The sequence below is a fragment of the Genypterus blacodes genome, unplaced genomic scaffold (assembly GCF_046128005.1).
Source record: "Genypterus blacodes isolate CSIRO-AG114 ecotype Tasmania unplaced genomic scaffold, CSIRO-AGI_Gbla_v1 ptg000015l_1, whole genome shotgun sequence".
Classification (NCBI taxonomy): Eukaryota; Metazoa; Chordata; class Actinopteri; order Ophidiiformes; family Ophidiidae; genus Genypterus; species Genypterus blacodes.
The window spans coordinates 4,118,183-4,182,500 of record NW_027466829.1 but is presented as its reverse complement, the minus strand read 5'-3'; the positions used below and the strand labels follow the sequence as shown (position 1 = coordinate 4,182,500).

At 48.8% G+C, this 64,318-nt stretch overlaps 2 protein-coding genes across 3 annotated transcripts; one reads left to right on the top strand and one right to left on the bottom strand.

Moving 5' to 3' along the window:
* Positions 1-9,060: 9,060 nt before the first annotated feature.
* On the top strand, positions 9,061-35,690 carry tspan18b (tetraspanin 18b). 2 transcript variants are annotated; one of them, XM_076169340.1, is made up of 9 exons: positions 9,061-9,328; positions 24,901-24,988; positions 32,200-32,295; positions 33,476-33,670; positions 33,989-34,063; positions 34,175-34,273; positions 34,513-34,701; positions 35,311-35,394; positions 35,625-35,690. In XM_076169340.1, the coding sequence occupies exons 2-9, from the start codon at positions 24,986-24,988 to the stop codon at positions 35,670-35,672; spliced, it is 789 nt and encodes a 262-aa protein (XP_076025455.1). In that variant the 5' UTR covers positions 9,061-9,328; positions 24,901-24,985; the 3' UTR covers positions 35,673-35,690. The 2 variants fall into 2 exon arrangements, with proteins under 2 accessions (XP_076025455.1, XP_076025462.1); XM_076169347.1 differs by lacking the exons at positions 9,061-9,328; positions 24,901-24,988.
* A 9,069-nt stretch (positions 35,691-44,759) lies between these two features.
* alx4b (ALX homeobox 4b) lies at positions 44,760-60,265 on the bottom strand. The gene is made up of 4 exons (XM_076139082.1): positions 59,914-60,265; positions 51,829-52,142; positions 47,528-47,656; positions 44,760-47,383 (listed from the first exon to the last, which is right to left on the bottom strand). The coding sequence occupies exons 1-4, from the start codon at positions 60,263-60,265 to the stop codon at positions 47,063-47,065; spliced, it is 1,116 nt and encodes a 371-aa protein (XP_075995197.1). The 3' UTR covers positions 44,760-47,062.
* Between the last annotated feature and the right edge of the window lie 4,053 nt (positions 60,266-64,318).

Sequence of the window (64,318 nt, the reverse complement as noted above, 5' to 3'; positions counted from 1 at the left end):
TGTGTGTGTGTTAATCCAGGCTCTCAGACGGGGACGAGCCTGTTTCAGCTTGACGTGCAGACAGATTTTCTAGGTCACAACTAATTGATGACCTCTGGTATTATGAGTGAGAGTGTGTGTGTGTGTGAGTGTGTATGTGTATTTTCCTGCCCTGGATTTTGCTGTTTCACTATAATAAAACACACACACACACACACACACACACACACACCCTGGGGTCATGCTGTTCTGGGGGCTTATATGCTGCTGTGTCTCCGTCCTCTCCCCTCATCTCTTCTGTCCCTCCGTGGGGTCTCTCTCTCCCACACACACACATGGGGGGGACAGGGGGGCGGGGCTACAGTCTGGACTAATAACATCACCTCCAATGAGTGTCAAGTACAGAACGAGTGGTAGCTGGTGAGGAATGAAGTTAGAATGAAGGGGAAGAAAGAAAAGGAGGTTCGTCTTCTTCTGGGTTTCTGTCTGTCCCTGGTGTCCTCTGGAATGTGAGCGTCTCTGGGGACGGACGTTCTGAAACTCGCTCAACGTTCTGGAGAGATGATGAACTTCCCCCGGTGACGCAAATGCTCACAAGCCTTAATCAGAATCAGACTCAGCTGTTCAGCTCCGTGTAGGAATGAGGACATTTCCTTCTTCGTCTTGCAGCAGCGGGGACATGTGTGTGTGTGTGTGTGTGTGCGTGTGCGTGCTCGAGTTCGGTGTGTGTGAACCTTGAAAGCACAATGTTCCTCCGGGAACGAATCACTCCGCCGTGATCGACACAAACTCAAACACCTGCAGTTTCTGTTCCTCTCTCTCACACACACGCACACACACACAGACACACACACTCACACACACACACGGAGGCCTCGTCTCTGCTTCCTGTCTTTCATTTGTCTGCCGTCCTTGTCTCCTCCGCTGTCGCTGCTCCCACGAGGGGGGAGACATCAGTGTAAAGAGACTTCATGTCCGTGCTCAAACTTCACTGCACCGACAGGCTGTGTGTGTGTGTGTGTGTGTGTGTGTGTGTGTGTGTGTGTGTGTGTGTGTGTGTGTGTGATAGAATAATAGATGGAAGGAGTTGATCTGTTCTGTTTATTTATGCACTTGCATGTTCGTGTCCATGATCTTCTCTGATTCTATCAAAATTCCCTCATCAGCTGGTGTCAGACAGGGAATCTGTCTCCTCAGTGAGACAGTGTGTCCTCAGTGAGACAGTGTGTCCTCAGTATGTCTCTTCAGTGAGACAGTGTGTCCTGTGTGTTTGAGTGTGTGGAATGTGAACGTGATCTCTTGTAATCCTTCACATCTGCTTTCCTCATAAGCGTCCACGTCTTTATTTGGTCAAAGCTTCAGCAGGAACAGTGTCCTCCACAGGCCTGCGAGCGGATCAGAGGTAATAAGACAGACGCGTGTCGTCCCCGTCCACACGTCCCCCGACATGTCCACGTCTCTCCACGTAAACAAGAAGCTGCTTTATTGTTGTTGACTCGCACGCTGAGTGATGCTACTTTAGTCGGAGGAAGAGTCTCGCTCGGCTCGCTCGCTGAACTCTGTTGTCATGGTGACGGAGACATCGTGGCAGTTGGAGCGCATCTCTCTTTTTTTTCGAAAAACAAGCCGGGCACAGAGCATTATGCAGCGCCCGGACGCCTCTTTACTATTAATGGACATAAATATTTATGTGGTTTGGAAGAAATTTTCACGAAGGAGGAGGAGGAGGAGGAGGAGGAAGAGGAGCCTGAGGGGACGAAGACATGAGCTGATGAAGTGGCCTGTATGTCCTACAAGTGTGTCCATGCGCTGTGTGAGTGTGAGTGCGTGTGTGTGTGTGTATGTGTGTGCGCGCCCCTCGGCTCAGTTTGAACGCCAGGGACTTCGTTCTATTTAGCTGCTGCAGAAGAGTTCCTGTAGCTCTGCAACACAAAATGCAGCAAAGAAGAAGAAGAAGAAGAAGAAGAAGGAGCAGAGGAGGCGGAGGAGGAGAGTGAGAAGCATCACGGAGGCGAATACGTTTAAGTAAACACGGTGTGAAGCAAAGACGAGGCGGCGGAACCTCACATGGCCGTGTAAGACAACGCACAAAGAAATCTGTCTTTTATTGCTTTCATGCCCTCATCTCTGGCTTTGTTCTTCACACACACACACACACATGCACACATGCACACACACACACTCCTTTGTCTCCCGTCTCTCCCTGAAGACTCTCTAACATTATCTCTGGTCTGAGTGCAGGATCGTACCCACAGGGCTCCTCACTGTACAGCAGATTAGATCAGGAACAGAAGAAGAAGAAGAAGAACGAGAAGAAGAAGAATCCGCTCCTTTCTTCTCCTGTGAGTGTGTGTTTGATTTGCATACCTCCCTCCTCTCTCTCTCCCTCCTCGGGCCCTTCAGTCTCTGTGACCCTCCTCCTGCGGCTGCCTCACAATCTGCCCGCTCATAATGACTCATTTAAATGGCTTTGATAGTCTGTTAGCGCCCTGAATTAAACAGCCATCAGAGTTCAGAGGGAAGCGGATGTATGGACCAGGCTCCCTCTTCTTCCTCTCCATCTCATCTGCCTCACTCTAAAAGCTGTATTAAGAGCCCGACGCCTTTCAGAGAATGTAAATAAAGAGAATTAGAGCTTTTATCCGCTGCTGCCGTGACTCTGATCTCCTTCTTGTTTAAGCCTAAAGAAACAATAGCAACAACCGCCGCCGCCACCGCCGCGATTCTGTTTACCAGTGAGCAGGGGAGAGAAGAAAACACCTCCATTATTAAACAGTGTGTGTGTGTCCTCAGCTGTAATTAACACACACTTTCCTCCAGGTTAAACACTTCAGCGCAACAAGGAAAGAGAGAAAGGGAGCGCGGCTTTAACGGAAGAGACGCCGCTCAGAAGAGATGAACTGACTGACTGACTGACTGACTGACTGACTGACTGACTGACTGACTGACTGACCCGTGTTTCCGTGTGTGTTATTGTGGCGTCGGGAGCAAAGTGAAGCTTCGTTCTCCTGCGGGGAGCTCACAGCCAATCAGAGAGCTGGAACCTTCTTTTTTTAATCAAACCACACTGAGTGACAGACGGACGCATCAAAAGCCCCTCAGTGGTTTGATGGCAGCTTGAGTTGCTGGTTTGGTGATATGAAAGCAGACAGACGGGTGATTCCCCTGAAGCCCCCTGAAGCCCCCCTGCTGAGAGGGAAACAACAACAAACCTGCACCGCTTCCCCTCTTTCATCTCCTCCCTCCTCTTCTTCCTCACCTCTCCTGTTTAATGTGACGTGTTCGCTCTTTTGTTCTTTGATCTTGACGTCTCGAGCTTTCAACCGCCGCCGATCGACGTGGAGGTTAAAAGCTCATTTCAGACTCCGGCAGCAATTACAGCGCCGTCGTTCAGCCTGAGCGGCTAATCGCTGCTCTACGCCGATCCACTCAATCACCTGGATTTACGCCTCAGCGCCGATCACGTCTTCCTGTAATGAAGCTCAGATCCATTTGTAAATGACGGCGGCACGTCGGCGGGAAACATCTCAGACCAGTAATTGTTCATTTCCTTCACTTTCTCTGACAGATGTGTTGAGATGCTGCGAGAGGAAACCTTCGCCCCGGAGGAACCTCAGGCCCGTGTGTGGGCACTGCTGAAGCGCCCTTGAGCAAGGCAGCTCTCTATCCGCCAACAAAGACCAACCTCTTATAGGAAAATGTTCTTATTCTCCCTCAGCTGGTGCCTTGAGCTTAACAGGTTGAATCTAAACAAGCATGAAAAGGCATGGAAACTGTGGCGCTGAGTCCTTCATCATGACATCACCGCCTCCCCACGGAAACGGCACTGGGAGCAAGCCGGCGTTCAGCGGAGCCTGTTTGGTTCTGGACGCTGCTTCTGTGTTATTCCTCCGTCTGGACGTGTCGGTCGGCGGTGCGGGCGCAGCTGCAGCTCCTTCCTGTGCGTGTAAGGACAGGTTGGCGAGCGGCGGAACGAGGCACGGGGACTTTTACGATCTCATCTGAAATGATGCGTTCCGTTCTTTGAACTTGTTGGAGCGATTCTGTCCTCCTGAAGTGTTTACGCCCGCATCAAGTCACATCTGGATGTAATCAGAGAGAAATGTTCAGATTGTTTCTCTCAAAAACGCTGGACAGGTGTTTTCAAGGGAAAGGCCTGTTCTCCTTATTGGCCACACACACACACACACATAAAGTCCCTGATGGTTTCTCTGGGGCCTGCGTCTCACTACAGGCAGACGTAATGAGAAAAAGGATCACTGTGCTCCATCACCAGCTGAGCCCTGCAGCTCCTGTCAGCATTAAATGCACACATGTAGCCGCCAGCCATGCAGTTGCCAAGGAAGTGCTGGTATCCAAGCAGGAGTCGGCAGGGAAACATGCCCCCCCACCATACCCCAAAGTTGATTCAAGAGATTGGACGCCGCTGGAGTCGATTCCCGAGCCGCCTCCGTGTTCGGCGGTTCCTCCCGAGGAGAAGGAGGAAGATCTGTGGAGCGCCCGAGGTTGCGGCTCCAAAATAAACTCTGGGAACGTCGTTAGCGGGCCCGAGCACCGCATTAACGCCGTGGCAACGCCAGTGAGAAGAGTTACGATCCAGGAAGAACCCGGGCTGAGACTGTATTAACAGGTTTTTCCAGCGCTGACCGCCGTGACAGCGACGGGTCCTCGTCTGGCAGCTCTGCTTCAGACCGCACATCCATCCAGCCTGCACACACACACACACGCACACACACACACACACACACACACACACACACACACACACACACACACACACACACACCACAGGGAGGAGGGGGCAAGGGGGGCGAGACGGCCTCAACCTACAAATCATAATTCACAGCCCAGACTGGAGAGTGTGTGTGTGTGTGAGCGTGTGTGTTTGTGTGTGTAAGCAGGACCAGTAAACCGCAGAGCTCCATATAGGCCGACTTCTGCTCACACACACCCAACCGCCGCCTTCTGACAGACAAAGTTCATCGCCCTCCGACTCGTCACAACACACACACAAGCCGAGGCGGCGCTTTGATATGCAGAGTTTAAAAATACACGGCTCCGCCTCTGAGGTCATCGGAATCTCCCCACGGAACGGAGAAGGAGCGGAATCCTGAGTGACAGACAAATGGATCCTTCCCCTCCTGGTGAATCAGATTGCAGGCGGAGATGGAGGAGGAGGAGGAGGAGGAGGAGGAAGAGGAGGAGGCGATGGAGCGAACGCTGCTCCCATGGCCTACTTTCCTCCATTCACCCGCCGGCTCGTCCTCCTGGGAGCACCGCAGGTTTTTATGCGAGGAGTTTAGCCACGCTTGGCCTGTCGCAGCGAGTCGCCGAGAGGGAGAGAGAGAGAGAGAGAGAGAGAGAGAGAGAGAGAGAGAGAGGGAGAGAGAGAGAGGCGTTGTGGGGGAGAGGGAGGGGCAAAAGTCAGGACACTTACTGTACATTAGGAGACGCTCCAGTTGTTCCTCGTCTCCATCTTTACACTCTCACCCCGTTTGTTCTCGCTCCCCCCCCTGCATTTGTGTTTGGTTAAGCCCAAACTGGCTGCAGATGTTTGGCCGCCGAGCTCCCTGCTGTCCCTCGTGTCCTCGGGCTCCTGTCACTGGCTGGCGCAGGTATACAGCTGTAATTACGGAGGCGGCGGCGGCGGTGAGCTCGGTGCTGGATTGTGATGTGATGGTGTGATTTAAAATGGGACAGAGTTCAGCTTTAACTGCAAACCTGGGAGAATTCAGTGCAAACTTTGTTCCATGTTGTGTGTGTAATGGTGGAGAGTTGTTCTTCATGCATCCAATCGCTTGACTAAACAGTGAGTTGGAGCTTGTTGCTAGGTTACAGCCAGGTAACATGCACACCGTTATGAGGCTGTGGAGATGAAGGTGTTTCCAAATAAAGACGGTTTATTACCTCGCAGCTGCAGAGCCACTGTGTTGTTTCCCTTCCTCGTCCTCGTCTCCTCGTCCTCGCATCTTCGTCTCCTCGTCCTCTCGTCCTCGCCGCGTCTGCTTGGCGGCGTGACAGACGCACACAGACGCACGGCAGATGGAGATGCATGTATTCAGAGGCACGACGCGTCTAGAACACTGACACTGATTTTGGAAGCTGTTTCAGACCAAATATTGAGGCGAGGAGAGAATCTTGTCGCTGCGATCAGACGAGACACCCAGGGAAGAAGAAGAAGAAGAGGGAGTAGAAGAAGAAGAGTCTCGCTGAATATCTGGGTTAAAGAGTGAGGGAGATGCACAGAGTCGCCTGGAGACAAAGTCGGCGAAGTTGAATTCTGGAAACGGAATTATGAGTCAGACAATAAAGTGGAAAATTAAAGACAAGACTCAGAGCCTCAGAGGCAGCGTGTGTGTGTGTGTGTGTGTGTGTGTGTGTGTGTGTGCGTGTGACTGGTGTGTGTGTGTGTGTGTGTCTGGTTTGTGTGTGTGTGTCCTGCAGGGCATCTGGGAGACGCGTCTGCCCGTCGAGCCCATGCAGGCGCCTCGCGTTTGCTCCCGATGTCGGAGTCACGGAGGGGGCAGGCAGCCATGACGCGTGGCCACGACTCCTCTGGGTGCTGCCTGATGCCCTCTGACAGATTGGGGCTGCAGCGTCTCTGTGTGTGTGTGTGTGTGTGTGTGTGTGTGTGTGTGTGTGTGTGTGTGTGTGTGTTTGGCTGTCGTTGTTTGTGTACAGGGTGGCATTTCGAAAGTTTTCACAACAAATTAAAGAGAGATAGGAAGTAAGGAAATGCAACGTTGTGACAAAAGTGTCAAATTAAACATTCTGAAGTTAAGAACTGAACTCAATGTGCTCTGAGATTTAGATACATTTTTATATCAATACTAGAAACAAAGATGCATTCAGGATCAGGCTTAGGTGTGTTCATGCTTTGCTGCTCCAGTTATACTCTGTTTCTCACTCAGGTGTGTGTGTGTGTGTGTCTAATCCCCCAAAATGCACACGCACACACGCGCACACACACACACACACACGCACACACACACACACACAGAACGTCTCTGCAGGCCAAGAAGGGAAAGGGAATCTAATGCCAGGACTCCATGAACATGAACACGGGCGGAGGCTGAAACTGAATCTGCTGCTTACAGAGATTCAACAATTCCAGGGGAAAAAAAGGAAAACACACTTATTAGACAAAACAACTTTGCATTGTATGGCAGCACCAGGCGTGATTACGTTACACTCACGCTGCTGCGGCTGCTGCTGGGGGAAATTCCATAAGATTACAGCTGTGTCGGGAAGCTTTGGCACAATAAAGCTTCACTCTGCGAGAGCCTGTGAGGCGCAGCACTAACTGCTTTAATGAGGGAGCACGTGGTGTGATGCTATGTGTGTGAAATTGGAGTGTGAATTAAATTAAACTGGGAGCGTTTGAATGGTCTGTAAGTTATTGCGAATCCGTCTGCTGCCTGCCGGCGTGTTGATGCTTTACTGCGATGGGAGTCGGAACGAGTCGGCTTAGACGCGAGGTTGAGATCACGCTGGGATGACGGGAGAACGCGGCGTTCCTGTGACCTTTGGTGCCCCCTGTGGTTCCGGCCTCACGTTACTCAGCTGTTAGGGTTTCCAGTTTGACAGTCCTCAGTTTGTTTTGCTAATTTCCTGAAGCAACAAAAGCTGCGTTCAGGTTCCCCTCAAATGTCGTAAATTACAGTTTGAAGGTTACAAATCCTCCCTAAGACCTCTGAGTCACTTTAGAGAACCTCTCTCCCTCTGAAGTGACTCACTGGACCGTCGCTCAAAGGTCACAAACCCCACAGCGGAAACAGATTTCGGTGCCTCATATTGATTAACGTGCAACATCTCATTGCTGATTGATCAATTGCCAAATCTATGTCCTGGCTGAGCTGCGTGCGTCTGCAGGCCTCGCAGGAGACGACGTCCAGCCGAGCTCCGGTGAGCCGTGTGAGGAGGAGGCGGAGCTCCTGAGTCACTGGTTGAATCACCTCGGCCTTCTCTTTTACCCCGCCAGCCCCCGAAAACACTCAAGGAGCCAAAAAGTAAATACCTCACAGCTGTCCCTCCTGACAGCCACAGCCGCTCTGCCGTTACGTTCCTGCTCCTCTGGAACCAGCGTCTCCACTCGCCTGATCTCTATCTTATTGATGCCTCAGATTATCATTATTCTTGACGTCAGAGAAGAAAAAAAAGACTCTTACAATTATTGAGGGCTCCCGAGTGCCAATCAAAGAAAAGGGATCAGCAGCAAACATAAGGAGACTTGGGAGGGGGAGGAGGGGTGAGAGGGGGGAGGAGTGTGTGTGTGTGTGTGTGTGGGGGGGGGGGGATCACGTATGCCACAGGGAATGTCAGTGTCACGACCTTAGGAGGAGCAGGCAAAGAGAGAGATCACTCTGTGCTGCTCTTATCTTTGCTCTCCATCTGTAGTAGATTTCGTGACACGAGGAGCACAGAGGGAAAGAAAACACTCCAGGCAGCCTTCACCCCCCCCAACCCCCCCCCCCCCCCCCCCCCCCCCCACACACACACACACACACACACACACCCAACAAAAGTCAAACAAAACTAAAAGCACCCCCCCTCCTCTCCTCCCCTCCCCCCTTGTTTTCCGGCTGCTGAGGGAAACACACAGCATGAATAATTAACAAGGGGACAAACAACATAAAAAGTTAGTGTAGATGATGATGAAGACTAAGATGGAGATCAGGGAGCTGCAGCGATCGCAGCAGGGTCGTCAGGGCGACTGCAGCAGGCCGGGGTGAAGAAGAGGAGGATTGGGATGAGAAGACGACAGGAATCTTGACTTCTTAACGCAAACTTCCACTGATCAATACAACAGAGAGGATCAGAGTTCAGATGACATCAGACCGTCTGATCACGTGTCAGGATAGAGAAGATTAAAGTCAGAATTAAGTTTTAAGTTTCCATTTTCACATCATGTTGTTGTTTTAAACGACAAACTCCCTGAAAAACTCGTGAATAATCAACTTTTTACAGTAAATTCTCTCATTTCCTCGCAGGTATGGAGAGTAAACCATTAGATCTGTGTGGGCGGGGCGTAGGCGTGCAGCGGGCACCGAGGCTCCGCCCACCCTCGGGCTGTGCGGGCTGCGTGGAGGCGAAACGAGCGCACATCTCCACTCACTCCAAACTGTTTGCATTCCAATCTGCCTCCAACGCTGCGTGTCCAAACCGGCGCGCTGGGATCTAACAACCGGGACGCCGCTGCACATCAGATCAACCGAACCTCCCTCACACACACTAACGAGCAGTTTGACTTTACAAACAGGTTGTTTGCTCACATTTTTTGTGACATTTTCGCGAGGAAACCGAGCAAAAAAGCCGAGAAGCTTCCCGGTCACCGAGCTGCGCTTTGGAGGTAAGAATCCACGCAAACGCAAACTTAAGTGTCTCCAACGTCAATCTGGTGTTTGGAAGTGTTTTGTTGCGGCCAAAGTGTTCCATCTCCCCCGCTTGTCTCCGCTCGAATCCCGCGTCGGGGATCGAACTCGCTCCGTGTCCACGCAGCGGCTCTCCGGGTCTTCGATGTTACGCGTAAAAATGCAGATTTCTCGGCTTAGTTTGTTGCTTGTGAGTTGATTTCCCTCCTGAGAGCTGCAGGGGGAAACATGGACGTGAGACGCAAACAAGCGGAGCCTCAAGAAGTTGTTTCGCGTTCAAACCTCAAAGTTTGGGGCTAAATTAAGGTGGAGCGTGTGTGTGTGTGTGTGTGTGTGTGTGTGATATCACAGGGAGGCTGACAGCAGGAGGGGGGCGACGGGGTCCTGAGAGATGTGTGTCAGTCTCCAGGCTGGCATGTTTCCCACGGGGGGGTCCGGTACTGGCCGTGTGTGTGTGTGTGTGTGTGTGTTAGGGGGGGGTTCACCAGCTGGACGCGTCTGCGGGCTGGAGGTCACTGTCAGGCCGCGTTAATCAGATCTGCATCATCTCCTAACCAAAGTGTGGAGAGACGTGACGTGAAGCGCTGTGTAGTTACAAAGAAAGGAGGATGAGGAGATGAGGCGATCCTCCTCAACTTCACCATGGAGCTGCAAAGTCCTGGAGGAGGAGAGGAGGAGGAGGAGGAGGAGGCTGGGGGTCAGATTAGAGTCAGACTGGGTGAAGATTGAATTAGCACACAGCAGTGACCAGGTGAGTGTCCTGCTGCTGTGGCTCTGCTTCTCCCCGAGGCCAGATCTGTGTGTGTGTGTGTGTGTGTGAGAGAGAGTGTGTGTGTCAGATACAGAGAGAGAGAGAGTCACTGAGCCTCAGCAGCTCCGGGTTGTGATTAATGAGCCCAGTTGTGCTGCTGCATCATGTAAAGACGAAGGTTTGTCTCCCTCCTGTTCCTTTCTCTCTAATCTGTCCATTTGTCCTCTCTGTCTCCATCTCTGTTTGCTCTTTTTCAACCCAAATTGACTGCGAGTTAACACACACACACACACACACACACACACACACATACTGGAGACAGAGGCGTGTTTTGTTCTGCCGTGTTGTTGGGTGAACATTTGCCTTGTCAACAAAAGACAAAGACCCAGCAGTGTTGATGCTTTGGGAGCAGCTGCCAACACAGACGAGCAAACTCCTCGCCCGGAGCCTCCGCACACACACCACACACACCATACACACAGGTGATGGAGGAAGAGCTGAGTCGCTCTGGCTCGTCCGTGGGCTGAGCACCAACGCAAACAACAGGTTTGTAGTTGTGAGGCGTAATTACACAGAATAAAGGTGAACAGACTAACAAGACGTTTGGTTTCCTCAGTGGGCAGCAGGAGGAGGCGGCAATTAGCTGTGACCAAGTGTGTGTGTTTGTGTGTGTGTGTCCAGAAAGGAAGCGAGCGGCTGTTTGTTCCGCCTACAGATGTGTGAGGGAGAACCTGACGTGTGTGTGTGTGTGTGTATCCTCCCCTAATGTGCTGCTCGTCTTCTGCGATCAAATGGACGGCAAACAAATGAACAGAGGAAGAGCCCAGACTGTGTGTGTGTGTGTGTGTGTGTGTGTGTGTGTGGGGAGATCATCGCTCCTCTGCCATCTAGGCCTTGGCTGAGATATCACAGTGTGAATTGCAGTGTGTGGCAGCCCCATGCTAAGAGAGAGAGAGAGAGGGGTGTGTGTGTGTGTGTGTGTGTGTGTGTGTGTGGTGGGGTGACTGCCTTGATACTGCCTCTGGCCTGGCGGAGTCGCGCTCATTAAAAGGCTGAATTTAATCAATCTTCGGTTCCACATGGTGGGGTGCCGCCGTCTCTCCCTCACACTCTCTCTCTCTCTCTCACACACACACACACACTCTCTCACTCTCTCTCTCTCTCTCTGCTCCCTAAACATGGACTTGATGCGGCTGCAAATGAGGCTGCTGCCTTTTTTAGGGGGGTGTGGGTGTGTGTGCTCGGTCACTTGGCCCAGATTTCACACACCCCCTGCATCACATCACCCCCCCCCCCCCCCCCCCCCCCCCCCCCCCCCCCCCCTCTTCCATCATCATTTATACATTTCCCTGCATCCTTCTCTCTATCTATTCCTCCTCCCGTCTCTCTCTCCTGTCGCCCGCTCGGCCTCCGTCTTGTATCCGTAACGATGGATTTAGAGCAGCGAGGCAGAGCGAAGCCAGTGTGGGTCATCATTCTGTACCCGGCCCCCCCGGCCCCCCCCCCCCCCCCAACTCCCCTGACAGTCCGTCGAGAGCCCGGGACTAAATGGAGTATCTATTGGCTCAATGAGAAAATTGCTTTTTTCGATTGCTGAAGGACCCTTCATTGAATGTGTTTGTGTGTGTGTGTGTGTGTGTGATGCAGAGGCCTGGGTCAGTAATGTGGCTCTGTGTCTTTGTTGTCAGGACGCAGCAGAAAATGACATTTAATTTTCATCAAGCAGACATAATTCAATCGTGGACAGATGCATTTGTCATTAGCTGTGAAGAGAGGATGTCTACCTGCGTGTTCCTCTGTATTTTCAAAGTAAAAGTCGTCTCATGTGAACGCTCTTTGGCTCTTTGGCTCTTCGGCTCTGTGAAACACCGGCCGGATCTCTATCGCTGCCCGAGATTTGTGTTTTCGACGGCTGCGTCCAAATGTCTGCGTGATACAGTAACGCTCACACACAGACATGCATTCCTTCAGGCCTTTGCGTGTTTCCATGTGGCCCAGGAAGCGGCTGGGTGACCTCAGCTCAGGGCAGCTGGCAGGGTTCACCCCAAAGCAGGAAGTCTAGTGGCCCCTTCTGCTGACACTTCCATTTTATCGGGAGGAAGCAGGGCCGGCTGTTTGCGCTCAGGCCGAGAATTCCTTTGTGCTTATCTCGCTCTCGCCCCCCGCTCGCCTCAATAATGGCCGCCGCTCGGAGCAGGTAATGAGGTAAGCGGCAGGTATTTGACAAGCTGGGTCTGGCAGATAGCGGCCGGCTCTCCCGTCAGGCTCGCCGCTGTCGAGGATTCCGTTCCGGCTCGGCGTCTCGCCACGTTTACAAAGACATCGCCCTCTAAATCCCCTCAGCTGTCTGTCGCTCCACGCCGCGTTTGTTTTTAAGAGAGCGAATCAACCGTGTCGCTCAGGTGTCCATTAAAGGCGGGCGGTGCGGACGGCAAGGACGAGCGGTAAATCCCTGTGATTTCGCGCCGAGGCTTCTTCATCACCTCGACAAAGCGAGGAAGGGAGGGAGGCAGAGCGGGAGGGCTTAGGCCAGCTAGAGGGCTTACCTGCCTGAACCGCAGCTCTGATCCCACTGAGTGATGACAGAGGAAAAAGTAGACAAAGCAGCTTGATGGAGGCGTTTGTTTTGCCAGATGAACAACAAGTTCTCTGTTTAACTCTGCCCGACGCCACCCGGTTGGCTCACGTCTGGGCGCCGCGTTAGCACGGCGGCGGAGGAAGCTGGGCGCTAATCGTGTGCCAGCGGGGAGGAAGGAGACGTTTCGGGAAGTGCGATATCAGATTGTTTCACACACATTCGACTGTTTTTCATTGAGTGCCAGTGAAGGTTTTTAAGGACGCTCCTGTTTCTTGGCGTGATGACTGGGTCGGCGTTCTGGATGCACACAGACGCTCCCGTGTTTGGAATCATTCATCAGCACAAAAGCCAGATTGTGCGGCGGATTAATAGAGAGAGAGGAAGGAAGCGTGTGATATTGTTGTCTTAGAACACGAGTGTTACTGTGGGAAGGAGATAACGTCGCAGTGTTGTCGCGGCGACGGCGACGGCGACGTCTTATGCCTCGGCGATGAGGAGACGCGTCGCACATACGGTGCACTTCATTATAGAGCAGACAGAGCGATGTTTGTGCTCTCTCTCTCACTCTCTCTCTCTCTTTCCCTGCCTTCGGGGATGGCACGGCGAGTGGAGCTCAGTCCGGACCTGTTTTTACAGCCTTCTACCCCGTGACTCATTGGGCCTAATGGTTCTCCCGTCTCCTGACTCAGACATTTTTTCCTGATGAAATGGGACTCTCTCTCTCTCTCTCTCTCTCTCTCTCTCTCTCTTTCTCTCTCCTAGCTTCTGGTCTTTCTCTTTGTCTGTTGGCCCGGCCACAACTTTCTCCTGACTCTCTCTCTCTCCTTCCTCTGCCCCACCCATTCCTTCTCTCTCACTCCTTCTCCGACCCTTTCTCTCTCCTTATTGAGCGAGCCTCTTCCTCACGTCTTTTTTAGAGCGAGGACACATTTCTTTTACATTAGATTGCTCATTAGCGGCGCTGGACTACTTAACGTGACCTATGTTATTGCATTCACAGCTTTGCCCATCAGGGACCTGCAGCCGCTGCAAATAGCTTGTTTATTTTAATCACTAACGAGGGCTTCCCACTATAATGGGATATGATAATTGTTACTCTCAAATGCAAACATACACACTCACTCTCACCGCAAAACCCATTTGGTAATTCATCACTCGGACATTTTCTGTTCCGATTGGACGGCCTGTTGTTTGCGGACGACCCGATTAATTGGATCAAATGGATTCTGACGGCTGATTCACACACAGATATGAAAGGTCTGAGGTGAACACGGTTAAGTTTGATAGATTTCATAGCCGGGGCTGTTATTCTCCCTACGTCACGTCTTGTTTGCGGTCTTGGCGTTCCCCCCCTTGGTCCCGGCTGAATTATAGAGTCCCCTCCAAGAGATTTACTATTCAGCGCCATGTAGGTCCGCGTCCAAGTCTGCTAATAACACCGTGCTGCTGCTCCAGTCAGCGATAACCACGCAAAGCCCCCAATACACAAATCAAAGCCAGCTCCCTCTCTCTCTCCCTCTCTCTCTCTCTCTCTCTCTGTCTCTCTCTCTCTCTCTCTCTCTTTGTCAACGTCAGGCTGGAAATTGAGTTGTTGTGTGTCTATATTTGAATCCAGACAGTAAACACGGCACAGAGAACACTTAGGTAAGCAAGCTGATGTGGAAATAAAATGTGCTCAGCTTGAGACTAAGAAGAAACAAACCTGCTTCCTTTTCTCCAGCCTACAGATTGTGTGCGTTTCTGTCTAATACGCCCATGTGCATGCGAGGCTCTTTGAGGAAGACCAATCATTGTTTCCACCGCGCCGGCTGCCTGTTTGCTCGGCTGCCTGGCTGCCTGGCTGCCTTTTGAAGCCCACACACCTTGGGCCGCAACAGCGCTGCTCCCTGTGGGATAACGGCGTAGCTGCGGTCCCTCCCACAGGGCGATCGCAGCACGCGTCTCCTCCACATGTGCGCTCCTCGTCAGCCTCCGCAGCATCAGAGACATACCGGGGGGGTGGGGGGGCAGATCAGTGTTTGATTAAAACAAAAATCCTCAGCGGGGATCCAACTTCTAGCCGGCGTGAGTTGGGGGAAGGGCCAGCTAATGATCTCTCTCGCTCTCTCTCTCTTTCTCCGGTTCCGAGATGTTTCGCTTAAATGTCTCGCTTCATCTTGTTAAAAGAAGCGGAACTACAAAACTTAACAGCTTATAAACGAAGAGCTGTGCACGCCGGCGCCATCTTGCCTCATCTGCTGGCTCGCACGGCCGCACATGTGGTTTGCGGTGTTTGTGCGCTGCTGTTATCAGACGCACACAGAGTCTCGTGTTGGCGTCTAACACAGGTGTGCTGCTCTGTCAGTGTTGTTTCACTCATTCCCGGTTTATTGCCGGCAATTACGCCGTTAGTGCTGCGCGGCTGAGGACTGAAGATGGAAGCGTAAAGGGTGCTGAGCCATTACGGGCCTCTAAATTCCTACGCTAACATGTAAACGGTGGCCTCAGTAGTCTGACCAATGCTGCGTTGGGAAGGCGGTAAATACCAGATGGTTAAGTGGTCCACATGAGGAGAAACAAACAAAACAGGGAAGCAGAAACACGGAGGTGCAGAAGATCCTAACAGAAACGCACCAGCTTGTTTGTTTACCTTTTAAAGGCACGGACGCCATTTTCCTCCCAGTCTAAAAGGCTCAACGGTGGGATTTTATGATGCCGCACCAGTATAATGGGCTATGATCCTGAAATCCTTAAGCTTTACTGACACACAAACCCATCACTTCAATGCAGCTGTTAAGCCAACAGAGGTGATTAAAACAATCCAGCGTCCTTCGGTGATCCAGCTGACGGCTCCTCGCCTCGTCTGATGGAGTCATGGCCCTGGCTGATTAAACATACATGTTGTAGATGGGTACTTTCACTATTCAAACAGGGAAACAATTACACATCAAACACCGGGAGCCTTATGATTCTTTAATGTCGCCGTATGAAAATTTTAACCCACCGCTTTGAAGGTAGGTCCCACTCTGCAGCGCACACGGGTCGCTGCGCTAAAACGCCGCCCTTCGTCCTTCCTCACCGCCACAGGGAAGCGGTGTTACTGCGGAGGGAAAAACGTCCTGCATTTAATCAAATCACCGGATCGACTCCCGCTGTGAATTCTCATAGATGTTCTAAAGGAGGGACTGGCAGAAATAAAGGAATCCACTTTGAGTTGCGATTGCAGTTCCCTCACTGTAAAGTAGTTATTAGGGAAAGCGTTTGCAGCGTGACGTCTAATCCCCGGGGGCCTTAATCCTCACCTTGCCGAGTCTGAGGCGGCCAAAAGCTGCCCGCTGTTTAACAGTTTCACATATAGTAAAAGGAAATTCGATATTGTGGGGTAAATGCGTTTCAGTCCTGATGGATCGCCGTGTGTGTGTGTTTCTGTGAGATAGCACAGGAGCCCGCACGCGTCTCCGCCACGACAAATTAAATTGGCTGCAGTGTTCATTGATTTAAGCAGAGAGGCTTGAGCTCTGAGGGATTTTGTAAGCGGTGAGGCTCCAGCGTCTCTCACCTGTCCCACGTCAGCATGACAGGACGGGCGGGGGAAAGTCACCCAACCTCATCTTGACCACTTGCCCGTGTGTGTGTGTCATGTGAATGCCTCAAAGAGGAGAGAGAAGAAAGACAGGCAATTCTCCAAGCGTCTACGCCCTGGAGGAACGGCCTCAGATAATCTCACCCGATAGCGGCTGGCATGAGACGCGTCCCGTGTGACTCGCCTCAGCACCAACGGAGACGCCAAAGCAATTTTGTGGGTGTCTCTGAAATCCTGTGGATGTGCAGAAATGCTTTTGGCTGCGTGTGCTGAGCTCCGTACGGGGAAGTTCATCCATCTGCCTGCCAGCCAGCCACACACACACACACACACTCCCAACCTGGACGCCAAACGTTTGCTTTGATGAAGGACAAAGCGCCGATTTAAACAGCTGTTAAAATAATCCCTCATTTCATTATAAGACTGAAATCTTTTCCTTTTTTTCTTTAAACCAGTTTTAGCTTTAGACTGAACCAGAGAAGATATAATTCGATCTGCACAAAGGAAACAAAGAGGAGCAGAGAGCCGACGTATGTGCAGAGTTACCACAGTCACTTTCACTCCTCTCTCTGCAGGCAGTTTGCACTTGGACGCCATCCTGTTTTTAATGTAATAAGGAGCAGATGTCCGACCTTTCTCCTCCCTCAAAAACATCTCTGGGTACACTTTCCATACATATGCCACATCTAGAGCAGCAGCACCCCCACCCCTCTCCCCTCACCTCCACCCCCTCCCACCTCAGCCTATCTACTCCTGGATAAACTGCTCTTTCAAAACACCTCCATCACACAGCGTCTAGATCTTTCTCCTGCTGCCTTTAAGTGCTGCTGTGCTTTTAAGCTGATTGGAGATTTTGGGAGAATTGCAAACAAAACCTCTCTATGTTTCACCTCTGCAGGTCTTTATACTTAATATCCTCTTATAATCTCCCCTGTTTGATTGTGTTTCCACTTGGTGCCTGGCAGCAGCACAGTCCCACCCACTGAGCTTTAATTAGAGCTTCATTTTCTTGGCCCACGTGTTGGTGACCTCTGAATGGATGTTGCCTCTTTGTAGGAACACGCTTAAACTACATACTTGCGATTCACTCCCACACCCTCATGAACTGCAACCAGAGCCTCTCTTTTTCCTGTTTACACCACATATTAGGATGTGATCCTCGTATCCAGATGTGCCATTCTCTGCTTTTCACACTAGTATTGCGATCAAAGCGAGCTTATGATCAGAAACGGAGGCAGATGATGGCATCGAAAATCGATTTCTTCAGGCTAGTAAACATCATGGCGGCGAGGCGGACGCTCTCAATACTACGATTGCCGGTGGGTCATATATATATTTAGAAAACCGTAGAATCATCTGCATACACTCGCAGTTTCTGGGTGCCGTCTCCGCACAAAACAAACATTCTAAGCTTCACAAACGTATGATTTGTTGCAGAACTCCTGTGCCGGATTGCATCAGCTGGTACAGGTGTCAGCGGCTCAGACAGGCAGTCGCTCAGATTGGACCACATTACGCTACTTACTCGCATCCTCGTCAATAAACAAAAACAGCAGGAGTGTGTGTGTGGAGCGTGAACATCCCAGCTGTGGTCTCGCCCGTGTGGTCCTGCTGTACTGGATTTGCTGTTTATTTATAATTGTGATGCTGCGGTGGGCTGACATGGGGATGCTCAACCACTCCTATCTCCCCCTCTCTCTCTCTCTCCCCTCCCCCCCCCCCCCCCCCCCCCCCCCCCCCCCCAAATCCATCAAAATCAGCCCGTGCACGCTTGAGCGCCTTACTCACAGTTTCATCACTTTACCAATTAATGCTGAAGACGGCGTGGGGCTGCGTCTGCCGGAGCTGAGACGTGTCACACCGAGGCCCCCAGAGTTGAGGAAGTTTGAAATCGCGTATTGTTATTCACAACTTGATTCAGGTTCACCGAAAATGTTTCCACTCCTCTCTCAGTTTGAACCTTTCCAATTTGAAGTTTCAAAACGTTACTTTGAGACAGCGCTGACCCGAACTCCTCGCCGTCTGCGCTCCCCCGCCCCCCCCCCCCCGACCGCATTCCTCCCTCCGCAGTTGCCTCATACCCTTTATGTTTTGCGGTGTAAACTTATTGACTTGTGTTTCTTCAGGGACCTCATGTTGGATCGGATCCAAGCAGCTCAGTTTCCATCCTCCCCCCCCCCACACACACATCTTTTCCTCTGTCTCTCATAAATCAATGTGATGTAATTGCACAAACTCCCTTTCCCACAGCTTGGATGTGGAGGCAGAGCTGTTCTCCGAGTGAAAGTGTTTCAGTGTGGCCGGTTAACCTTAACCTCCCACATTCCCACAGCGTCCATGTCCCCTGCTTGTGAAACTTTTTATTTTGCGGCCTTTAAATATCTCAGTTTGCTGGCTTTCCTTCGCTGCTTGACGTTTGATGTTTTATGCATTGTTTTTCCAGGCAGCGCTGGCCGGAGAAGTGGACGTTCTCACAGCTGGTACGGCCTGTTTACATTTGGCAAACGCGCTCTAAACTCAGCAGATTAAATCTTATTTCTCTGAGTGCTCTTTCTGTCGAGTCGAACCGCAGTTTCTCCCGACGTCTTTCCCTCGGCCTGTCGGAGGAACGCTGCTCAGTGCTAGCAGGCGTTCTCACGTGGAGGACGTCCAACCCAACCCAACCCCCCCCCTCTTTTTTCCACATTTAAGTCCTTCCTTGACTCCCTCCTGGGACTCACTTTACAGGCAGGATATCTCCTCAAGGACATCTTTCAACTCTTTGTCCTGGGAGCAGCGAGCTTAATGTGGAGAGGAGCTCAGCTGAGGAGTTTGTGAGTGAACTTCTCTCCTCGCACGGTTCAGTGTTCCACTTTATCCTGGTTTTCATCTTCCGCTGCCCCAGTAATCCTCATGCCACGAATCCGGCTCTCCTCTGCCAGAGAACCCGTTAGGTTTCTTTAGGCTTTAACGCTGCCATTTTGTTTGCCAGCGTGAGACAAAAAAAGCACAAGTCATTTTCCACGGCCGCCCTCTGATTTTGCGAGTTTGTCACAGCCCGTTGCCTCGTATCACCACAGCCGCCGCATACGGGCCTCCATAAATGAAGCATTCAGAGGGATCGGGGAGGGTTCCTTGGCACATGTGCCGCTTTATGAGGAGGTCCCAGTGCGGAGCCCCTCTGGGCTGAGGAAATGATCCAGATGCAAGGCTTCTGGCTCCCATAACCCAGTGGGACACCTGCCCTGCTGCTCCTGTACAGCCCCCCTGCAAAAAGCCCCGAGGATTATGATCATTCTGCACGGAGGAGCGTGCCAAGGAGATTTAACATTCTCCAAGAAGCTTGTTACAGAGCGTTATGGAGGATGTTTGTGTTGGCTGCGTGCAACACCAACACTGCACTGCTAGTAAACCTACTTGGCTGCACTGGAGCTCACCAGATCCCTCCACATGCTATCCCTCACCAAGTTACCAGAGATATTAAACGGTCGCAGCCCATGAAACTGCATCAACCTACAGCGAAAGTTTTAAGTTCTATCTGCTGGCAGGTACAAATAAAACTCAATTTATGTGGTCTACTGTACGAGGCCCGAGGCTGTGGAAGCTCAGTGTCAGAGTCGCTGCAGCTGTTATGCAGTTATGTGTGGAGGTGTCGGAGGCAGCTCAGTCCTCATATAGGTTAGATAATCTGCTGTTTCCGTTTGTATTAAGATGACTTAATGAGGCGGAATTTGTTGCTGAGTTTGGTGATGGAGTTGATTAATGCTCACATGTTCTGGTATGATGTGAGGTCATATGTTAGACTGTATATTATGGGATATCAGTTCTTGGTCGTTCTGTTGTGATTGGGTAACAGCTCCTCAAATTTCCAAAACTGCCGTGTTCCAAGTCAAAAGTGAACTTTGTCGAGTTCAAACATCAACTTCTGATCTGAGGAAGAAGAAGAAACTCTGTAACTTTGTCTGTTGCTTCTTTAATCGTACAATCTGCTCCTAATCCAAAGCGTCAACAAAGTTAATCCTGCCTTTAAAAGCTGTTGTTGTTGTTGACAGGTTTGCTCAAACACAGACTAACGTTAGGCAGCATATCAGGCCTTCAGTCTGCTGAGCGTCAGTCTCCACTCGCTCTGTTTACGTTACAATCAGCGCCGGCCGCTGTTTTATCGTCTAGGAGAACTTGTTTATATTGCTGTTATATACGATGCAGATTTATTTTGCGTTACGCTTGTCTGGATTGTGTAATAGCGTGTGAATAAAATATGTAGCTTTACTTTGTGTGTGTGTGTGTGTGTGTGTGTAGTGAAACCATGGAGGATGAGAAGCAGACTTGGTTGTGCACTGGACCCGTGCAGCAGCTGGGCAGCTCTCCAAACATCCCCCCGCCCATTTATGCTTCATTCCCTCATTTGATATTTTAGAGTTTATATTTTCTAATAATCACAAGTTCATGTTAAGGTTTTTGTTTTTCATTTGTTCCGCTCAGGACTCAGATTAGCAACAGATCATCGCTGCTCTGCCGCATTGTTGTGGTGCGTTGGAGTGCAGCAGGCCTGGTTGCTGGATCAGTGCAAACACTAAATTCCTCCTCGCCAGTTTTAATCATGACAATAAGTTGCATCTGGTCCCGTCCAGGCAAGAATCTGGATCCACTTCATCTGTGTCTTCTTCTGCTTTGCCGTGTTTACCGCATTGTTTGTCAGCCTGCTAAACAGCTTCATGATGCTTAAGCGGTCAGAAGGGTCGAGGTGAGGGCACATCAGGGTCACACACACACACACACACACACAAACACTGTAACAGGCGACAGCACCGTCCGCTCCGCTGAGAACGGCGTGACGGTCGCCGCCGTAACTCTGCTGGATGTTGACGAAGCAGCATGCGCCACATAACCCTTTGGTATTTCAGCCGGAATTCAAATGAGGCCTGGAAATGGAGACCAGATGTGTTTCTACACACGCTGGAGCCGCTCTGACCTGTAGGGAAACGGTGGCCACAGATTTCTACGTTGATATACTAACGACATTTACTCTTAACATTTGTCTGTAGTGCAATTACAGGCGAACAAGTGGGTAACGCTTGAACACCGCCCAGCCCCTCCATCCCCCCGTCCTCCCCCCCGTGTGTGTAGGCAGTAATGAACTCTCTTCTCCTCTCTTGGAGCCGCTGCCTAGCTGCTATCCTTGCTGTGTTTTTGTAACCCTCACTAAAAAAAGCCTCGCTCTTAATTGCGTCCCACGGGCCCCCAACCCACACCACCACCACCACCCCCACCCCCAACCCTGATCTCTCTCTGGCAGCACACTCCGCTTCCTGTCCCTCGCAGTGATCCTCCCCCCCCCCCCCCCCCACCACCCTCCTCTCCAACAACCTTAGCCCCCATCATCTCACTCCGACAGGTCTTTTAGTCTTTAATCGCTCCACTTCAAAAGCAGAACGCGATTCAGCCCCCCGGCCCTTAGGAGACGGGGGTCTAAGCCTTCAGGGCCTGGGAAAAAGGGTGAAAGTGTGAGGCAGATAGAGGACAGACAGACGGATAGACAGACAGACAGACAGGCAGGCAGACAGGCAGGCAGAGGTTAAAGCAAACAAGTAGTCACATCGTCGCGAGGAAGAAGCCAGAGTTGTTTAATTACTCGAGCAGGTTATGAAGGTTTGAGGGATCCACAGAGGCCGGCGGAGATTCATCTCGCCGCATCTTTGATGAGGGCGCGATAGAGGGCCGCCGCCTGGGGAACCTGTAGAAACCAGAAGAGGCCTGGTTAATGTTTGAGGTGGACGCGGTGTCGGCTTTCATCAGCTTCAAAATGGCCCCCTGGACACACACAAACACAAATGACATTCCGCCGTCCCGTTTAGCTCAGAGCGGCGGCGGCGGCGGGCACAACGGGCGAGCGAATAATGAGAGAGAGGGAGAGAATGTACATCTCTCAACTGGAATAACGGCGTGTTTTAAATGACTTTATACACTCAGAGCTCCTTATGCTCCCTGTGTGAAGAACAAAGGCTATACAGTGTGTGTGAGAGAGAGAGAGAGAGAGAGAGAGAGAGAGTGATTAGTTGGCGATGGCCTCTGATCAGAGTGGGGATTGTTTCTCCATCCCGGTGGTTTATCTTTATCACTGCTGGTTGACTCACACAGTCAGATCAATAAATCTGGATGTGGCTCAGGCTATAACTCGGCCTCGCCCTCATTAAAAGCAGACTTTGGGGGAGATGTACGACCTGCCGCCGCCGCCGCCGCTCGCCCTCTCGTTCCTGCAGCATTAGGCCCTGATGTATATGGTTATTGTTTGACGTTGGCTGCTGAGAGGTGAAGTCCAGACATGAGCACTTTCCCTTTTATCAAGTGTGCTGATGAAGGACTTGTGGCTGAGCAGAAGGTCCCTGAGGTCATTATCTCCTTAAATGTGGACGTGCCTGTGAAGCTCAGAGGAAGAACACGGAGGTGGAACGCAGCTGTGACCTCGCCGGCGTCCCACAGAGGGAAGAGCTGTCACTTCCTCCTCCGCTGCTTTACCTTGTCCACTTCCTGTCCCTAGAGGAAGTATCCCTGATCAGAACCCCCTGCTGTTCTCTGACCTCTGACATCTGTCGTCGCTGAGGTTATGGAGCATGTTTTGGCAGGATGGGCACATAATTCCTCCTCGGTTATGTTGTCACGGTTACACCTCTCGCTCAATACTCCATTGTGGATTGAACTATGAGGGGAGGTGTGTGTGTGTGTGTGTGTGTGTGTGTGTGTGTGTGTGTGGGAGAACATACTATATGCAGGCGGGGGGGAGAGGAGGGAGGCGGGGTCATAAGTTATAATCTTAAACACATGATAGCTGCCATGGTGATGGGCGCTGATGCAATAACAATGTCAGAGCCTGAAATATCAGGGGAGACTAATCGATTAATGGTTGCCGTGACGTTTGAATTCAAAAAAGACCGAAAATGTCAGCGACTTGTTTGGGGGCAGATTGACGTGGAGGTGAATCCATTGAGCGTCTGTAGATGGACGCCTTTGTCCGGCGTGGGGTCCTTCCTCCGCTCCTTTGTGGGACCCTGGCTGGCCTGGCCTTTCCTGTCTCCCTGGAGGGTTTTCGGCCCCATTGTTGTGCTTTTCTCAGCCGTCTGCCGCGCTTGATCTCTTCTTTCAGGCCCCCCTACCACCACCACCACCACCTCACCCATAACTGATTCAATGAGCCTCCGCCGTCCTATTGGTGCTCCACTTTCCTGTGGAACAGGTTTCCATGGAAACCACAAAATAATGCAGACCTCTCTCTCTCGCTCTCTCGCTCTCGCTCTCTCCCTCTCTCTCTCTCTCTCTCTCTCGCTCTCTCTCTCTCTCTCTCTGCGTGCTGCGGCTCTTAAACCAGCTAATAGCTCTCCAAACAAGGGTTCAGGAGAGACGCCACGGCAACAGGCTCCAGGATCAAATTTGTCCTCCAGTACGAGATTATAGCCATGATGGTGATGATGATGATGATGATGATGGTGTTGGTGGTGGTGTTATCTGCTCCGGTTGTAATGGCCTCCTGAAGGAAGAATGAAACAACAGGGAGCTGGATTGTGCTTGTTAGTGGAGCCATATGGCAAATATTGTGTAAATTACTCTTTCAACATACACCGCTTCCCACAGCTCCTCACACACCTCATACACTGTGCTGCCGCCGCCGCCGCCGCCGCCGTCGTGGTATTGATATTCCCTGAGTTTGTCCTTTCAGCCGCTCTGAGATAAGGGAGCGTATCTTTCCAGAGCATCATTCCAGAGCATCTCCTCGCGGCACAGAATTGGCCATTTCCTCACTCACGCTTTGATTATCTTTAGGTCGATGTAATCAGAGCCATGTGTGCTATATGGGATGTGTGTGTGTGTGTGTGTGTGTTGCTCTCTGCTGGGTCGGGCGTCCCGGTGGATCTGCTGCCTGCGTGGCAATGTGGTGTTTCTCCAAACAGCAGCCGCCATCAGAATGCACACAGCCCCTGCGTTCCCCTCGTCTAATGTGGCGAGAGCCGCGCGCCGCTCATGCCTCCGTCTGCTGCTCACCACAGCTGACGCCATACTTGTCAGAGTGCCAGAGCTTTGAAACCTCCTCCAAAGTGATGTCAGTCAGAAAACTGTGCCACCGCCGCCGCCGCTGTCGACTATCCCTGCACGTCGACGCTGAGGAATATCCGGCGTCGTAATTGGCTCTCGTTGCTTTGTCGTTATTTCGGGGCCTGGGAGAGACTCGGGGCGACGCGGCGTTTCAAGCGTTTGTGCTCATTTTGGAGACGGCGCGTTGACAGTTTGACTCAGAGACAGCCGTGTAAAGCTGAGGTGCTCAGCCAGGTGGCCTGATGAGCGAGACGGGACACGGATCTTAATTCCTCGCTTTTTTACTCGGCTTCTGCAGTTCTGCACGTTCTAGAGTCTGTCCCCGTTCATTTCACCTCCAAGACCAAGTGAAACATCCGCACACGCTTGCAGTCTTGGATTAGCTCACTGCGGGGAGCGAGGGCTTTATGAATAATAAATGCAAACCCCAGTCATTGTAGCGTAAGTGTCCTAGAATCGTTATTTTCTCCATCTTTCCATCTCTGCTTCTGAAATGAATTACACAAACATGAGGCTGAACGTGCCGCTCGTCCTCTTCCTCTCTCCTCCTCTCTGTTTACTCGTCTCATGAGTTTGTCCTCTCTGTCCCCCACAGCCCATGACAACGGGAGAGGAGCGACAACCAGACAGAGGTCATCATCAGCTTCACCTGGACGAAGACCAACCGCCAGCAGGTCCACATGGTATGGAGAACATTTGTCGCACCGTGTGTGTGTGTGTGTGTGTGTGTGTGTGTGTGTGTGTGTGTGTGTGTGTGTGTGTGTGTGTGTGTGTGTGTGTGTGTGTGTGTGTGTGTGTGTGTGTGTGTGTGTGTGTCCGTTAAAGACGCCTGCTGACGGACGTCTTTTCACAATGTGCTGACGGGCGGAGGTGCACAGGCCATTGTTGTTGCTGCTGCACGGTGCCGTTGTGTCAAACGTTTTCACCGCTCAGACGCACACAACCTTCCCCCCCCGTACACACACACACACCTCTCCCCCCTCCACCCCGCCCAGCACATCAGCAGAGCCGCTCCTGCTCTTTGTTAACCTCTGCATTTGCATCGGTATTGCAACATTACTATTCCAGGCACGCGTGGAGCTGTGGCCTGGTTTGGTTGCAGAGGTCAAAGGTCAGCAGGGAGCCAGACGCATCAGTTGTAATGGGTCTTAGCACGTATGAATAAATATGCGTGTGTGTGCGTGTGTGTGACATGTTTCTCTGTTAGCGCTTGTTTATTTTCAACGAGGCATGTTTTAAATATTAATAATGTTAATAACCTCACATTCTTCCAACACGGCGTAATAAACAAGTACAAGATGTTTCAGTCTGAGTGAAGAGGAGGGCAGGAGGAAGAATGCTGCATTCTACTGCAACATTGTGTGTGTGTTTGTGTTTGTGTTGTGTTTGTGTGTGGATGTGTGTTCTCTGCGGGGGGGCGTTTCAGGATCTGTGCTTCGCTCTTTCATCTGAGGCTTCAGCAAAAACACAAACATTCCCGCGCGTCGTCCTCAAGGCTTCGGTTTGATCTCAGCAACGCATCCCCAAACTCAAATGAGGCTACGCTGCTGCCGCTGTTACTGTTGGTTTATCTCTTTTGCTGAACTCGATCTGAATGTGTGGGTGTGTGTGCGTGTGTGTGTGTGTGTGTGTGTGTGTGTGTGTGTGTGTGTGTGTGTGTGTGTGTGGAAACCAGCTTTGCACAGTCCGTCATCAGTCAGTGAGCTTTAGGTATTGGCGGCTGTGTTCAGACTAACATATGGCCTTTGCAACAGGCTGCCAGTGATCTCTCATTAGACAAATGGCCGAGGTGTGTGTGTGTGTGTGTGTGTGTGTGTGTGTGTGTGTATGTGTGTGTGTGTGTGTGTGTGTGTGTGTGTGTGTGTGTGTGTGTGTGTGTGTGTGTGTGTGTCGTCATAAAGCGCTCGGCCCTGCTCCCCTTTGTGTTCTCTTAACAGGAACTAGTACTAAGTGGAGATGCCAAAGTCGCCTCTGCAGACAAAGGCCACTCAGAGCCCACATCGGGGGTTGCCTTGGAGACCAGTGTCCTTATTGAAGGACTGGAAAGATCCCAGCGTTTGCTTAAAAGCGAAACCCAAAGGATTTCTCTAAATCCTGTGTTTGTTTGTGAGTCCAAACCCCCGATCGTCGGTGGGATGGCGCCCGCATGTTTGCGTCTCTGCCGCTTGCCAGGAGTCAGACGGACAGCGGCGACGACGTGTGATGCACATTTTGAGTCGGCGTGTGTTTTGTGTGGCATGTGTGGTCTTGGTGTCACCGTCTTCCCTTAAAGCCGGACCTGTCTCTCCGGTTGTTCCCTTCTGTCTGGCCCATCTGTGAGGCTCACAGAGCTTCAACAAAGACAACAACACGGCACTGAATCTGCCTTTTCCACAGCATTTCCTCGCCTTTACGTTGCATAAAGCGGTTAGTCCTGGCTAAGATGGAGACTCTGTGGTATCCTGGGAAACCCGGGAGAGCGACATTAAGAAGATTATTGTCAATAACCTTTAACAAAGCAAATGTAATGTCTCCCATTGCTGTCACTGTAATTATGGAGCAATTAGTTTTGAATTGAGTTGTAACTCATTTTTGTGGAAAGCCCCAGCAGCAGTGTTTATGTGTGTGTGTGCGTGTGTGTCACCCTATAGAGCGAGTGCCCTGTGGGAAAAGCCCCGAGCCGAGTCCTAACACGCGGCGGCTGAGACGTGTTTATGTGTTCATTGTTTGCTGCTGCCACATTCCCTCGCTGCCTAACAGGCCGGGATCCAGCGGGCTAAGAGCCGGGAACGCCGGGAGGAGGGGAATCGATCGCATCATTGACCATCTGCTTGAGCCTGATATTGATCCAGAGTTTCTATCTTCACTCAACTAGATCGAGGCGCTGACACAATTAAGTGAGAATCTAGGCGTAGAGGAAGCAGCGAGTCGCTCGCTCGCCGCCTTATCAGGGCCGTCTGTCTCCACATATCAGAGAAGGAGCTGGGGAATGGCTCTAGAAGTATGAGCAACTGTTATTACCACGGTAACAGCTGGATTCGCGCCCAGTCGGAATGTTAAGAACGTGGCAGGCAGCGATGTCGACAACACACGCTCGGTTGGTATCCAGCTGTGTGTTTGTTCACACTGCCAGTCTCCAGTTAATCAGCCTGTTGTTGTGGAGTGTGTGTGTGTGTCAGCTGCTCGGTCAGACGACTCCGCTGTCGCCCCTCTGGGAGTCACATCGTCTCATTTCTATAGCGAGCGGGTCGGCGGAGCGACGCTCGGAGCGCAGATTAGACCCGCTCTAGATTCACAGCACGTTCAGGAAGGACGGCCTAAAAATGATAAATGGCTGTTAGGAGAGGGCGTCCACTTCTTATAATGGTGGACTCGTGTTGCCATCCTGTGCTAAAAAAAGCTCGTAAAGTTCAACAATTCTGTGTATTTGCAGCGGAAACTCATTAAACTAAGTTTGCCTGCGGGTGGAATATTTGTCCGTCCTCACCTGGGCTTCCAAACACAGAGGTCCACCAGCAGAGCCGTTTCCAGGCTCTCCATGCGAGCCTGCACACCCACACACACTCCCCTGCCTCACAGCCACTTCTCCACTCTTCCACTCTTTCTCTCCATTGTTGCTCCCTGTTGTCTGTAAGCTTCATGCCCTCTAAAGCAGCATGGAGCGCGCTAGCTGCTTAGCATTCAGCGCACTTCAAAGCTCCTCAGTGTGACAGCGCAGCCCAAGGCTCATTCTCTCCTAATTGGAGGTTCATTAAGGGACATGGCGTTCCTCGGGGAGAGAGCCGCTCTCTGCCAGAGGATCCTGTCTTTATTCGTATTTTTGGGTGTTTACTCGCCGCGACTGATTCAGGAAGTCATGCAGAATATGAAAATGGCTTTTTAATTGAGATGAAGGGTGATGCGGCATGTGTGGTCCCTTTAGTGTCGCTGTCAGAGGTTATTAACGCCGCGCCCAGAGAGCGAAGGGTGGCGTGCAGGAGACGCACACGCCCACCTGACTCCAGCTGCACCAGGGGAGCCCGAGGACAATCTGCATCGTCCCCAGGGGTCAATTACAGGTGATCATTTAGAGGGTCAATGACATTTAAGAGGTCAAGCTGCAGACCCTCATCATCTCAGCAGTGAGTAAGTGTCTCCTAACCACGGTTTGGTATGCAGCCTCACGTTCACGGCGAGGAGGCCGGACTTGTTATCTGGCCGTGGGCTGGGTGACACAGTGTCCTTGTGCCGATCCATTAGTCCTGCGCGGGGCTATTGGAGCAGGAGAATATGGACTCACTTCATTAATCGTGCTGGGAGTGTCAGCTTCAAGGAGAGCCACCCAAGGGTGTTCTATTTATATAAAGAGCGCTCGCAATGTGGGTCTACGTCTTCCTTATCTTTTAATTACAGCCAGCTGACACGGCCATCACGACTGATGGTGCCGACGCTTGAACAGAGCCCAGTGTGGTTTTCTTCAGTGAGGCGTTTAAGATTTGTAGCCGCGTCGTCTCAGAGTTCCTCATCCGTACACAGAGGAGAACGTGGCAGACAGATGGATCGAGCCTCATTTCTCATTAGCTGTGACTTCTGTCCCCCACTGTAAAGTTGATTTAGGATAAGTTCTCATCAATCTGCCATCATACCCGGCCCTCCTGCTCTCCGCCTGGCACGCCGGCACTGTTTGCATATCGTAAGCGCGGCTTTGAGTGAGATCTCTGTGCCGTGTGGCTGCATACCTGAGGGTTTTCCTTTCCTCTGCGTGAGTTTCTTGTTTGTTTATAATGGATTTGTTGCTGCTCGGTTATTCAAACATTGTCAAACCGCTGCTTATCTGGACGCAGAGCAGAGCGGCACACCTGAGGAGGAGATCTACCTTTAATCTGGGAGTCGTTTGTCCACGTCAGGGCTCGGCTGCGGCTCCTGAGGGTGTGAACCTCCTTCTCTTGTCTCCCTAATGTACTCTGCAGCATATTCACAAAGACTTAGCGGTCTGGTGTGTGCGCGGCCGGCCTGTGATCGATGAAGCCCCGGGTTCCCGTGGGAGTCTTGGGAAATACCAGTTTGTTTACTCTGCACTTTCTCCGGGGTCTCGGTGGCAGTTTGATTTATGCCACGCTGCTTTGCACCGCAGCCTTGTTACTCGTGATCCCGTGCAGCCCGCCTCAGTCTGAAGCATCCAATGCATTTTAATGCATGAAATAAAAGCGGCTTCACGTATGATGTCTAGTTTGACCTCAGATGGAGGAGAGAGGAACAAAGGAGCGAAGCTGGAAGACAAATCAGACATTTTGTTTGGAGCAGAAGCTGTGAGCTCAGCACCGAGAGTTTTTCCAGCTGATTTATTCCTCCTCCGGCTCATTCCACCCCTTTTTTCCTTTCCTTTCCACGCATCGTATGGACGCGGGGGTGAATGTGGAGAGCAGCAGGAATGGAAAGCCCTTTGTAATGTATGCAAATCTCAATTAAAACCTCCTGTGCCCCGGTTAGGCCTTTCAGTGAGGGAACGGCGGGGTAATTAAAAACCATCTTGGGCAACAAGGCTGTTGGTTTCCCCTCAGAGCCGCGCGAGAAGAAGCGATCAATACCTAAGCATATCATTATGATTTAGAGGAGGTGTTTAACTGTAGCTCTAAATCAATTTCACTGGGTCTGGGGAGCAGAGGAGTGAGAAAGAGAGAGAGAGAGACAGAAAAACATCATAAGCCCTCAAGCTGGCGAGGCGAGGAAATGTTCCAATTCTTTGTTAATTCACTCCCACAGCAGACAAAAGGCTGAACCCTCACATCGTTACTATTGTTCCACTTTATTGTCACGTCAACTTATACAAGCCTACAGTGAAACAGAAAACCGTCTCTGTGGTTTACGGTGCAGTGCAAACACAATAACAGGAGAGAAGACGAAGAAACACCACAGGCGACACCGAGCTGCTGCGACTGCACACGTTTCAGCATTAAAAGTGTATTTTGGGAGATAATTAGAGGAGAGGATGTGTAATTTGATGAGCAATAAATGCAGGAAAAATAAGTACTGCAAGAGCTGCAAGTAAGGAGTTTCTTCTCATCTTTCATCTCTTGTTTCTGGCTTAATCAATTAGCTGTTCAGTCTGCCAGAAACTGTGACAAATAAACATCAGAAGCGTATCACATTCCAAAGAGACAGTTTGATGAACGGCGCCGCAAAGCTGAGCCGGCACATTTCCACAATTAATCTAATTGCAAACCAAAGTCCAAATGGAAATCAATAGTCAAAGTCAGCACACTAACATTACACACACACACACACACACAACCAAAATAATTGTATACTCTTATTTAAAGGTGTAGATGTCTTTGTATTCCAAACAGCAGCGTTGTAGTTAAGCCGCTTGAGTTCTGGTTCAGTTGCTTTCACACCTCTGGACCTTAAGTGTCCAGCTGACGAGGGCGCGAGTCAAAGTGATGGTTTGGTTCACCTGAGAATCTGTGAGAGTGAAGTGTGTGTGCGTGTGTGGAGGTGATGAGGTTCACGGCTGACTAACACACAGATGTGAGTGACAGCGGCGCTCCCTAACGTCTCCCCTCACCTGGAGACGGACAGGAATCAAAGAATAAACCCGAGCTTCACCGGGAGCAGCGAGCACCCAGAGGAGTCATCTGACAGCACGTCAGCCGCACCGAGATTATATGGATTATATATGACGGACGTGCTGCAAATCTCAGCCGAAAGACACAGAAGGGAAGGAGCGTGTGTGTGTGTGAGTGTTTGTCTGTGCCGAGACGCTTTCTCGCCTAAATATATTTACAAATCCCTCAGAGAGACGGCGTTTTAATCAGCCTGGATGCAGGCGATCACTCTGGGAGAGGAAATTAATAATCACAACTACAAAGCAACAAAAAAAAAGTGGCGGTTCATTTCTGCCAAATAATTAATTTTCTTTTTTCACAAAGGCTGCAATTATAGCCGCCCTGCATATTGTTCCCACTCTGCTGTTACACACACACATATGTAGAAATGATTCCCTGTAGAATTCCCGACGCTGCCAGAGAAGGAGATGCTGTTCACGGGTTAAACACACGCCCCAGTAAAGGCTCTTTACTGGGTCACACGTTTAAAGGGGTGCGGGGGTCAATGATGCCGGGACGCCCGTGTTGTTCTCTGATGAAAGAGAGAGGGAGAGAGTCGCTCATTAAGCCGGAGTGCTTCCAGGACGGGCCCTCATCAGGGGAAGTGCGCTGGTGTCAGGTGGAGGGATGGCCGCCGGGAGTGCTGGGAGGGCTCTGGGCGTTCATTACATTAAGGAGAAGAAGAAGAAGAAGATGAGGAGGCTCCCCCAGTGAAGCCCCCAGTCAGCACTCCAGTCCTTTTTAAAGTAATCTCATTCATACACGACCCCTAAGTAACGCTGAACACACCGCGTCCCCCCATCTGTGCATCAGGAGGGAGGAGACCATGTGAAGGCCTTAAATTGTCACGGGCAGGCCATGTGATGAGTTGTGTGTGTGTTTGTGTGTGGGGGGGGGGGGGGTTGACATTGTGCTCCCCAAACTCATACTTACTCACTTAGGGACTGCTGGGAAAGTGCTGCTGATGCACCGCGCCTGAGGGGACAACACAAGGAATTTCTGCTGAAACGGTGCCAAATGAACTGCCAGGCCTACACTTGTGTGTGTGTCTCTGTCTCTGCGTCTGAGTGTGTGTTTGTGTGTGTGTGTGTGTGTGTGTGTGTGTGTGTGTGTGTGTGTGTGTGTGTGTGTGTGTGTGTGTGTGTGTGTGTGTTGACTGGCAGAACTCATTAAAATGTGAGCAGGTTTTTATTGTGTATTATTGTCTTGGCAGTTTCGTCTTCTGAATGCAGTAGTAGGAGAAGACGACGACGCTGGCAGAATTCATTACGCGGCACGTTTAAATGTTGTGTGTTTTATCTTCTCTCTCTCTCTCTCTCTCTCTCTCTCAGGGGCAGGGAGAAGCTTCAGCTAGGGGGACGACCATGGAGGGGGACTGTCTCAGCTGCATCAAGTACCTCATGTTTGTCTTCAACTTCCTCATCTTTGTAAGTATTTTCTCCTAAAGACGCTTCAGTTTGTCTCAGTCTGAAGTAAGCGTCAGTGTGATGATCTGAGTGTGTGTGTGTGTGTGTGTGTGTGGGGGGGGGGTCTGGACGCCCCCTGCCTGAATGAATAAATAGCGCCACATTTGCATTTCATTAGATGGAGGCAATCTTGATTCTATCAAATTCTCCTTTGATTAGATTTTAGTGTGCTGACACACATCTGAGGCTGTGCCGTCTGTGACTGGCACCTGAGCTTATCAGTCCTGATCAGACAATCAAAGGTAATCCCGTTAGGCCCAGCCTGCAACAGGAGGAGGGGGAAGTGGAGGGGAGAGGGGGAGAAGGTTCCCCTCCTTTCCTGCTCTATTAAGCACAACCAAACCTCTTAGAGACTCCACTCGGATGTGGATGCTCAAGGATGGAGTAATAATGTGATCAACAGAGCAAAGGATGAAGCATTGCTCTGTAACAACCTTTGTTTTGCTCTGCCGTCCCTCTGTGCTGTTACATGGCCATTTTACACCCACGTAGCAAAGTGGCGTTTTCAGCCCCACCGAGCTTTCAAAATGGCCACCATCTTCTCCTCTCCTCTCCTCTCCTCTCCTCACACAGCAACCTCTGCCTCTAAGCTGATGTGACATTGATTTGAAGAAGCCCAGGTCTCTCTCTCTCTCTCTCTGCCCTGTTAGAGGAAGGAGGGGATGGTTGGAGGTGTGTAGCCTCAGATCTCTCCCCTCCACTTTCCTCCGTAGCCTCTTTTTCTTAATCACATGAGTCACCCCTGAGTGGGTGAAGATAGGGCTCTGGTGGAGGGGAGGATGGGAGAGGGGAGGCTGTGGAGTTCACTGACAGCTTGTGGAGTGTAGAGCTGGGGAGCTCCTATCTCCACCCAACCCCCACTAAGCCACCATCAAGACTGGCTTGAGATCCGTTCTTTTATCTCTGCTTCAATTCTTCCCACAACCGCTCAGAGATTTGCATTTTGACTCTCCTGGTCCACTCTCCCAGGTGTGTGTGTGTGTATGTGTGTGTGTGTGTGTGTTTCCATTGTGTTGTACTGCAAAAACATGACTTGTTCCAGCTACAAGAGCCGTCTTCCAGGTTCCTGTTTCATTATTCAAACAGGCAAAAAGACCGTCTCTCCTTTGTCTCACTGCTGTCTCCTCTTCCTGTCATCCAGCTGGGGGGGTCCTTCCTCCTCGGGGTGGGGGTATGGGTGCTGGTGGACCCCACAGGGTTCAGGGAAATAGTGGCGGCCAACCCGTTGCTATTCACCGGCGTGTACATCATCCTGGGCATGGGGGGCATGCTCTTTCTCCTGGGCTTCCTGGGCTGCTGTGGAGCCATAAGAGAGAACAAATGTCTGCTGCTCTTCGTAAGTCCAAGACGCCGCCGTCGTCAGTTTGCAAAACACTGAGGAATTACTGTTCCCCCTGTTACAGATGTTTGTCTGTGCGCCTTTGTGTGTGATTGTTCTGTCAGTTTCCGAGAAATAAAGGAGGCATGTTGAGCCAAAGCACCAGAATGTTTCTCCTATTTGCCTTTGTGATTTGAGCCTCATGCATAGTTAATGCTGAGTGAAGTGGGCACAGCCAGATTGGGATTTTTACTGCCTGACATGCACTTCTTCTTCTACTTCTACTTCTTCCTACTCTGACTCACCTCGTCTTCTTCTCTCTTGCTCTCTTTGCAGTTCTTCATGCTCATCCTCCTCATCTTCCTCGCCGAGCTGGCTGCAGCCATCCTGGCCTTCATATTCCGGGAGCATGTAAGTGACCTCGGCTCTGGGAACGGCAAACGAGCGGCCGTGAGCTTCTCACAAACAGGAAACGGATTCTGTGTGACACTAACCTCTGCACTCCCCTGCCTGTTACTATAGCTGACCAGAGAGTACTTCACCAAGGAGCTGAAGAGGCATTACCAGGGCTACAACAACACCGACGTCTTCACCTCCACATGGAACGCCATCATGAACACAGTAAGGTCACAGAGCTTAGACTCCCTTTACCACCACATCACCTGCACCAACAGCCTGGTGTCATGGGGCTGTATCCTATTCTCTTTCAGCTCCTTACACACACACACACACACACACACACACACACACACACACACACACACACACACACACACATACAGTAGACAGCTGCACAATTCAACTCTTGACAATTCTTCTTCTTCTTCTTCTTCCTTTCCTTCACCCATCCTCCCCCTCAGTTCGACTGCTGTGGGGTGAACAGTCCTGAGGATTTTAAGGAAAGCCTGTTCGGGTTGCTCAACCCAAAGGATGCGGTGCCAGCAGCCTGCTGTCGGCGTGACAGTCTGCATGCCAGTCAGCCCGGAGACGTGGCCTATGTCAGCCAGGAGCAGTGCTTATCAGGCAATATGATGCTCCGAAATAACAAGGTAACCACTGACATACACCGTGACAACCTCCCACTTCCTGCCTCGCCGGCTCCCTCCCCATCCAAACCACCTCCAGGCATAATTAGAGCAGAAGACAGTTGAGGGTTGACGTCCATGGACAAGCTGACTCCTCCATGGCTGATTAGTGCTTTTCCCTGTGCAGGATGTCATGGGAGTCCGGTTTCCTCCATGGCAAAGTGTGGAGATACTTGTGGGGTGAAATATGTATGAATGCGTGTGTGTGTGTGTCTGCCCCTAACAGTTACATACACATGCTGAGTGTGTGTAATAATGAATGCATTGTGAGTGAAATGTAATTACAGTGAAAGCTGATAGGAAAAGGAATTTTCTGTGTTTTCCACCTGTTGGTTTTTTTTTTTTTGCCCAAGAGAACAATGCCAGATCTCCAGAAGGCGGCTCTCTTTCAAACACACAAAGGAGCCTCATTAAAAGGCAATGAGGCAGAGGAGGCCCTGCTTCCCAGTCATTCAGCCTTTGTTCAAAGCTTCACTCGGTTAAAGCTGTGATGTTGTTTTAATTGTTTCTGTTTTCCGCAAGTTTATAGCCTATTGATTCCCCGCTGACTGTGACGTCTCTGTCTGTCCGCAGGGCTGTTACTCAGCTGTAGTCGACTACTTTGAGCTCTACATCTATGTGGCCGGAGCTCTGGCCATCGTGGTGCTGACTATTGAGGTATGGGGTTTAATGATTTGTGCAGCTTTTTCCATTCCACTTATGGTCATATAGTGTGTGCGTGTGTGTTTGTAGAGAAGCTACATCTGTAAATGTTCCTGCTTCTGTTTTTGTATGACAAGCTCTCCATCTAGTGGTGAGATGTGGCATTAAGGGAAACGTTCATTTGTGAGTGTGAGTGGGAGGAATCATCTGCCAGATAACGTGATGCTTCATTGTTCTCTCCACAGCTCTTCGCCATGGTCTTCGCTATGTGTCTGTTCAGGGGGATTCAGTAGAGCTGCTCCATCTGTGAACTTTTTTTCTTAAAAAAGGGAATTCAGAAGAAGAAAAGGAAAAAAAATGGACACTTGTAAATTTGTCGATCTTTTTTTCTTTCTATTGGCTAATTGGTTTGGGGAACAAACTCTTTAAACTCTCGTACTTCACAGCTGGACTTTTGAGGTACCGGGTGGCAAAATACACCACACACATTTGAGTGAAAATGAGAGATCAGGAAAGAAAAACTGATTTAAAATGATTTGTGTGTAATGTGGAAACAAGTAATTTGTGGACCAGGTCTGCACAGACTGGGCATCAAGAGGACCGGGCATGAGGACCAGGAGAGGCCTGAGCAGAAGGCACTGCACTGACTTTTGGATGAAGAATATTTATACTGAGTAAAGTTGGCTTAACTGTATACAAATCAGTGTTTTATGTACACTTGGCTGTTACCCCGTCCCTCCATATACCACCATCACACTCCCTCCCTTCACATGCCTTTTTTAGAGCCACTCTTCTTCAATGCTGTATTATATAAGCTTTGTGTGTGTGTGAGTGAGAGAAAGCGAGAGTGTGTGTGTGTGTGTATATACTGTAAGCTCTTTCTGAATGTGTATGACCTTGTTTGTGTGCATGTGAGCTTGTGGCTCTTCGTGATTTCTCCCAAGCTTGAAAAATCGACTTCTGACATTTTTTTTCAATTTGTATGGTGACGTTTATTGCAGTAGTGATTCTCTGTGGTTTTAGGTGGTGAAATGTATGTGTATACATTTGTATTAGATTCTTGAAAAGATGACATAAAAAATGGCATTCTGAATTGACGTCTATGTGTTCTTCTTAAAATCTGACTATAATTTCTGTTCATCTGCATTCTACTTTAAAAAAAAACAAACAGGTTATTATCCTACGCGGTCATATAAAAGCACTAGTATCGCCAGCTAGCGGTCTGTAAGACAAAACATGTATAAGCTCCATCTTTAGGCCGCACAACGTTGAACAGACGATGAGCATTACAAAAGTTTTGTGAGATTTGTGGACAGGCGCTCATAGGGCAGCTGTAAAGAGCTGACACGGGTCCTTCGATTGACCAATCACATGAGCCGTCGCAGAGCAAACAGGAAAAACAAATGCAAAACGCGCGAGACTCAATGAGACATGACCGGGTCCAAACAGACGAATGGACAGACAGATGAAGTCTGTGGCTGTCACAGAAAGTAGAGACGTTAAACGCCATTACGAAACACCGGCAGCGGTAAGTACACAAACACTGAGCCCAGTATGAATGTATAGCTTTACAGTCCTCTATACTCTGTCCCTCACTGCTCTACAGTGTGGGAGGACAACATGAAAAGACAACATTTACTGATGGAGAGATAGTGGACGAGAGTATGTTTGCTGCTGTAGAGACTCCAATAGATGGCAAAAACCATGAAGTGAGGGGAAATGAGGCCGAGCCTCCTATCAGCTACAGCAGCTGGTAGATGTGAAGTATTAGTCAGAGTCTGTTCTTTAAATGGCTTCACATAGACTTCAAACGGTCCAGAAATTAGGTGAATAACCTTCAATATCAAAGTGTTTTTCAGAACTTGCTATTTTCTAAACTCTGGCTACAGCCCTGGTTGAAAAGTCGAGATCATACAGCATGTGTATATAAAAATGGTCCACCTTGTTGTTAGAAAAATATCCTGACAGCTTATGGTTGGATTCCTTCAATAGTTCCATTAAAAAATACAAAATCCTTAAATGCCTTAACTATGTCAATCAAAGGATCGATAATATATCAACGAGACTATAACGGTGTGTGTGTGTCTGCAGTAACATGTACATCACTTGTGCTGGTGTCTTGGCCGCCTGTCTTGGGCAAAGAGCGCCCTCATCTGGCCTTCATCACGGTCAGGTCAGCAGCTTTGTGTCCATGGAGCCCCGCCCATCTCTCATCTGGTTTGGCAGGCACACCAAGGTGGGCAAATCAAGCGGTGCACCAATTAAAGTACATCTTGAAGAAAATGTCTGAGTGCTTAACCGTTTCTCCTTAGAACTGTTCATCCGTTCTTTATACCTGCTTAATTCATAAATAAGGCTTTTTTCCTTGGTGTGTGTCAATTCTGCACGTCCGTCACTAACTTTGCATGAGTGCGCGGGTTTCTCTCAGCGTTGTTTGCTCGTTGGTGAGGCGATGCTTTGCTTTGCTCGAACTTACAGATAGTATAGTGCGTTGGCGTGGACATTGTTAGTTCTGCCTGCAGCTCTGAACACAAACACTGCTTGTCCCGGAGTTCACCACATGAGGGCAGTAGCGCTCCAGAACCTCATCGACTGCACTTACACGGTTTCTACAGAATCATCAACAAGAGGAGACTTCATATAAAACGCGGGGTTTGGTTTCACTCAAACAAGCAGATTTATTCACTGTCACTTTGTATGCGGCTGCTGAGACTTCAGCCTGATTTCTCCAGATGACCATTGGCCCGACTGAACACAGTGCCGGTTGTGCCTCTTTGCGTTTCGTGATATTTGCATTCATGATATATTGACGTGGCTACCTGCCTTGCACACATTCACACCATATGCACTCTGTATGTTGGCTGTATGTTAAATGTTGCCCTTTCACTGACTCTATAAACACTCGGGCTCCTTTGCTGCGACTCTCAAGAGGGCCGCGTTTCCAAGAGTTGACTGAAGCAAATTTGACATGACTATAAGGTCTGAACCCTAAATTAAAACAGTGTGACTTTGGTATTTTAGGCAGGTTTTGTGTTTGACCTACTGATCAGAAAGTAAGCACCAGTAGCAGTCAATGTGTCAGAGTGCCCCCCACCCCTTACACACACACACATACACACACTTACACATTTTGAAGTGTCTGCATTGGTTCAGGTCAGGATCTCGCTGAGTTTTTAACAGCTGCTAATTGTTACCGTTGGTCAGCGCAAGTAGCTGTCAATGGTCTCAGGTCACATCACACACACACACACACACACACACCCGTCACATAGCATGGGCGCAGGCATGCTGAAGAGGAATGTATACATATGAATGATTGCAGAATAGGTAGTGTGGTTTTTCAAGGCAAATGAAGTTTACTGTGAAATCGACTTTATAAAGGCTTTTATTGGTGTAGACGGAGATGGAATCTTGCATGTTTATCCAGATTTGTGTTGTCTGGTAACCACATCCTGCTGCCATGCTTTGTATTTATAACAATAGGAGCTGTTGTTTTATAATCTTGCGTAACGACCGAGCTTCATGCATACAGTGATGAAGCAATGAGTCATCAGTTTCGGAGCGGTGAAAACCTGCAGAACAATCCGTGATAGACGCCAAACTCCAGCTTGAATTTTCAGCCTTCCTGATGCTACTGTAGATTCCCTTAGAAGCCATTAAAATAATGTTAAATTTCTGTATTTGGATCATTGAAATTGATTGATTGTTGCCGTGTTTGCCTCCTGTGTTCTGGCCCAGGCTCTGATCTACCACCGCCTCTCCTCTCTCCTCATAAAAATTCCTCGCAGGAAAAAGGAAGAAGAGAGCTAGAGCTGGGGGGGTGGGGGCGGTGTTCAGTTTGTTTTAGCCCCCTGTTTGGAGAGGGAACTTTCATTGCTTGATGATTTATGAGTGGTTAGCCTCCCGGGGGGATTAAAAGGTCCTTCCCACCCCTCCACCCCCTGCATGTAATAACCCACCGTCTAACATGAAACGTACGTTGCTCCTCGTGTTGTATTTATCCAGTGTGAAAGGTGTTAGGTCCGGTGGAGAGCTGAGGGGAACCAGTGGAAGCCGTATACCAGCGTAGACGAATCCCATCTGCTGCACCCAGACCGCAATCCCCATTGTGAGAACGTGAGAATATATAAAACAAACCAAAAACACGCAGTTTGATAAACAGGACGGGCAGTAAACTGAGCTGTGAAAGGAACAAGTCCGGGCGGATCGTCCCACAGAGCCGCTCTGACCTCGGTGTACACGGGCAGCCTCTGTGACGGAGCGCGCTGCCCCGTAAACTCAGCGTGAGGCAGGAAGTGAGGAATGGCACGAAGTCTGTGGGGACGGCGAGTTTCTCAGGCCGAGCGTCACCGCTGTCATGGGAGCCCGCTGTGTGGCTCACATGTGTTTCTAGTCCACATGGCTCCAATGTGGCCGCCGGCAAGAAATGGACCAGCCGAGCCTTTTCAGACCAAGAGCAGGAGCAGGGACGTCTCTAGTTTGTTCGTCAATGTATGAAATTGTTAAAAGGGTAACTGCTGAACTGTTATGCATGTAATGTGCAGATGGACTGAAGAAACGGGTAGGCTCGCATTTCCACCATGATGTTTGTGTGGCACCGCACTCCTGATGTCCTCACTGGTCCCAACTCCGCTCTTATCTCAGTTCATTGAACCAACTTCTTGGCATCCTTGCAAATTTATCTTGGTGGAAACGCTCGACACTTCGTCTGCAAACTAGGACGTAAGCACTTCCATGTTTAGCACCTACAGCAGCGGCGGTTGCCAGACGAAGTCACCACGTCACGCCTTTTGCTCATCTATACACCTATATGCATATAAACCAGGAGAGCAGAGCGATATTCTGGTAGTAATGGAAGAAGAGGAATAAACAGCCCCCTCTGCTGGTCATAACATACACAACTCGACCTGCAGGCGAGATTTCCCTTATTAGTTTTCAAGGAATCATGTGGGTTCTTCTTCTTCTGTATTCCTGAATGCGCTTCATCTCTCTCTCATCATTTCTCCAGCCTCTTTATTCTTTGAGATCTCTCGACGCTTCCCCTCAGCTGGAGACGAGAGCCGTTTGTTTTAGCCCCCTCGTCACACACCACGTCTTCTCACCCCGGCGGTGTCATCCAACCCCTGCCTGTCAATCAGGTCCCAGAGTGACCTCGGTCCACACGAGTCCTCAGGAGGTCAACCGCTGTGTATGTCTGACCCCTGGCCTCTGCAGCAGGAGGGCTTTCTTCTGCAAATGTATGGAACACGGCTGGACTGGAGGAGCGCACCATCAATCAGAGAGGACGCTTCACCACGTTCATAATTGGAAGCATATTGTGGAGGAGAGACAAAAGGGGGAGAGAAGGTGAGAGATGGCCTGATAATGAAACTGAAGGGAAGGAATCTTGTGTGACTCTGTAATTGTAAGAGTGTAAACAAGAAGTGAGTCACTGCTACATCATGTTTTATTGCTCATGTTGTCGCCGTCTCTCTACAACAATGCATCCAAACTCTTGAGCCGGCGAGCGCCCATTTAACACGCTAACGTGGCGGTTAGGTCCACAGTTAGACTTCACCTCTTCAAGCTCGGCCCGGACCTTCTCCCGCGCGTCAGTACCACTTTAAATCCTCTCCCTCTTTGTTTACGCTAGCATGTCAAAAAAGCCGCACGGGACGTTTCCTCACGCTAATAAACCAGAGTTTTATTAGTGGGAGTCGGTGAATGATGTGAGCAGTAGTGAGGCTGTCTCCATGGTTACAGACCACAGAGATGCCTGTCAGGCAACTGGCAGACCACTGGCAGTTTGGTGGCCACTGTCAGCTAATGGGAAAATGTGGAGAAACACCACAGACTAATGAAGCCGACTAATACGGCCTCAGTCTCTGGAGGATTCTTCTTCTTCTGACTTATTTTTGGTGTTTGCTTGTGAGATGTTTCGCTCCTGCACAGTGACTGCATGTACGCATCAGTGTTTGACTTCCTCTTCTTGTTTTATTACCTTTTGTTTCAATAGTTTTTACTAGTTTTGACAATTCCTATTTTGTGCTTTTGTGTAGTTTTATTTTTAGCTTTTTGAGCAAATGGACGTCGCCTCCAAACGGTCGTAAAACACACACACACACAGCACAAACGTAGCTATGATCCGTGTCAAAACCTCAATAAACATCCACAGGGGCTGGTGATTGGTCCATGTATGAGCAGAGGCCCTGCTGCAGAGGTCCGTCCTGACGTTCCTTCACTGGAGTTGTGATCCACATCACCAACGCCAAAGAAGTGAACCAGATTTCATTGGCAGTTGTAGATTGGGGAAGTCTGGCGTCGAGCCCGAGAGCCCATTAGAAAGAGCTCACTTCACTCTGGTCCAACTGCAGAGCAACATCCTCCCACATTTGCTCTTATTAACACACACACACACACAAAATGACCTGTCAGATCCTCCAGAACAGAGACGTGCTGATAAACAAACCTACATTTCTGTCATTCAACGTCCCAAAAAACACTTAAGATAACATGTTTTAGCGCCGACTTTCTCTCCCTCTTTCTCTCTCTAAAATCAGACGTTGCTCCTTTTGGCTCTGCGACGCTGTGGAGCTGTCGGCCTCTTCTGTGTGTCAGAGCTCAGATAGATGTGACCTGTTTACCAGCACGCTCAGCTTGTAATGAAGGAGCTTTTTACAGGACGGTGTGATGTATGTCGTGCTCCTTCCTGCTCTTCTCCACAGAGCTCCGCTGAGGGGCCACGGCTCTGACTTATGGCCGCAGCAGGAGTCCGCCTCGCCATTTATGACCCATAGGACAACACTAATATATCAACCTGGTGCTGCCTGGCTTTGATTTATGACGAGGTGTCACTTATTTGAAGGAGGCAGACTGTGTGAGTGTACCTGTCTGGTGGGAGAGGTTATTTTTACTGGTGTGTGTGTGTGTGTGTGTGTGTGTGTGTGTGTGTGTGTGTGTGTGTGTGTGTGTGTGTGTGTGTGTGTGTGTGTGTGTGTGTGTGTGTGTGTGTGTGTGTGTGTGTGTGTGTGTGTGTGTGTGTGTGTGTGTGTGTGTGTCGCTGATGCCAGTCTTCTTCGGAGCCAGGAGTCCTTTCATTCGGCCAAAAGTTAGAGGAGAAATGAATCTTTGCTTTATTCTGAAGGGATCATTAAGCGTCAGGTCTAAATTATGACCTATCAGAGTTTTGTCGCTGAAAGCTGATATAACATCGGATTTACAGCCTCGGTCTCGCTAACGATGGCGCTTAATGAGCAGCCGAAGCATCCACTTGTTTATAGAGCAGGCTAGATGGCAGGCCAGGTAATGGAGGAATAAAAGGGCGAATGAGGAATTGGATCTGTCCGCTCTCTGCTGTATCAGCGAGGCCCTAATGCAGCGGGGCCAACTTTGAAGTGCCCTAATGGTCGTCACGGTCCCTTAAACCGGGCCGGCGTCTATTCGGGGGCGTCAGTGGAGCCTGGCCGGAGCAGCGTGACCCATTAGGTTTAATGAGACCTGTTCAGAGCACAGTGGGCTGCTCTTCTTCTACTTCTTCTCCTTCTCCTTCCTCCTATCTGCTTGTGTTTGTTTATCTAATCGACCCACGTTTTAAGACGGAAAGGGAGTGCAGAATAAGGAGATCGTCTCTTTAACGAGCGTTCCTGATTTGTATCTGCCCTGCAACTGCCAAATTCCTTTCTGGTTTGTTGGAATCCTGTTTCATTTGTTTAGTACCCATGCTGCATGGCGGCTGAGCGTTCAGCATAAACACTGTGACACAGGTACATAAAGCAGCGTTTATGCCCTTTAAGAACTTATGTATTAATAACACTCAGATCTGCAGCTGGCGTTACTGAGGTTATGTCCGCTGTGTTCTTTATGGAAATGTGTGGCTTTAGTGACCTCACTGATGTCAGCTGGACACCTTGAACTTGCAAAATGTAAACATGTTCAAAATTGTTTATGAAAATGTATTTTTTGGACACAATCAAAAGGGTTTCATGAGCCGTACAGCTTGTAGAATTTTGCTTTTGATACAATGCAAAACTAAAAACCTATAGGAGCTTCTAGAGCCGCTCTGTAGATCCATTAAGTCCATTCTATATATTCCAGGTCTACTATGGGCTTGGTAAGTAAAATGCTAAATATCTCCAAAATGTTGCAACTTACAAAACAAATAACAGAGGGCAAAGATTTCCCAAAAATCGGACATTTTTGTTAAATTGCCAGTGTATTCCTTTAACTGTAGAGCCAAGAAGAATAAGAAGTATTTTGGTGCTCCTGGCTTATGCTGTCTAAAGTTAGACCTTGAACACATGTAGGGAGATTCTGGGACAAGGACCCGACTAATAAATTCAGAAAAAAGTAGTCAACTAACTAACCAACATAAAAATGTTAGTTTAGTGCCTCGTAAAAATGTTGGTGCAGAAGAAGAAGGAGGAGGGGGAGGGAGGGAGGGAGGCTCATGACTGCAGCCCTGAAACGTTCACGAGTAGAAAACCAGAAACTATGATCGATCTCATTTCTGTGCCTCATCGTTAGCGTCTGTCCTCTGCCGTCCCCAACATCTCCGTCTCCCCCTGGAAGGCCTCGGAGGAGACAACGGAGCTTCTCTTTGAGTTTTCCTTCCATCCTTGAGCCATTAAAGCGCCGCTCCAGTCAAAGTCTTGCACAAGAGTGGAAACGACGGCGTCGGTTGCTGGGAGCGAGCAGAAACGGGCGAGATCCTGCATTCCTCTCCGGGCAAAGACCACAGCGATGGCAGAAACAAAAAACAAAAAAAAAGGAATTGGCACAGGTTGTGTTTCTTTCCTGGCAGCGTCCTCCTTTTGTCTTCCATGAGAGTTGTCTTAAGTGGTGTCGGTGCCCCCGGTGGAGAATATTCAACATGGAGCTCAGAATAGAAGGTGGAGTTGATTGTGGGCATTAATTCCGTCCTGTATCGGAAAGAGCTTCAGATGAACGAGTGAAGACGAGGAGGAAGAGGCTGCTTTTGAGCTGGTACGGCAAAAACAAAGAGCGTCTGTGCGTTGCTGGTTGCCTGACAGTTTTATCTCCCCGTCTCTGACCGTGACTCGGGTCTTAAACCAGCAACCACCTGGAGGTATTTAAGGCCCATTCAAACTATTAGGCTCCACTTTGGGCCTAATGGCTTATAGACGGAGCATCCCATCTGGAAGCTGCTGATGCGGGGAAAAAGAACAGGATCACGTATCTTTCACCCTCCCACCACACACACACACACACTTTTTCACCTCGTACACATATCTCTCTCATATTTGTTTATTGTTCCTAGGTTAGGGTTTTCTGGTAAAGTCTTAAAGAAGAAACTCTCTCAGCTCTTGTAGATTCATTTATTTCATAATCACATCAAAACCATCATCAAGAGAAACAGCAAAGTTACTTCTATATGTACGGACGGGCTTTAGGAGCGAGCGTTTCGACCGCCGGCACGCTAAACCACGACCCTCTGGCTTCAGCAAAGGCAAAGTCAACCCAACCTCCTCCAACACTGTAAGTGCAATAACTTATTGCAATGGAACATCATATAAAGTCACAATCAGAAGTAGAAATACAGGATTAATATACAAAAAAAAGCTGCTTAAAGCCATAAGGTAAATTAGAAGGCAAATTTTTAAACTTGGTAAAAATCCAGAGCAACACAACAGAACATAATTTTACATTTCTTGGCAATATTATCATAATACTTCTTTGGTTTTTGATCTCTGGAGGTCCATTACTTGACAAATAACTACGCAAAACAAATGTACAGGCACAATTCTGTTCACATTCACACAATATGACATATTACAAATAACCGTGGATCTCAATCAGCTTTATTTCAGTAGTATCAACATAGACGGAGCTGCGGAAGAGTGGAGGGAGGGAGAGAGGAGAGAGACCACACACACACACACACACACATATGCACACACACACCTCTACAAAAATTCAGAAATTCAGTCATGCATAATACTGTTTTCAACGTATCCTAGAACAGGATGGCTAGGCTCCACTGATTTCTTTGTCTTGTTCATTTGGAGCCATTTTGTTTGAGCTGTGTAGAGTTACATTACAGGCATCACAGTAAACACACACAGGTGATAATATTCAGCATGTTTCTGCCTATGCTAGTCTCACTGCTGCTGGTTCTATTGTGACTTTGGACGTAGTTGTGATTCCCCCATAGAAAGGCACCTTTTCTGATTCCCTCCACATTGTGAAAAGGAGCCGAGGCACTAAAGTAGAAAACAGCAGAACACTCCCGCAGATTGTAATTATCGTAGCTCAACCGGCTACCAGGAGGAGAAAGCCGAGTGTCCTGCCTTCATCCACGCACAGACGGAAAAGTAAAAGGATATGTAGCCCGGCGGGCGTCATGGAGGGATCAGTCAGAAGACTAATGAAGCCTGTCTCAAGCCCCCAGCCTGCAGCCCGGCTCTGGTGACAAGCTCATTCCGGAGGGGGGTAACGTATAGAGACACCCAACGCAATCACTGGACATATACGCGCCGCATTCCTACAGTCCGGCTCTAATGTCATCACATTACCTAAACATTACAGAATGCACTTCTGGACAATTAGGGCCACCGATCTGGCCTGCAGTCTCTGGCATGTGGTGGATTCTGCGGGCGAGCTACAGGATTCAAGCGTCATCTCTGCTGAGCCCGCGACTAACGACAGATTGATTATTACAGCGTGTGGGATTGTGTGCAGCGTGTCCTCGCCGTGTACTCTGTGGTGTGCTTTGGTGTTCACATTTGCAAAGGCCAGGACAGCTTTACTTTGATGCTAATTAAGTGTGTCTATTCTTGTTGGTTGCTGATTGAGGCTGGCGTGGCGGGTCGGTGTTGAAGGCTGCCGCTGTGTGTTGCCTCGCCTCGTCTGCCGCTGGAGACGGTGTTTCCTGTAACCTGAGGCCTGGCCTCGAAGGGAGACCTGGGGAGGTAACCCTGGGGGAGGAAATGACTCGTTCGTTTGAAACTGCTGCCAATCCAATGCCTGCCTGCGTCCCTGAATAAATTGGCACAGGCCTCTGCCCTCTCTCAATTACACTCTGTTCACTGCTCTGTCTTTCTTTGTACGCCTCGACACAGAAACATGACTAAGACCCACCTACAATACAGAGCAAGCAGCTCATATTTACTTCATTTGACCGGAGGCAATGAAAAGTGAAAGGAATCTCAGGAACTTGAGCGGCCCTCAATTTTAAAAATAGCTCTTTACCATGATTGTCATACAAATAATCAAACCAGAAAGGTTCGGCTGGTTTCTGAGATAAGTTTGAGTGCTGCAGATGGGCTTTAGAGACAAATAGGCTAAAGCAGGTAAATACTGTGAGTAAAGGTTAATTATGTAAACTGAAGTATGATATTTGTGGATTTGGCACTGAACCGTGTTCATGGCTTTTCTTATTTTAATGAAAGTATCACCATTAATCTTAGACCTGAGAGACCAAAGAATCAAGAATGAGCACAATTTCTAAGTTCCATCCTCATCTGAATCACATCTCTGCATTTCTCTCTCTCAGCACCTGCTGATTGTCATAGTCACAGCTGTTATCTTGCCTTTTTTAAATCTCCACAGTCTCTCTCTGTACATTTGACCTGTGTTACCATAGTGCTCTCAGGCAAACTCCCTCCTCCCCCACAGCGCTCGGTGATGGCTGCTCCAGAGAAAAGGGCCAGTATGGGGGGGCAGGGTTGGGACCAGAGCTGAGACATCATGTTGCCCAAGAGATTGCTGCACTGTGTTCCTTGGCCTTCATACGCAGTGCAGCTATGCTGGAGGACTTGCGGTCTGGATCAACATTGAGATCATAGCCATTGATTCCACCGCCCATCCCGGGGCCCCCAAACAGGCTGCCCATATGCGTCTGTCCCATGTGGCTGCTTCCTGGACTGGGCACGCCCAGGAAGTCGGAGACTCCTCCAGGGGCGTGGGGGTGGGGGGGCATGCAGGAAGGGAGAGACTCACAAGGCACGACACAGCCCGGCACTGGAGATGCTCCGCTGCTGCTGCCGATCCACGAAGGGTTCTGGATCTGGAGAGCAGACGTGATAATCAAAACAGAATCTAGTTGAGTTTAAGGAGGTATTATCACACTTTGCTGCTGAATGGACGCAAGTTATTAGTCGTTTACAACATGGATGATTCTAATCTGAACTTGATCTGGTATCATGACTACCTGTGCATAGTTCTCAGGCCGGGAAAGGAGGGGCAGCTCATACGCAGTAGAGAAATGTGTCCGGACCTGTTGCATCTGGCCAAAACGCTCCCTCTTCCTCCATTTGGCTCGACGATTCTGGAACCACACCTGCAACGGAAAAACAAATCCATCAGGAAAATACCTCAAAATACAAAGCCAGCAAAGTTTCAAATCAAATCCTCCATCTCATTTCACACAGAGTCTCTATGACCGGGGACTTTCGGACCACCAGTGCCGCATGGCAAACGGGGCCGGCCCATTCTGCTGCTGGGGGAGGCAAAGTAAGAAACCGAGCCCCAGAAAGTGAAGATGGGCGAAGCAAATAAATTCTCCGGCACATGAAAGTGCAGCCGTGGGTTTTAAAACTTGACGTGTCTTTAAAGTGCCGTGCAAGCAGAGCTATTGATGTGAAAATGGTGGGTCTCCCCTGGTGCCGCACGTTTCGGCTCCTCCCTTTGATACTGGGGCGTCTGCCTCCCTTCAGCCTGCGAGCGTCGACAGATCCACATCTGGGCCCGTAGCCATTCATAAATCACTTAGGAGAAAGGTGCGCTCTCCCCATATGTCAACACAGTGGGATGCAGAGGGGAATCCTTCTGGATACACCATAAGGCAGACGTTAAAGCGTTGGACCGCAGATACTTTTTTTTTTTGTCTTTCTTTGTACGTTTTCAGGCTGTAGATGTTAGAATATGAGGTGTGTGTTTCCAGGTATAGTCTTGTCTGGAGCGTGACGGCGGTGCGGCTTTGCAGAGCGAGAGGTGCCTGCTGCTGACAGACCGAGTGCAGGCTACTTAGCCCACTTCTCCTTAAGCATGGAGGAATCTGAGGGAAAGAGCGGCTGAAGGGGAATGAAAGAGCATTATGAGGAGAGAAGTTCAGTTTGAAGGAGGGATCTGAGGAGAAATCCAGATAAATATTCTACAGACGTGAGGCCCGGACTCTTCTGTGCTGTGTGTGTATGTAGTAATACTGAGCCATAGTTACATTACTTTAAATGTAGCCACCTTTTAAGCAGCCTTGTGTCAGAGCCTTTTCTCTCCTCTTATTTCTTCACACAACTGGGACACCAAGCACATTGCAGTGCCCACAAAACATACTTGCACTTGGGACGATTTAACAGTAACCTGATACCAAACAGTATTTAGTGATGCTGTTTGGCTGTAAGAATGGTAGATAACACAGTGTTCTCTCTTCTAAACACTGTACCTCTCTGCAATCTCTTGTAAACATTCAAATGTATTTTCTACAGAATTTTCTCACATCTCTGTTGCTAGAAAATAGCCGAGCGGAGTGACGCTGGCAGTCTCCACATGTTTATCTGTGTGTATTTGTTGGTCGTCTGAATCTTATCCTCTCGAGAGGGAAGGGGAAACTTCTTCAAAGGGGAGGAGAGGGAGAGCGATCCGGCTTCAATGCAGGGGTTTGAACTCGGGATTGTGGGATGATTCCCAGCCCAATCAGCTTGTGGTTTTCACAGTCCCTGACATGCAATTTCCCCCAGTCAACCTCTTAAACCCCCCCGCCTTCCCCCCGCTCTTTTGTCTCTAAGTCACACGCAAACAAAATGTAGAAGCGACACACAAAAAAAGAGCAGCGTTGCAAAATATCGAGAATCTCACAAAAGCAGAGTAAGCAGGACCGCGGATTGTTATCGAGAGCGATAAAGTCAAGCTAAGCTCCCCGAAAAGCGCTCGCAAAAAACAGATGAGTAGGAACAGCCCCATATATGGCCGCCTCAGGCACATATAGACATCGGCCTGTGTTTTATTGAGACGCTGACGTAAAGAAATGTCGTCTGACTCCGACATTCCACAGGTCAGCTGGCGAGATTAGAGGACAGCTCACCCTTAGAGAGTGGTAAACTGATACCTCGGTTGCGGCTGAACCCCAATGTCAAGGTGAGGGGTCGCTCGCCCTTTGAATTATCTCATATGTTTGGAGGGGGCTCGGGGTCCCTGTTATGCTCCCCGGGAGGATTCGGCTTCTATTATTGTTGAAGGTTTGTCAAGTCTTTCCTCTGGTTCCCTCGCCGATATCCGAGCTCATAACATCGTACGTTTCCGAGTTTAATCCCCAATAAGCGAGAGCGACCCGGTGTGATTGATAAGTGTTGAGCCGTGTTTTCAATATTCCGCCGGCCCTACAGACCTGTGGCGTTAACTGTGATGGATCAAGCTCACCCTCTTCACCTTAGCCTCTCTGTCATACGCCCACCTCCTGCTTCTAGCTCGGCCATTTTTCTCCCGGCTCCGGGCTCTCTCTCTCCCCCAGTCGGCCCTCCTACTTCCCTCCTCCCTCTTTAGTCGGCGAGGGGAAGTGGGGATATTGGAAAGTGAGATGGGAGAATGTTCAAACTGGAGCTTGTTTTCATTTCATGTTTAATTTCCTGACGCCTAAGCCCTTGGCTTTCCGCTGCTAACCCCTCTGACCTTTCAGAGGCGTGCAGACGAGACCGGGGGACCGAGTGAGCACCAGGCACCGACATGAACAGGACACATTTATAAGACGCACACATATACATGGATGTTATACACACAGTTTTAAAACAAATGCTCTCCCACACTTTGCTGTAACAAGCAACAACAAGCAGTCAGTGTCTGTGTACGCCAGTGGCCCTGTTTTTGGTTTGGGGGTATGTGGTGTTTCTGTGTCGTGTTTCACAGAGGGTTCGCTCGATGCAACGCAGCCTTTGAACAGCAAATAGTTTGGTAGAGAGATCATTCGGGGGCATTATGAAGTCAAATGTGTCCTTTGGAGCTCCGTGTCTCCAATTACCCAGCTCGTAAACCCTTATTAACAGAAGGCCGGTGGTGTCGTAGCGCCAGGAGAATTTAAATGAACATGCAGATTTTTTTAATTATTTCTCACAATGAACAACAATGAGTCACCCTGCATGAGACCGAAAAGGACAAAGTTACCAACTGCAAACACTTACTATTCTTGTTTATTCTGTTGAGCAGACATCTGCGAGGAAGGTGGCTCAAAGCTCCGAGAGCTCAAAGTGCTTGGCTGTGATACAGTAATTGCTAAAGACGTTGACAGCGAAAGGCAGCTTACAGAGCCATTAAAGAGCTTTATTTATGCTCCAGAGCCAGCAGGCAGAGAGAGAGAGGAAGAGGGAGAGAGGGAGGGCAGAGTGCAAAACTCCAAAAGCAGCTTTGAAGTCCAGCCGTCTCACCTCATCTCTGTCATCCAGGACCACGGCGATTGATAGACTGCCTCAGCAGTCACTCACACGCGGCCTCCTCCTCCATAAAAAGGAGGCGGCACAGTGAAGTTCAAGTCTGAGGTTGAGAACTAATTCGACTAAGTAAACTAGTGGCGGGAAAAGTCATACATGCAATTACAGAGAGCTGTAGTTTACTGGATGTGGACGTTCATCATTAAATTGAGGATGAAATTGAAGGACCTTGACACGGGCATTTTGGTTAAAAAAAACAAAAAACATCTGTAGTCTGGATTTCAATGGTTGTTGTTCCTGACATGAAAAGGATTCTGGGAGTCTTTGCCAGGCTCAGAGTGCCCCATGGTATTCAACAATTGGATATCCCTGGACTTTGTCTTGATGGACCTTCAGATGAAATTGTGGGCTTTAGTCTTGATTGCGTGCATATTTAAGGTCTGATTTTAGAAGTATGGGTCAAACCTCACGGTGACTCAACAGAGTCTGCTGTGTGCCTGTCAGATGAGGAAGTTAATTATATTCATCTGGGGAATAGATGGGTCTGTGTGAATGCAACATGAATGTAGTTATTTCACTGTACCACCACAGCAACAGGCCAGGTTCTCTGTCCCTGACTATGTCTTAGACTACGCGTGGAAATTGAAACTGGCATCTCAAAGTGTTTTTTATATCCTTGCCAAATAGCTTTGATGACTTTTTTTTTCCATGTGTTTTCCCCTCCCTGCAAAGTTGTGTGGTGAGGCAGTTTGAACATGGTAGTGCTGGGGAGAAACCCTTGGCCTCTGACCCTTTAGCAGAGTCTGCAGCGTGTAAGAGCTAAGAGCAGAGTATTCCCTTAGTCCCACCCAACCCACTCTGATCTAAAGCTGGCAGGCAGAAAGAGAGATGGGGAACAATAGGCCTTGCTGTCTGCTGTTCCGAACAATCTTTGTCAACAAGCCAGTCTAACTCCCTCAGCCTCTCGGTCAGATCCCAGAGCGATTGTTAACATGCAAACATGGACGACGCAGCTCACAACCAGAATCAATGTACAGAAAGGACTGAAGAGTGCTTTTGTTGTACATGTTACTCTGTAGTATTCGGCTCTCCTCACCTGCACGCGAGCTTCCGTCAGGTCCGTCCTCAGTGCCAGCTGCTCCCGGGCATAAACGTCTGGGTAGTGCGTTTTCTGGAAGACCTTCTCCAACTCCTCCAGTTGGTAGCTGGTGAAGGTGGTGCGGTTGCGTCTCTTCTTGCCTTTGTTGCTCTCTGCCTCGCTCTTGTCCAGCGGGCTGGAGAGGTCCGAGCCGGGCCGCTCACTCGGCCCCTTTACGCCGGGCTCCTTCAGGTTCAGGTAGCTGCCTTCCATCCCCGGAGGGTCGACGTTTTGAGGCAACTCGGACTCTGTCAGGCTGCTGTTGTCCTTCACTGCATGTGTGTTACAGAGAGAGACAGACATGTTAGAGAGATGCTGGAGCCTTTAAAGATTTTATAGTGTTATGATTAAATATATTTGAGCCATTTTGTCACCCAGGCCAAATTCAACTAATTAAGCTTAATGTCTAAATTTAAGAGATTTTTCTGGCAATTTTCCTTCGATTTGGGGGGAAATTGCGTCCAATGGACTCTGACCTTTTTATGATTAGGCGTTCACTTACCAAACACAACAACAAAGCTACTAAACATGAAGTTATGAGTTTAGCGGATCACAAATATCCCCACATTTGCCTCTTAAAGTGTTTTCCTATGAGATTCTCCCCTGAAACGCCTGTATTTTTCACATGTAGCTATACCGTTGGAGCTTGTGCCGGAGATGTAAATGCAAAAATAGAACCTGAAGAAAATCCATTTTACAAAGCCTTTCATGAGGGAAATCTTCAGCTACACAGACCTGCTTAGTGAACACCCAAAGGTGACCCAGTTCAGAGGCAATTTTCCCCCAAAACCATTAAATTAAACGTATAAACTTCCTGGCGTTTCACTTTAAGTCTTGCTTTACATAATCCATAATATGCTCTTATTGTAGTAATGTGCTTTTCAAACGATCTATTACAATCAACTCTCTGGCCATTTTCAGACTGAATAAAAAGAACCATATGTCTGTAATAATACTCATATAATTATAGTTACTGCTCTGTATGTGTAATTTTCAGTGGAGTAGTACTTTTGAAACTTGCAATCCCGTAAATCCCATGACCATGGTGCCTCATTTTCTCGCGTGTCTGCTCATCATCATGTTGCAGCGTCCACACGAAATGACACCAACGCAAAGCTTACATCACCTCTGTAATGTTTTATTTTAAAGTTCAAAAGCCTTGTCTGTATGCGGCAAGTGTAAGAGTTTCAGATGAGAAACGTCTCCCCTCTGTTTGAAAGGCTTGTCACTACGCATTGGCGTGACCCGCGACACAACCCTCCCAGCTCCGCTCCCCGTAGCCGGCGCTGCCCTCTGCCTCACATTTCTCAATCACGCCACCTGAAATCCGAGCCACACAAAACCTGCTCCATCTTGAGCCGTGTATGGTGGGCCTTGTGTACTGGGGCCGACCACACCGCCGCACAACCTTGCCTCTCAGATGTAAACAACATTGTGTTTGTCACCTTCAATTTAGAGAGCCTCCATTTTGTGACAGACCTTGCTCTGTTCCTGTCAGCGCACGCTAGTTTTTTTGTTTCTTTTTGGGAGATGAATAAAGCTGTCCCTTCTTCTTCAATAAACAAACAGCTGTGTGAATAAATAAGCTGAAGGGCTCTGGGTGCAGGCCAGGGAGAACAGTGCGCTCTGTCAGCTGCTCTGTTTGCCTTTCCTGAGCATAGGCATGGGGTGCACCCTATCCTGGATCTAACTGTATTGGTCAGAAACCAACGCATAATGGCTTCTGCAACATAAACAGTCGTGCAAGAACAACATTAGTTTAATCCAAATGCGTTGTGTTTCTGGGTCGGGGAGACTCGCATGACGACGCTAATATGTTCTGCTCCCATGCATGCGTTTCCCGTTGTCACTTTGTGTTTGCGTTATGAGTAACAGCCTGGTCAGTAATGGCCTCCTGTCAGCCTCACAAACCCAGAGCATCCGAGGAGAGAGCGCTGACACCATGTGGCACCGCTGACGCTCGCGGCCACATTTCTTTGGGCTTAGTAAGACGACTGAATAGTTTCAGAGTGATGCAGCTTAGGCGGCGGCTGTCTGCAAAATGTTTGTTTTCGTGAATTAGTTACTTTTGGCTTGTGTGTCGCACAATGAGATGTCAATAGTCATCCCTCTGGACTCCAGCAGCCCCCTGCCCCCCCGCCCTGCTGTGTGGCTCAGACCTGCTCCGACCCAGGCTCTAATGGAACAACACGGCTCACCCAGCTGGAGTTCATGACCTCATATCGCCACGGCCCACCTGTCAGACCTCCTTACGGTCTGGTCGCTGGCAGGGCAGATGTTGTGACATCAGCGGACCCCTGCTCTGGCCTCCCTCTGAAGCGTGGTGCAATCTTTTTGTTCTGCCCCACAAAGCAGGAGGGCGGCTGCTACGTTACAGAGTAAGACGGGCCAACTCCGGCTTCATTGCTTTGCGCCCGTGAGAGAAAATGCGGTAACCCCCACCCGAGCAAAGCGTATATCCTGAGTATTTGAGGCTTTACGACAAGAGGCTGGGAGGAGGGCGGGGCGGTGGGTAAACGGTTAAAGCCACGGTTGTCAGCCCCATAATGACCTATAATGCTAACATGCACGCTGGAATCTGCATCAATAGCGAGAGCCGTTCTACCTTAATCAACATCTTTCCTCTGTCTCCTTCTCCCGAATGCATCTCTCTTGGCTCTGACACGCTAATGTTAACCACCCAAAATCCTTTGCCACAAATATCTTCCAGTATTCCCGCATGCTGAGCTGTCTTTTCTGCACGCTGTTTTTGAGAACACAGCCATCACACACTGCTTTCTTTTGGGAGCCAAGATTCCACTGCACTGGCTCCAGTTAGGTTTCTTTTTTTCTTCTTTGGCAATGAGAGGAATGTGTTTTTGACTCTTGTTCTCCTTCAGTATTAATCAACGTATACGAACGTGCAAAAAAGCATCGGCGAGGTGAGGTGAGCGGCGACGTTCCAGGCGGCAGACCTCTTCAGTTAGCCGGGGTCAGATGTTTACTGGGGTCAGCGATTTAATCACTGCCGAAAACAGAGCGGAAACATCAAAGTGTAATTTAACTGGCTGTAAAGCAACAGGGCACCCTCTCCGTTTTTATGGAATGGGATGGGGAGGGTCAAGTGAAGGCAAATAAAAGAAACACTATAAATTAGTAACCTGGGGAAGGGTTAATGACCAAACACTAAATAGGGAAGGGAATGCTTTTAAACAGAGTGGTCTGATGTGTTCTCCCATAGCTGACAGCGGTCTGCCACAGTGGCTTTCCGCTTATCACATCTTATATGACCAAATAAAGCAACATGTCGCTGGCTTCTTCCCCTACGACAACCGGCGTCTATTAATTTTACGTCGCCTTACGTTTCCAGCAGCACATTCAGTCCTGAGACGCGGGGTCGACTTGTTGTTTCCCCCCACCCCGGTAAAAAAGAAAGGGAGGCTCCCAGATGTTCCTGAGGAGAGATGTATGCCAGCGGCTCGCACAGGAATGCAGATTCCCTGGGAAACGGAGAACCTTTCTGCTCAGCCTCAGCTCCTGGTGCACTGACACCATCATGACCTCACCACACTGTCACGGCTGCGTGCTACTTCACCTGAGAGGCCTTCACTGTCACATGTGTGCAAAAGTACTTTAATTAGTTTTGATGGAATTCAGTAAATAAAGGAAGTTTGCAAGTTTCATACGCGACGTAATGTTGTCGTAAATCACAGCGAGGAAACACTCATCTCCATCTTCAAAGCGATGACCTCGCACTACTAAAGCTCTCTCATCAATGCAAGACGCATGTTTGGGCTTTATTACAAATCTGAAGGGAAAAGTTGAGCTTTTGCATCCAACTAATGCGCAACTGGGTTTAAATTTAGCCTCCGAGTGGGTTGAAAGTCGTATATCATCCCCACACATGTTTACTATAATCACACTGGATTCGCCATTTTTCAAGAAGCAATTTACAATGGAAGTCAGAATAAAATGTTAAAATGTAAATAAGTACAAGTTAATGGTGACTTGGATTCGCTCCCATCCACAGCTTTTATAACTAATGTGAAGAATTGGCCACTTTAACTGCATCCCCGTGCTTATTTACTGGTGTTTATGATGGAGCCTGAACGCCACATCACCTGACAGCAACTTGAAAGTCATTAAAACCACAATAACTTACATATTAGACATTTTTAGCCACGTGTGTGCACTTACTTATATGTACAAACAGAAGTCATCTTTGTGAGTGTGGAGTTTAGTCTCAAAAGTATGAAACACAACACTGCACACACACACACTGCACACACGCATTCTTCTCTCCATGTTTTATTCATGTGTACTTCACGTAACGGTATATAGCGGCAGATGAATGTCAGCACTGTGTCGGCGGCAGAAGGGGCCTGTAAGTTATGAGTCAGGCAGTTTATATAAGCGGCTCACATTCTCACAGAACAAGAATTCAGCCTCGCAACGTTCACATGATGTATTTGAACGTCTCCTCCCTCTCAGAGACGCGCAGGTGTCATGGAGGCTCGAGCTTCTATCGCTCACATGGACTCAATGTGTTAGTCTTTAGCGCGCGCATGCATGTCCGGTGACATCACTTTAACGCGCACAAAGAGCGCCGTATTATGACAGGAGACTTTTCAAACGTTGCCAAGTGTTTCCGGGATGTTGTTTTGCTTCGCATATGGACGGAGATGTTTTACATATCACAGGATGCTGCGCGTCGACCCGTCTGAAGGCTCGGGCGGGATGTTTGAGAGCAATAACGGCTTACAAATGTTGAAGAAGCGTTATTTTGTAAACATTAAAGAGGATTTCTGTAGGAAGACGAGGAAAGGATGACGCACTGCCCCGGTTTGCTGCCGGTGTCAGCAGAGGACACGGAGCCCGGAATGAAACACAGTCACGCACAGTCTTTGGTTTCTTCTTCTACGGTCAGATTTGGAAGATTAATGAGAGAAACGCACCGCCCCCCAACGATTATATTAATCCTAATCATGTAAACAATCAAAACAAAATGAATATACACAATTACAGGTTGCATGTGAACGCTCACTCCCACATGTGCGCGACTTTTTTCCCAGAAAGCCTCTTAATTCCTCCGGAGCCCCTCAGATCGTTGCTCAATCTGCGCGTCCGGGCCTGAGTCGGTGCTTATTTGCTCAGAGTATTGTTGAGGCGGAGGTTATGTACACCAGCACCGCTCTGTCACCTCAGGGACTCTGCGTGTAGCGCCGCGGAGCTCTGATGTTTGGGGAGTATATGAATAATAACCAAAGGAGCGAGTGACGCACATCTGCCTCACATTAATGCGCAGCTCCCCTGCGGCGCAGAGCGGAGCCGCATTCCGCAGCTCTGCATCAGCTCCGGGGGTTTGAGTCCATTCAGAGCTGCGCTGCATGGCAGGTAAGATGCTTCACACACTGATTACACACACACACACACACACACACACACACACACACACACTGCTGCAACGAGCCCCAACCTGAACCCAGATGAGCACAGTTTGATAGGCAGATGCAGATTCTCCTATCTTTTCATCAAAATGATAAAATAACAAAAACGTTTCAATAGGCCATAAGGTCAAATGTGTTCAAATCCCAATGAAACTGTTGTATTTCACTAATGTCATCCACCACAGGTCAACCAGAGCAGCTGCACTAAAACCAATTAAGAGGGAATCACGTGTCAGTGTGGCGTTCTGCTCTGTGTTTAAATGAGTGTAAATGAATATGAGCAGCTTCAGCCAAAAAGTCACTTTCTCCCAAAAACCGGTGGTATCTGGACCACTGGTGGACCATGGTGGGGAATAAATTCAATTAAAATCTATGGAAATTATATTATTGTGGTGGAATAAACAAAGATAAAATAGTTTTTGTTTTCAGTTTTATTCTTTATTGCTACAATGTTTTGGTATTTTGTTGAAAACAGCCTCTATACAGATGCCTTAAACTTTCATGTTCTCATGAAATATTAATTTCTCAATTTCCAGTGCAGCTCAGATGTCTATGAGGGTTTCCTGTACAGAGACACTGTTGCTTAGATGTTTGAGAAGTTCATAGCTTATCCACAACTTCCCTGTCCATTCTAGTCTAAGCATGAGGGCCCACTGAGGTCCTGGGAGTGACACTGGGATACAAACGCTGGGTTGCCATGTAAACAACATCCCATTTGTACTTCCAGTTGCCACACTAAAAACTCCCTTTGGAGAGCACAAGATGATTTTTTTTGTTATTTCTGTTGTGATGATGGAGATAAAGAAGTGGGGTTGCGCAACAGGCCCTTTTCCCTATGAGGACCACACATAGCAGCAGGCCTGTTGACGCCTGAGGCTTTGGCTGCGGCCCAGCGTATCCTCCCCAGAGCCATGATGCCTTCATCTGGCTGCAACATTGTGAATAATAACCTCTCCGAGCTCTCTGAGGGGAGGCGTGTTGCGTTTAATGACGGCGTTTAAATGGCGCTGTCATTGTACTTGCCAAGTCAATTCACTTCAATGCAGCAGAGCAGCAACCTATCACAGGCGTTTCTCTCACTTTACAGGGAGGAAAAGACATAAATAAAAACAAACTCTGCTCGTTTACAGGGAAACAGATTAGTTTGCACTTTATGAATATACTTTGGCATAAATTTGGCACCGGCTGCAGCACCAAAGAGGCCCCATGTAACGGAGAGGCGATTGTGTTTAATCCTTTTTTGATGTTTTATTTACACGCAACTGTATCGAATTTTGAATTCGTTTTCGTTCACTTTCATTAAATTCCGGGTTTTCTTGCTTTAGAGGATGCTTATAACTATTTCACGTCAGATTTGGGGCATAATCACAACATATGTTTCCTTATGTGACATCAAACATCTGGATGTATGACGCCAACATTTAGGATGTCAAACTATCTGCCTGAACTTTAGACGGGCATTTAGTTTGATACATGATAGAAATTAAATTAACTTAAATCCCTTATAGATTTTTTATCCTTCAGGCCATTTTGGTGAACTTTGTTACTAAGGTGTCATCTTTACATTTTTTTGATTTTTTTTTTTATCTCTTGCTGTACAATTGTAGTCCAACGAAATGATTACATAATATGTAAATATTTCGTTTTGAATTAGTAAAATTGATCAGAGCGTGTTTGCTTTTTTTTAAGTGTAGTTTTATTATTTGACATTGCCTTGGGTGTATAGATTACGGCCCATATGGTGTGAGCTCATGTGCGCGGAGCTGCTTCATATTATCGCGTGTATTTCTTGTAACCTTAGATTTCCTATAATTCATAATGTAGCTGTGGAAGCCTCGGTTGCGCAATCTATCAGCTGCTGTGCTAAAATAACGTCAATAAAAATAAGGGCCTCGTTAAAATAAGTGCTTTTTAAACTATTGGGTTTGTGAAAAATGTTTTTTCTTTTTCTTTTGAAACCAAATGGCGCTCGGGCTTTGCTGATGTGTGTGTGCGTGTGTGTGCGAACTATGAGATGTAAATGCAAATAATCCATATGGAGCGTTTAGAATTAGCTGTCAGAGATGTTTAGAAGCAGTAAGACAATAAAGGAAAATAACATAAGGAAACCTGTGTGCAGTGACGAGATTATTCATTAATTTGTCTGTAAAGTTATGAGCTATAAAACCCTAACAACAGCAATTAAAACAGTCCTGCAAACACCTTAATCCCATGATAACCCCACCACCCCCCCTCCCCCACTCACTGTAAACTAAGTCATTTGTTAAATTAAAAGCGTCGGTTTCATCCTAATTTGCTTTGAGGGAAATTTACCCTCAAATTCCGTCTTTAAATGGATCAAACTGTTTCCCCTTAAAACTCACATTTGCTCTTAAATCTTAAACATTTACTCCAAACATCCGTGATCTATCCACACTGTCCGCCCCTGAATGTGTGTGAGTGTACGATATTCCTGTTTACACTCCAGATTAGTGGACTTTAGGTGAGTGTATGTGTGTGTCCATACATCCCGGTAAACCCCCCTCCTCCCCCTCCCCTCCCCACATAACCCATTTCCGTTAACCGGTGTCGCCCCGCCGCGGCTCTCCCTCCCCTGCCTGCCCGGGTCTGCACTCACCGTAGCAGGGGATGAGACTCCCGTTGTGGCCGCTGTCCGGGTGCAGTTTGCCGGCCTCGGGAGGCGTCTTACAGCCGGGCCGCTGCATGTAGAGCTGGTACTTGCTGAAGGTGCCGCCGCCGCCGCCCTCCTCCTCCGCGCCGTCCAGGGACGCGCACTCCTGCTGAGCGAACGGGCTCCGGGGCTTCTCCCCGTACACCGGCCCCCCTTTGCCCGGGATGAACGTGCCCGGGCTCGGGAACGTCCTGAACGGGTTCGCCTGCTGGTGCTCCCGGGTCTGCGCGGCGGCGGAGCTATAATATGAATCCATGGATGTCATATCGCAGTAGGAGACGCACGTATCTGCGTTCATACCGACTAAAAAAAAGTGATATAAAAATCCACTCTGTTCTTCTTTCCCTCCCCTTCTGTCTCTACGCGGAGCCGCTCCACACACTCGCCGACTAACTCATGCACACACACGCACGCACACACTCACACTGCTACACACACTCACACTGCCACATCTGGGACTGGTTAAAAAATGAATCAGATGTTTTCCAGAGACTGAGAGAGAGAGAGAGAGAAGGAGAGAGAGAGAGAGAGAGAGAGAGAGAGAGAGAGAGAAGTGAAGCCCCCTGAAGGTTTAAGTAAGTCAGAGAAAATGCCTTGCTCAAGCAGCTGCCGCCTCGGGAAGCCCTGTATGCGCTGCGTCCTTCAGGCTCCACGCGTGTGTGTGAAGTGCAGGCCGGTGTGTGATGCAGCCTGGTAGAAGTGGGAGGTCAAGCTCGGAGGGAAAAGCTTTTTAGGGTAAACAGGCGGGAGACACAACACATGACGTTAATGCAATTAGAGGAGGAATAGAACCGGCGTCCACGGATGAAACCCTTCACCCCTGACACACTCCCAGGCCGTTTGACTGCTTATTTATCCGCTTTGAGGCGTTTTTAAAGCGGCCGGTTCGCTTCCCGTCTATGTCAGCTGCTGATGTTTGCGTTCATTTGGGTTTCGGCTCGAGTGCAAATGTAGAAGTTTGATTGATCGAAGCGCAAATATGAGGATCGAGTCCAGAGATTCATTCCGTCACATCACCGCTGTGCCAGAGGAGTAACAACATTAACATCTACTCAGGGAAAGACGCTTAAGTTGATGCAGTTATGACAGAATCACAGTCTGTAATTGCTCCACAGATTTCGACAGATTTGAAAATTGGCTTCTCTTTAATATTCCAGACTGAGGTTATTTTAAACCATTATGCTAATGAGCCCCGCTGGAATATTTCACTGTTTACACTTTGACATTTGGTAAACAGCAATTTGCCTTTTTGCTTTTTTCCCTTGCCTGGAAAAATCTGTTTAAAAAATCTGTTTAAGAAAATAAAGGAGAGGCCGAGGAGGAATGAATTACAGCGAATAAATAATAAATAAATACTAATCAAACAAAAATACATTTGATATCTCGAAGTTAATTAGTTGGTTAGTGAAGAGTTTAATTAATTAAAACTTTAGACAAAATACTTTTAAAGCGACCACATTTATTTTTACAAGACTGTTAAATTAACCATTATAATTACTTCTGACATCACGTTATTATTATTATTATTATTATTATTATTATTATTATTATTATTATTATTATTACAGTACAAACGCCGGCATGTTCTTGCTTGTTTCACTGCATAATTAATTAATAAAATAACAATTAATTATTCTTGTCACGCGCCACAACATGATCCTGGATGATGACTAAACATTTTAATAGTCGCTGACATTTAATAATAATAATCCTCATCCTAATAATAAACTCAGACAGTCTGAACTCAGACAGTTATCCCAGCTGAGTGGAACAGAGCGTGTGTGAGTCTGGCTGCAAAGACGCTCCGGTGTCTCGCTGTGATCGCATTCTGAAAATCTGAACATTAAATCGTGGAGTTGTAAAATAGCGAACTAATGCTTGAGGCCTGGTCAGTCTGTTCATTCTGTTCATTCTGTTCATTCTGGCTCCAGGATTCCTTAACGAGACTTCAGCTCCTTATTCGTTTATTCGTAAATGTCTCTTTCCCAATATAACGAGTTTAGCTGTGTAAGGTTTATTTGGGCCTTTAGTTATTGTTTTAATGCTGTGGCTTTAATAACACTGAGAAGTTAAACACATTCTCCTTTTATTTCTCTTCGGGCTGCAGTTTAATGTGTTTGTGGGCCTGCTGAGAAGAGGCCTTTATTTCAATTATTTCATGATATTCATTTGTCCTTTTTATTTGACTACAGAAGGAAAGTGACCGTGATTATCTGCACTTATAGGAGAGGAGAGGAGAGGAGAGGAGAGGAGACACATCAGCTCTTTACTCACAAAGTCTCACAGCAGGTCAGAAACTCCACCACTTCATTTGAACATCTGGTCACTTATCACAGTCTGACTCAAGACCTGCTGCCAAGTTTGAGGGATTCTTTCAAGAAGCCATCACTTTATTTGCATTAATTTTAAGGAAAAGTGTGTGTGTGTGTGTGTGTGTGTGAGAGAGAGAGAGAGAGAGAGAGAGAGAGAGAGAGATTCCCCCCCCCCCCTCTCTTCCCTTTGTGTTCCCTCTCTGTTACTTTCCTTTTAAAATTGATAAATAAATAACACAAATATTCTAAATGAAATGGCGTAGAAAGTTGAATTTCTTTGTTTAACAGGAATGCTGGACTTCTGTTTCCAGTGTTCCGTGCATTAACTCAAACCACCCCTCTGCTACAGGCCACAGGCTCAGCTGTCACAGACACACATCACTCAAGCGTGACATTCCCTCTAAAAGCTTTTTCACTCTAAACGGAGGACTTCTTGTCTCTTCTACTTCCAGCAGGAAACATGGCAGGTATTGGGTGCTGAGGAGGAGTGTGTGGGTGTGTGTGTGTGTGGGTGGAGGGGGTGGGGGGGTCGTCTTCTCCACGGATCCATCAGCTCGGAGCCTCTGGGGTTTATGTTGGCGAGGGGCCTCCTGTGGATACATATTCCTCTAACAGGGGCCATGAAATCTCCCCCGCTGGCTATCGGGTTAAGAGGCGTGGCGACGGCGTATAACGAGGCCGTCTCAGGTTGATCTCTGCGTCTCAGCGTTGGCATGTTGGTTGCGGCGGTGGGAAAGGCCAGACATCAGGAGACGGGGAAATGCATATTGTGTCTTTTAGCGATGTGGGAACGTTTTTTTACGAGCATCTCAGAGCTATTTGAGGATAGAAACATTATAGAGAGATTATCATCAAAGTCTGTGAGTTTTGCTCTGCAGATGCTCACATGTCCTGCAGTGGGTTTGCTCACGACAGCAGGAATCTGTCACGTCTCTTTCAGCTACACTGAGCCTGATTGCAAGCGCTTGGACTTGAACCTGTTTCCCAGCACACAGACGAGTATTTTAGGTATTTAAGGGAATGTTTGGAGTCCGCAGAGGCCCTGAACGCATCGTGCTGCACACTGCCACTCTGTCATTTGGACCCAAACTTTATTTTGGGAGCGACATTTTCTGTGCATTGTCTGCAGTAATCACCACCGTCTGCTGTGGCTGCAGGTCATGTTCAGACTTCCACCAGGGAGATTTGTGTCGGGGCCTCTGTTAGTGTTGTTGTACGATGCAGCTTTGCTCTTTCAAGCTACAAGCTACTCTTAATTTAGAGTAGTTGAAGTAACTACAGCTACATGATGAGCTCCGGAGAAAAGGAAACAATATGGAAGCTCCTCTGCTGTTTCGCTCACAAAGCAAATCACCACAAAGCATGGAAGCAATTCTCTTAAAGTAATCTGACAATCTGTATTATTTTCTGCAGCGTATTCAATAACGAGCCCAGAATGATTTCAGTAACCTTAGAACAAAACAAAATAAATACGAATTGTGTTCAAAATTATTGGATTCAACAAAAATTGTCTTTGCACAATTTTGATATTAAGGGAAACAATTTAACTGTGATGAATCCAGGATGTTTGTGTTTCCCATGAGGCTAAGTGAGGTGACCGGGAGGAGCGATGCATGCTGGGATCCGCTCAAGGGAGTCTCGGTGTTGGTAGTGGTGTGTGTGTGTGTGTTGAGTGCTCATCAAAGACCCCCCCACCTCACCCCTCACATGATTCTGATAAGTAGCGCCACAAGTAGCTGGGTAGCTTGGCAGAAGCTAGTAAATAATCCATTTCTGGAGAAGCTACATTGTTTCGTAAATAGCAGCAGTATTGTGAAGCAGTTGGTGGCATGGCTACGTTTAGCTCACTAATCCCCAACACGTCTCTGATAAATAGTATCTGATGGAACCAAACTGTCGATGCTACAGAGCAGCTGTGTACAAATGAGGACACAATGTGCAGAGAGAGAAACTACTTTCACCTTAAAAGCGTCACATTTAGCTCAATAAGACGAGGACGAGAGTAAACGCAGTAACCAGTCGTAGCTTCTGAGTGTTAG

Coding starts and splice junctions, on each gene's coding strand:
- tspan18b (XM_076169340.1), top strand. Junction 34,702..35,310: donor TGATGCTCCGAAATAACAAG/GTAACCACTGAC, acceptor GTCTGTCCGCAG/GGCTGTTACTCAGCTGTAGT. Junction 35,395..35,624: donor TCGTGGTGCTGACTATTGAG/GTATGGGGTTTA, acceptor TTCTCTCCACAG/CTCTTCGCCATGGTCTTCGC.
- alx4b (XM_076139082.1), bottom strand. CDS start 60,265: ATGAACGCAGATACGTGCGTCTCCTACTGCGATATGACATCCATGGAT. Junction 52,143..59,913: donor GAGTCTCATCCCCTGCTACG/GTGAGTGCAGAC, acceptor ACACACATGCAG/TGAAGGACAACAGCAGCCTG. Junction 47,384..47,527: donor GGCCTGAGAACTATGCACAG/GTAGTCATGATA, acceptor TCTGCTCTCCAG/ATCCAGAACCCTTCGTGGAT.